Source organism: Eptatretus burgeri, chromosome 6, assembly GCF_056783735.1.
Source record: "Eptatretus burgeri isolate ZD-2024b chromosome 6, Ebu_testis_v1, whole genome shotgun sequence".
In the NCBI taxonomy this organism is placed as follows: domain Eukaryota; kingdom Metazoa; phylum Chordata; class Myxini; order Myxiniformes; family Myxinidae; genus Eptatretus; species Eptatretus burgeri.
Window position 1 is genome coordinate 69,166,988 of NC_140966.1, and position 72,089 is coordinate 69,239,076.

At 43.0% G+C, this 72,089-nt stretch overlaps 2 protein-coding genes across 12 annotated transcripts in view; one reads left to right on the forward strand and one right to left on the reverse strand.

Moving 5' to 3' along the window:
- Nucleotides 1-19,250, reverse strand: part of BTBD10 (BTB domain containing 10) — a 148,890-nt gene extending 129,640 nt beyond the window's left edge. For 2 of the 6 annotated variants that reach the window (XM_085885544.1, XM_085885543.1), the window contains exons 1-2: nucleotides 18,938-19,143; nucleotides 10,455-10,626 (exon numbers count right to left, since the gene is read on the reverse strand). In XM_085885544.1, coding sequence (XP_085741670.1) covers nucleotides 10,455-10,561 — 107 coding nt within the window. In that variant the 5' untranslated portion in view covers nucleotides 10,562-10,626; nucleotides 18,938-19,143. Of the gene's footprint in view, nucleotides 1-743; nucleotides 789-10,454; nucleotides 10,627-18,937; nucleotides 19,144-19,167 lie in introns of those variants that run through there. The other 4 variants (XM_085885540.1, XM_085885541.1, XM_085885542.1 and 1 more) reach the window with 4 other exon arrangements.
- Nucleotides 19,251-20,202: 952 nt separating this feature from the next.
- Nucleotides 20,203-52,935, forward strand: RABGGTB (Rab geranylgeranyltransferase subunit beta). Of its 6 annotated transcripts, none has more exons than XM_085885554.1 (10): nucleotides 20,282-20,381; nucleotides 25,688-25,826; nucleotides 28,075-28,182; nucleotides 40,756-40,953; nucleotides 44,539-44,644; nucleotides 51,274-51,326; nucleotides 51,457-51,567; nucleotides 51,764-51,889; nucleotides 52,047-52,196; nucleotides 52,299-52,935. In XM_085885554.1, the coding sequence occupies exons 4-10, from the start codon at nucleotides 40,765-40,767 to the stop codon at nucleotides 52,437-52,439; spliced, it is 876 nt and encodes a 291-aa protein (XP_085741680.1). In that variant the 5' UTR covers nucleotides 20,282-20,381; nucleotides 25,688-25,826; nucleotides 28,075-28,182; nucleotides 40,756-40,764; the 3' UTR covers nucleotides 52,440-52,935. The 6 variants fall into 6 exon arrangements, with proteins under 6 accessions (XP_085741681.1, XP_085741678.1, XP_085741679.1 ...); XM_085885551.1 differs by having other exon boundaries at nucleotides 20,355-20,372; XM_085885555.1 differs by lacking the exon at nucleotides 25,688-25,826 and having other exon boundaries at nucleotides 20,203-20,372.
- Nucleotides 52,936-72,089: the final 19,154 nt, after the last annotated feature.

A 72,089-nucleotide genomic window follows, 5' to 3' on the forward strand; every position in this document is an offset into this window, starting at 1 on the left:
AAACCGAGATGAACTGCCAACTGCTGCCTGCCAGACACCCCTCAGTCATGACTTACAATCCCTGGAATGAATAAAATGTACTGTGCCATGGAATAACTGGGCTTCATCATGGAATTACTGAATGGAGGAGTGTTACAAGTAACACATTCTTCCTCTTGTAAAAAAAAAATTACAATAATAAAGTAGTGGCAAAAACACTATAGTTTACCATATGTGATCAACATTGCAGTTTTACAAATCAACTCTGACCATGTAAAATGATTTTTAATGATCCTCAAACTTGATATAGTTCTCCATCCAATTGAAAAAATTAAAATTAAAAAAATAAAAGGTGGACTGCATCAACACCTGCAATTGTACACACACACACACACACACACACACACACACACACACACACACACACACACACACACACACACACACACACACACACACACACACACACACACACACACACACACACACACACACACACACACACACACACACCGGTAGGCGACATGGGTGGTCGCGACATAATTGCATACTAGTCATAGTTTTTGATGGATCGGGCTGAAATTTTTTGACAAAGAGGTCGATTATAGTGCGCATAAAAGCCTGGAAGCCAATTTTTGATTTTCGAAAAAATACTTTTTTTATGATTTTTTTTTCAAACATTTCAAAGTCCCGTTGCTAGGCAACGGTGGTGTCCATAGCAACGGTGCTCAAAAGCATAGAACTAGATCCTGGTATGAACCTACCTGTCAAGTTTCATCAAAATTGGTTGACTCCTCTGGCCTCCAGAGCTGTCCATTACATACAAACAAACAAAAAAAATGACAGTAAATAGACACCCTATTTTTGAAGGACTACTATTTGAAAAATAAAACCTAAATCAAAACTCTGCTCGAGTAAAATTTTCTAAATATCTCAAAGTGTTTAATTCCGAAGTCTCGTTTCTCCACATTCAAAACCGTAGGACAAGTATTGAAAATACCGTTCGTGGTTTTTCGGCCGCTGCATAGCAATGGGTGGTTGGTTGCTTAGCAACGAAACTCAAATGCACACACTCCCAGCCCATATGGCACCTGTTCGCCGAGTTTCATCGAAATCGGTTTGCTGGTTTGTGCTGTGGAGCCTCGCGTTGCAGACACACACACACACACACACACACACACACGGAAAAACCAACAATAAGGGTACTCTAGCGACCACCCAATATATATATATATATATATATATATATATATATATATATATATATATATATATATATATATATATATATATATATATATATATATATATATATATATATATATATATATATATATACACATGTAAGGTACCCTTGCTGGTCACAATTTCTTCACTAGTGACTGTTAGGCAGCATATTGTGTTCTGTGCATTAACTTGTTTGCAGACAATTTGATGGAGAACAAATTGTTCATTATATGGGACCTTTACATGATGTTCGTTGAGGCCTGAAGTCAATTGCAAATGTGAAGGAGAGTATGGAGACGATAAGTGTTGATGTTGTTTTTAGATTTTCCAGCCCATGGAAAGAAAGTGAGTGCTTGGGAATTTCTAGCTGCTTCCAGATATGGGAATATCTTGCGAGAACGATCAGTTTCTGGCTTTGTCAAGATATAGAAATGTCTCATACTTCGAAGTGGTTTCTTTTGAGAAGATCCTATGGTAGTGCTCACAAGTAGGAAAACACAGCAAAGCAGAGGAGGAGATAGTGGTGAGAAGAGACAATCAGTCTACTTTGCTTTAAGCAGTGCCAAGTCAATGGTTGGAGTATCATTTGTTTTACATTTTCAATAAACTAAAGCTTGGACAAGCCGGTAGGCGACATGGCTGCTCGCTCTAGATGGAAAGCTGGCCGACGCTACTAGCCGATATTCATGTACATGCTATCAATGAATTTAGCACAATAAATATGATCATCACAGCCCTCTTAGTTTGAGCCCAGAAACCCGCCTTGTGAAATTTCAGGCATGTTTCCAAAGAGACTCCAACAAATGGCAGCCGTGGTAATTCCATTTATCTATTCGCTAAAGAATTTTTTTTTATATATGATGCTGTAAGACATTCTCCTTGGGCACAAAAAAAAAAGGTCCCTCGGAGGTCCAGTTTCGGAGGTATTGATTTTTTTGTACAGTCCACAATAAGTGTACGATCGATGTACGATAAAGTATTTTAGCTGTTGCTAATGCTTCAGTCACATTTGGCTCGGCGGCCGTAGGGTCTAGAAAATCTACGGCCACTAGAAATTATTGGGCGGCCGCAGTATTTCCACGGTCACACAATGTAGCAGTCACATATGTTTATATTTTTCGGGTTTCCCAACCTTGATCGAACCCAGTACCCCCAGAGCCTAGCAGCCGCATGGCTGAGGAAGTCGCCATTGCAAGGCTTCTTCTTCTTCTTCTTCTTCCTCCTCCTCTTCTTCTTCTTCTTCACGCGACGGCTTGATTCAGTATTATCTTGTAAAACAAGTAATCTATAATCATGTACATTTTTCTCCTCATTGATAATTAATTAGTTTGGCGAAATGCGACCCGGAAACGATAAAAATGTTATCGGACATTATGGGACTAAAAAACAATATTAAAAAAAACAAAAAAAAAACCGAATTATTGGAAGTTAACTGGTCCGATAACGATAAATGGAAGTTAACTTCCGATAAAAAAAGGTAAAGTAAACCGATAATTATCTGTTATCGGATTATCGCTGTTGTGCCCAACACTGGTGGCAAAGACCTATACTCTGATCTCTAGTGGTAGCGCACGGTCGACGCAGACTGCCACGGAGGCCATACGTAGGACGCACGGCGGACGTAGGGGAACCCTGCGTCGACCCTGCGTTGCCCGCAGGTAGTCACACAGACCGCAAGGCCACCGTACGCTGAACACAGGGACGCCTTCGGACTACCCTACAGCGACCGTGGAAATAGTGCGGCCGCCATAATTTTTTGGGGGTTGGCAAAATTCATTTTTCATTGATAAGAGCCTACGGCAGCCGCACAAATAAGGCAAACCCACCGTACGCCCTAAGTACAGTCGACGTGGAACACATCTACATCATGGCTACGGCTTGTCGAATTGCTACGGCCAACCTCGAAATGAAAAAAGTTATAACTCCGCGCTCTAATTCCACGGAGTCCCCTACGGCCTGTAAAAGATAGCCATATGGCGTAGGGCCACCCTGAGGCAACCTCAAAAACTCTGTGGCCGCCGCACGTTTGTCAATTCAAGGGGGGGGGGGGTACGGCCGCCGTACCCTAGCCGTAGAGCAAATGTGACTCATGCTTTAGCAATGGAGGTGTGCATAGCAACCATTCATTTTTATGTACATGCTAGCCACATTGTATACATTTCACCCAAGTTTCATCAAAATCAGACTCTTTCTCTTAGAGATATTCGCAATTAGCCGTTTCTGAAATGTTCGACATGTACTTGCCCAAAATCTATCTCCTCCTACAAATATTTTTTGTTGGGGCTGCAAATTGGCATGAAGGAAGCTAGATAGATTGCACACAGAACTCTAAGCTTCGATTTATTTCGATTTTTTGACCACTTTAAAGGGCCGCTGCTATGCCGTTGCTAGGGCCCAGGGTCCCATATTCGAAAGCACACGATTCCCAGAAATATTGATCCTACCTACCAAATTTCATTGGAATTGGTTGAGTGGTTTAGCCCCTAGGCTTGACCAAAGTTTCGTGGACAAACAGACAGATGGAAATGTCCAGAATAAGGGTGCTCTCAGAGCAGCCAAAAATGCTCGACTGCAAGTTGGACATTCATTGACGAAAAAAACCTTGTTTGGGGATGTCAGCAAGTAGGGATTTAAAAAGTTGCAAATTGTCATGGACTTAAACACAAATACCAAGTATTTAAAAAGAAAACTTTAACTATGAAAAAAACTTGAAAAAAAATAAATGAAATTGGACTTATTTTTATCAATTGACCAATAATAAATAAATAAATAACTAGAACAGTACTCTTCAACTGCTATGCCCCCACACACATCATTATACACATTTGTACCAAGTTGGATTTAAATCCCTACAGCTGTTCTCAAGTATCACATTTTTACCTGACATGGTCTGACCTTACACCTCTTGATGCCAAAATCTAATCAGTTCATTTTTGCATTATAACCATTCCTTTCACCCCATGAGGCACACAGGGCTGCCGAGGCAGTTTAACTTGGCAAAGGAGTACAATCCTGGACTGGTTGCCACTCTGACACAGAAGACTCGAATCGCTTGATGATCATATGTGGCAGAAGACTCGAATGGCTTTATGATCATATTATTGTTACGGCTGTGGAAATTCGCAAACCACCATTCAGGGCCCGTAGGTGAGATAACTCTAAGTACATGTGTAGTTAGTCCCAAACCCGTTGTTTAGAGGGAATTTATGTGATTCATTCGGGCTGCGACGCTTTGAGATAGCCGTTTTTCTGTTCTATCTGTATTTTGAACCAACCACGTCTCAACCGCCATCACACAACAACCACCATGCCAGCCATCGTCACCAACTGCAACCACGTTCCAACCCTCAGACAACAACAACAACAACGCCAACAGCCACGACCTTTACCTTCACAACTCAATCCCGCAAACATCGCATCACCGTCATTCCCAAACGGCACCATAACCATCAAACCACCACCGATAACCCCTCCACCACCCTCACCTCTCTCCTTCTACGGCCATTCCCGCACCACCTGTGAACACTGAGCGTCGGGCTGTCTTGGGCTCGTTCAGCGATACGCACTGAGCCACGAGCGCAAATAGCGGCCTTTCCGAGGGAGAATTCGGATCAGGAACGCTACACGCCCACTTCTGATTCGTCCAATTAGCAAGCGCAGAGCGGCTTGGCCCCGCCTCCAGGCGCGTCTGTGTGAAATCGATATATGCAAATTCTAGGATCAGGGGAGGTTCACGCCCACTTTTCCTCCGTCCAATTGGCGAGCGTGGCTCCGCCCACGAGGTCATCCTGATCCGGATATTTGCATATTGTTTTCTCCTGCCGGCCTATAAAACGGCGAGCGCAAGGTGAATCGTGGCAGAGTGTGGCAGTAGCATTGTGTGTCGGCAGGGCAGGGCAGAGTGAGTCGAATCATCGGTGTGGCAGCGAGTTGGGTTCTGTAGTCGGCTGAGGAGAGTTGCGGGAAGAGGCAAAGGAGCTCGGGTCCGAGGCGAGAAGGATGGCGGTCGGCGACGAGGTCACGGTGTGAGATCGCTCGTCGCGGGACCCAAGCCAGCCAGCCTCCTCCCCCAGGGCATCAATAATTCCCCCTTTCCCCCGCGCTGAGATAGTGCAAAAAGGGGGCCCCGTTCCCACCCCAAACGTTGTGCCAACGAAACCCGCCAAGGAGGACAGAGTCGGGGCACAGCCACGTGGCCACATCTGCGGCTCGTCCGCCAACACGTCACGAGGACGCGGGTAGGACCCCCCCCCCCCCGGTCTCGTGGACCTGGCCGCTCCTCCAGGTCACGTGCACATATTGGCCTCCAGGCCTGTCTGCCCCCTTGTATATGAGGGTGGCTTATTTCCTTTGCTTTTGAGTAAATGTGTGTTGGCGCCGTCTGTAAAGTAGAACTGTACAAGTGTTGCCATGTGTACGCGTATTCGTTTGTAACTCTGCGTCATTGTTTCTTTTGTTTTAACTGCTATATGTGCATTTTGACTGTTTGGCTGTATATGTGTGCTTTCCGTGTGTCGCATAATAAATGTGCATTGTGTGAACTGTTTTCCCGTTTCGCTTCGTCTTTTCTTTATTGACCCTCCATCCTGCTTCACGTAAAGGGTTCGTAGTAGGCTTAATACACCCGATAATTAATCGGAACCGTCCAGGTCGGCGATAACACCGCTCGATTATGCCGATAGCACGGAACGGGCCGCCCAAGTGGCCCGTGTCCGGAGTCGACCTGCGGCGAGGTGCGATCACCCGGTCGACCATTCGCGCAGGTACTGAGGTAGATCGAATTTGGCGAGCGACCCTATCCTGCGCGGGTGGGCAATTGACACGATTGTGGTGAGGTTAAACCCCCACCCGTGACTAGCCCCTGGCGTTGGTCCAAGAGGGTCATGACTGAATTATCCGTCCGGTGGGTGACGTGCCGTGATTCGAGTCACGTGGCCGTCCGCACGCCGGCGGGCGTGAATTCGCAACATTATTAACCCAGTAAGCTGGTACTCATTTTGCTAACCTAGGAAGGACGACAGGCTAAATCAACCTACCTGGTGTTATTTCAATGGTGCGACAGCAGCTCAAACTCAAGACCCTAAGATCTTAAAGCAGCTACCTTAACAGTTAAGCCAACACCAGGCTACGTTTGCATCATAATATATACAGTACTTGTAGCTCTGGTTCATAAGGAACAAGTTAGTCGGACCCTCAAGGTGCTGAATGAGGAGTCTGAGCCGCTGGGATTATGGGTTTCCTGGGTCAAAACTAAGATCCAGGCTTTCAATGACATATTGGATGCTGCTATCCTGTCAGTGCGTTTGTGGTGAGGATGTTGAGGTCATGGAGAGATTAACTTACCATGGCAGTGATATTCATGTCACTGCTGGCTGTGAGCCAGAGGTCAATAGACAGGGGAGTCATGGATTTACCGGATCATGGGGTGTGAAGCTGTCGATACCTGTGCAGGATGAAAGTCTGAATGTTCAGGTCCTTGGTGCTTCTAGTCTTGCTCTACCGATGTGGGACTTGGACTCTGACCTAGGATCTGAGATGGAGACTTTATTCCTTTGGTACCAGGTCTCTTCGGAGAGTCCTTGGCTATCACTGGTCAGACTTTGTGTCCAACGAGGGGTTGCTGAGAGATTCAAATGAGATTTGTTACCTGCATAGTCCATGAGCATCAGCTGCGACTGTATGGACATGACTCGTTTTCACGATGCTGATCCTGCTCACAAGATTCTCTCAGCGAGGGAGCCTCATGAGTGGAGGAGGCCAATGGGCCGACCACGTGCCTCGTGGTTGCAACGGCTTGATCAGCATCTCAAGATGGGGATGGGTCAGGCAGCTGCCTGGGAGATGGCCAGACAGAGGCCCCTGGAGTACCGGCAGAGTGGACACAGCGACGTGTTGCTCCAGCGCATGCTCCCATACCTGACCTGACTTGTATGTAGCAAGTTTTGTCAAAATCTCATCACTGGTTCACAAGTTAGCACAATAACAGAATTTTTACCCAACAGGACCTCTGACTTTTTGACCCCATAATCTAATCAGTTTATCTTTACATCATGATATGTTTATGTACCAAGTTTGACTTGGATCCCTTCAGCCATTCGTAAGTTAGTTATCGCTGTCACGAAAACCTACAACAGATTCTGACCTTTTGACTTCCTGATGCCAAAATCGAATCAGTTCATATTTGCATCATAATACACACTTATGGTAAGGTTGGTCAAAATCACACGACTGGTTCACAAGTTAGCGTGGTGACAGAATTTTTTTTTAACCTAACTTGACCTCTATTCTTTGACCTTTTGGCCCCATAGTCTAATCACTTCATCTTTGCATGATTACACATTAGGGTGAAAGAATCAATTACCCAGTTATAATAGATTCCCTCCATCTGAACCTGGAATCGAACCCTAAATTCGAGCAGATTACCTGCCTGTAACGGTTCCAAGTCTTTGGAGTAGATTCCTTCAATGCCTTATCTCACTTCGTCCATCAAGAATCCGTTTGTTGGTTCAACAAATTATATCAAAAGCTTCTCCTGTCATTCTTTACAAAACAGACAAAAACTAGAGGGGGAGCACTCGGTAGAGTGCAAAACCTCCGCCGCCAATACTGCTAGGTCACTCAAGTGAACCTGATATCCTATTCATTCAATTTGGCGTCAACAGTACTCACAGTTATAGTTTGCAACTTTTCCTTTTACTTTTAACTTTTACATACTCAATTCATTCCTCATAACTAGATAATTCATTGAGACAGAAATTGATTTTATGTGGGCATATCCACCTGAAGTTCTAAAATCAGCCGCAATTATAATTTTGGCATGTTTTTTTGTTGGAAATCACTCATAACATGTAGAAATGCAAAAAAATAAAAAAAAAATAAAAAATAAAAAATAAAAAATCGAAATTTTGTTCGGAAAGAAAGATCGGAAAGAAAAATTGACGGATGGACGTACGGACATTTGGTCATCTCGGTAGAGATGACCTAAAAAAGCACGGCACGCGTGCGCACATGCACCTCGTCCATTTATAGCAGATATAAATGAAGCCACCGGTTAATAGAAATTTTACGCTCAAGTTATTTCTCTTTATTCCATCTGCCAAAGATGGACATGAGGTTATGTTTTCACCGATGTTTCTCTGTGTGCGGGATATCTCAAGAACTTATAGACCGATTCGGATGAAACTAGTACGTCACCCTGCATTGCCCCAAACTGCTGTAGCAATACAATCCACAACCAAGCAATACAAACGTCGTGTGCCATACAAATATCTGCCTATAAATGGTTTCATGAATGTTTACTTGAGTGATGAGAGAAATGGTCCAAAAAAGGCTCAATAAAGAAAACAAAGAGGGGTAACAAACCGAATCAACAATTGTGTATTGCATTTTCAGTTGAGCACTTAAATACAAATCAATGCCGTGCCCAAGTCTAACTTCACAGAAATTATTGATGTGGCCACTGTGATAGTGCCACTATTACAATGGCCAAAAAAGAACCAACTGACAAGGCAAAACACGAGACTGCCTCGAGTATTAAAATTAAATGATTCTTACAGCAGCATTATCGGTACAAGCAACAAATTCTCAATGTTCCGCAGATGTAATTACACAATTCGGACATGTTTAACACCATTAATTGTGGGAAACTGCCAGGGATGTTAGACTTGTTTATTTCAATATGTTGGATGTTGGACTTGTTTTAAAGAAGAAATCATCATTAGTGCTGTCTTACAGTGTTTAGTGATTACAGACAAGCAGTTAGATGATGAACAAAAACTACAGAAAAATGTGCAAATTGGTTTCCTCACTCCCTAAGGTCCAGGATGATGAAGTTGTTGTTGTTGTTGTTAAAAGTCAATCCTGTCAATTTTCAAGTTCTTCGGACAATAACAATAAAGTTATGATAGTGTAATGATAACAGGTAACATGTACCATCACATGATTAAAAAGTTCAGAGCAGATGAGTTTCAACCAGGAATTTAAGTCTGTACTAATGTTTTGACCAACACAAACACTGTGTGATGTACGTCAACACTTTCAGTAATCAAATGAAACATAAGAGGATGGCTAGGGCAGGGGAGCAATGTTAATGACAGACTCAGAGAATGTAACTTTTCACTTTGTAACTATGCGTTTTTGCAATTGACTTTCCAACAAGCTTAGTCCACAATTAAACGACAAGCTCATATTAATATAAATAAAGTTGTTTTTGAGATAGCAGCATGCATTTTGAGCAAGAGTTCATAAGAAAAGAATATCACAAAACAGGAGTGCAAATGACAAACCAATTCAAGTTGGAAAAAGAAAAAAAAAATAAACAAATTTCACCCGCAGGGTGACCCGTATCTTGCCAAAAGGTGACCACGTGTGACTTCTTTAAGATCACACTGAGGTGAACAGAGCTGCTATCCACCAGGAGCGACTCCTTGAGGAATATCTGCCTACGAGAGATTCCGATGAGAATCGTTCTCCAGAGTAACCATGAAAAATATGCTTTTGCCTCATAACGTCACCAAATGACGTCATAATGTCTCAAGCTTGACATATCTAGAAAGCACTCATCGAGGTGTTCAATTTGAGGTACAACACGATATGGTTCCTCAAACTTGAAAATTTGACCTTGGGGTCAAATATGTTTGACCTGAGGCGCTAACCATGAAGGTCAAGGCCAATCGCCACCAAAAATTAATCAGCTGAGCGCCAGACCATGAACTATATTCCCATGAAGTTTGAAGACGATCCGATCAAAATTACTCAAAAAAATAAGGGTTTCGTCGACTCCCCTAATTTGCGACAAAGTGACCGTGACCTTCAAAATTTTGTGCACTGAAAGGGACCTCTATAGGCTTCTGATATGCGAAGTTACAAAAATTTCCAATGATAACTGTGCTCTGCAGAATTTTTTATACACGATTACAGACAAACAAACAAACAAAAAAAATAAAATAAAAAAATAAAAAAACATACAAGCTGACTAACATATTTTGCAAATTTTTTTTTTTTTCATTCATTTTTCATGCGCAAAAAAACTTCATTTTGGCAAGATAATAACAACCAAACTGCAGTAATACAGAGCACAACAAACAAAGGGATTTAAAAAAAATTTTCAAAGAGCAAATTAAACAAGGAATTCACTTCACAACATTATGAAAACCTCATTCAGCCATATTAAAAAATAAAAATAATAAAAATAAAAACCTCACTGCTTGGCCAAAAGAAAAGAAAAAAAAATCCTGGAACAAGTGTACCTGTGCCTTTTTGAGTAGCGTCGCCGCCGGCCCAGGGTGTCCACCTGCTGTTCCCAATATTCCGTATCACTGCTGTTGCTGTCGTAGCAATGTGGGAGGCCAGCCATTCCCAGTAACCAGCGCAAGAAAACAATGCATTCAACAGGCTCGGGTAACAGTTAAGCTGGTCGTCCTGCAGAAATGCACAAAAAAACAAAAGGACTTTTAAGAGCCTCTTCTATTTAAAAAATAAATAATAATGTTGAGATCCATGAGCTAAAAAAAAAAAAAAAAAAAAAAAAACATTCTTACAAGATCAATAATGCAAATCATGAAAATGGTTATCTGGAGGCCACCATTATATAAAAATTTTTTTTTAAAAATCGCAGCTTCATAAAATTATATTTTGTTACCAGTTCGATGTCAGATAAATGCTTGCAGATAAGCAAACGATTAATAGTAATATTCATTACATCGTAATACTGGATTCACCCTTTGCTCTGTGGTGTGCATTTAAAACATGGGGAAGGGAGATAGCAGACGAATAAAAAGATCGAAGGGAAGGAAGAAGTGGGGAGTAATAGAGGGAAGGAAGAGGGAAGGAGGGGGGAGAGAGAGGGAAGAGGGGGAAAAAAAAGAGGGAAGAGGGGGGAAAAAGAGGGAAGAGGGGGGAAAAAGAGGGGAGAGGGGGGAAAAAGAGAGGAAGAGGGGGGAAAAAAGAGGGAAGAGGGGAAAAAAAGAGGGAAAAAGAGGGAAAAAGAGGGAAGAGGGGAAAAAAGAGGGAAGAGGGGAAAAAAAGAGGGAAGAGGGAAAAAAGAGGGAAGAGGGGAAAAAAGAGGGAAGAGGGGAAAAAAGAGGGAAGAGGGGAAAAAAGAGGGAAGAGGGGAAAAAAAGAGGGAAGAGGGGAAAAAAGAGGGAAGAGGGGAAAAAAGAGGAAGAGGGGAAAAAAGAGGGAAGAGGGGAAAAAAAGAGGGAAGAGGGGAAAAAAGAGGGAAGAGGGGAAAAAAAGAGGGAAGAGGGGAAAAAAAGAGGGAAGAGGGGAAAAAGAGGGAAGAGGGGAAAAAAGAGGGAAGAGGGGAAAAAAAGAGGGAAGAGGGGAAAAAAGAGGGAAGAGGGGAAAAAAGAGGGAAGAGGGGAAAAAAGAGGGAAGAGGGGAAAAAAGAGGGAAGAGGGGAAAAAAGAGGGAAGAGGGGGAAAAAAGAGGGAAGAGGGGAAAAAAGAGGGAAGAGGGGGAAAAAGAGGGAAGAGGGGAAAAAAAGAGGGAAGAGGGAAAAAAGAGGGAAGAGGGAAAAAAAGAGGGAAGAGGGGAAAAAAGAGGGAAGAGGGGAAAAAAAGAGGGAAGAGGGGAAAAAAGAGGGAAGAGGGGAAAAAAGAGGGAAGAGGGGAAAAAAAGAGGGAAGAGGGGAAAAAAGAGGGAAGAGGGGAAAAAAGAGGGAAGAGGGGAAAAAAGAGGGAAGAGGGGAAAAAAAGAGGGAAGAGGGGAAAAAAGAGGGAAGAGGGGAAAAAAGAGGGAAGAGGGGAAAAAAAGAGGGAAGAGGGGAAAAAAAGAGGGAAAAGAGGGAAGAGGGGGGAAAAAAAGAGGGAAAAAGAGGGAAGAGGGGAAAAAAGAGGGAAGAGGGGAAAAAGAGGGAAGAGGGGAAAAAAGAGGGAAGAGGGGAAAAAAGAGGGAAGAGGGGAAAAAAGAGGGAAGAGGGGAAAAAAGAGGGAAGAGGGGAAAAAAGAGGGAAGAGGGGAAAAAAGAGGGAAGAGGGGAAAAAAGAGGGAAGAGGGGAAAAAAAGAGGGAAGAGGGGAAAAAGAGGGAAGAGGGGAAAAAAAGAGGGAAGAGGGGAAAAAAGAGGGAAGAGGGGAAAAAAGAGGGAAGAGGGGAAAAAAAGAGGGAAGAGGGGAAAAAAGAGGGAAGAGGGGAAAAAAGAGGGAAGAGGGGAAAAAAGAGGGAAGAGGGGAAAAAGAGGGAAGAGGGGAAAAAAGAGGGAAGAGGGGAAAAAAGAGGGAAGAGGGGAAAAAAAAGAGGGAAGAGGGGAAAAAAAGAGGGAAGAGGGGAAAAAAAGAGGGAAGAGGGGAAAAAAAGAGGGAAGAGGGGAAAAAAGAGGGAAGAGGGGAAAAAAGAGGGAAGATGGGAAAAAAAGAGGGAAGAGGGGAAAAAAAGAGGGAAGAGGGGAAAAAAGAGGGAAGAGGGGAAAAAAGAGGGAAGATGGGAAAAAAAGAGGGAAGATGGGAAAAAAAGAGGGAAGATGGGAAAAAAAGAGGGAAGATGGGAAAAAAAGAGGGAAGATGGGAAAAAAGAGGGAAAATGGGAAAAAAGAGGGAAGAGGGGAAAAAAGAGGGAAGAGGGGGAAAAAAGAGGGAAGAGGGGAAAAAAGAGGGAAGAGGGAAAAAAAGAGGGAAGAGGGAAAAAAGAGGGAAGAGGGGAAAAAAGAGGGAAGAGGGGAAAAAAGAGGGAAGAGGGGAAAAAAGAGGGAAGAGGGGAAAAAAAGAGGGAAGAGGGAAAAAAAGAGGGAAGAGGGAAAAAAAGAGGGAAGAGGGGAAAAAAAGAGGGAAGAGGGGAAAAAAAGAGGGAAGAGGGGAAAAAAAGAGGGAAGAGGGGAAAAAAAGAGGGAAGAGGGGAAAAAAAGAGGGAAGAGGGGAAAAAAAGAGGGAAGAGGGGAAAAAAAGAGGGAAGAGGGGAAAAAAAGAGGGAAGAGGGGAAAAAAAGAGGGAAAAGAGGGAAGAGGGGGAAAAAAAGAGGGAAAAAAGAGGGAAGAGGGGAAAAAAAGAGGGAAGAGGGGAAAAAAAGAGGGAAGAGGGGAAAAAAGAGGGAAGAGGGGAAAAAAAAGAGGAAGAGGGGAAAAAAGAGGGAAGAGGGGAAAAAGAGGGAAAAGGGGAAAAAAGAGGGAAGAGGGGAAAAAAAAGAGGGAAGAGGGGAAAAAAAGAGGGAAGAGGGGAAAAAAAGAGGGAAGAGGGGAAAAAAAGAGGGAAGAGGGGAAAAAAAGAGGGAAGAGGGGAAAAAAAAGAGGGAAGAGGGGAAAAAAGAGGGAAGAGGGGAAAAAAAGAGGGAAGAGGGGAAAAAAGAGGGAAGATGGGAAAAAGAGGGAAGAGGGGAAAAAGAGGGAAGAGGGGAAAAAAGAGGGAAGAGGGGAAAAAAGAGGGAAGAGGGGAAAAAAGAGGAAAGATGGGAAAAAAGAGGGAAGATGAAAAAAAAAGAGGGAAGATGGGAAAAAAGAGGAAAAAGGGGAAAAAAGAGGGAAGAGGGGAAAAAAACAGGGAAGAGGGGAAAAAAAAGAGGGAAGAGGGGAAAAAAGAGGGAAGAGGGGAAAAAAGAGGGAAGAGGGGAAAAAGAGGGAAGAGGGGAAAAAATAGGGAAGAGGGGAAAAAAGAGGGAAGAGGGGAAAAAAGAGGGAAGAGGGGAAAAAAGAGGGAAGAGGGGAAAAAAGAGGGAAGAGGGGAAAAAAGAGGGAAGAGGGGAAAAAAGAGGGAAGAGGGGAAAAAAGAGGGAAGAGGGGAAAAAAGAGGGAAGAGGGGAAAAAAGAGGGAAGAGGGGAAAAAAAGAGGGAAGAGGGGAAAAAAAGAGGGAAGAGGGGAAAAAGAGGGAAGAGGGGAAAAAAGAGGGAAGAGGGGAAAAAGAGGGAAGATGGGAAAAAAGAGGGAAGATGGGAAAAAAGAGGGAAGATGGGAAAAAGAGGGAAAATGGGAAAAAAGAGGGAAGAGGGGAAAAAACAGGGAAGAGGGGAAAAAAAGAGGGAAGAGGGGAAAAAAGAGGGAAGAGGGGAAAAAGAGGGAAGAGGGGAAAAAGAGGGAAGAGGGGAAAAAGAGGGAAGAGGGGAAAAAGAGGGAAGAGGGGAAAAAGAGAGGGAAGAGGGGGAAAAAGAGGGAAGAGGGGAAAAAGAGGGAAGAGGGGAAAAAAGAGGGAAGAGGGGAAAAAAGAGGGAAGAGGGGAAAAAGAGGGAAGAGGGGAAAAAAGAGAGGGAAGAGGGGGAAAAAGAGAGGGAAGAGGGGGAAAAAGAGAGGGAAGAGGGGGAAAAAGAGAGGGAAGAGGGGGAAAAGAGAGGGAAGAGGGGGAAAAAGAGAGGGAAGAGGGGGAAAAAGAGAGGGAAGAGGGGGAAAAAGAGAGGGAAGAGGGGGAAAAAGAGAGGGAAGAGGGGAAAAAGAGAGGGAAGAGGGGAAAAAGAGAGGGAAGAGGGGGAAAAAGAGAGAGAAGAGGGGGAAAAAGAGAGGGAAGAGGGGGAAAAAGAGAGGGAAGAGGGGAAAAAGAGAGGGAAGAGGGGGAAAAAGAGAGGGAAGAGGGGGAAAAAGAGAGGGAAGAGGGGGAAAAAAGAGAGGGAAGGAAAAAGAAGAGGGAAGGCGGGAAATAGAGGTAAGGCAGAAGAGGGGTATGGACGACGTTGCGCTGTCAGGATTATTATGCATTCCCCAGCAAAGAGCAGACCATGGGCAAGGTGTCACGTCTGTTGTCCCAATACAGCTTGATGCTGGGAGGCAAATTGGCTTTGTGGGATAGCCATCCATTTACGATGAATCCAGCTAAAAGCTGAAGAACGTTATCATCTGAGGTGCAAGGTCTCTAATTTGCATTTGCTTACTGTCAACTGGGATATCAACTGGTGTACCCTCATCTGCATGTCTTTGAATAAAATGCTGGCAGTTGGCACAATGTCAGTAGGAGCTCCAGAGAGAGTGTCAGGAACATACAGTAACTTGCCAAGCAAATATTTGAGTTCCAAGTCATAACAGAGAAGATGAAGCAACATCCATTGTAATCTGGGTGACGCTCTGTGAAGCAGTTTTCTCACGATGATCACCAGTGGCTTATGGTCTGTTCGCACCTCTGTCTTCAACCCATATATGTAGTGGTGGAACATTTCTATCACAAAAACTACATTAAGCATTTCCTTTTCTATCCGAGCACAATTTTGCTCTGCCACTGATAGCGAACGAGAGGCATAAGCAACTGGATGTCCTTGTTGTAGCAAACATGCTACTCGGCCAGTCGATGATGCGTCAGCTTGGATGACATGGTTTGGAAGGCTCAAAGAAATTCAGAACTGGTGCAGGGGAAATTGCCTGTCTGAGGGATTTTAATGCTGCAGCGTGTTTAGGGTACCACTGCCATTCTGCATCCTTCAGTAAGTCACATAGCGGAGACGTGATAGTCGACATGTTGGGTACGAAATGTGAGAGGAAGTTAAAAACTACCAAAGCACACTGAAGGTCCACTTTGGACATGGGTGTTGACAAGTTTGTGACTGCTTGTACTTTGGTCGCATCAGGCCAAAGGCCTTCGGCAGTGAGGTGTCCCATAAAGCTGACCTCTATCACCTTCCATTGAATCATCTGACAATTAAATTTTACGTTACAAGACCGAGCACACTTGAGTAGTTTGCCCACAATCTCGTCATGTTGAGCTTTGTCAGCCACAGCTACAATCATGTAATCGGCAATGAAATACACCCCTTTGAGATAACCAAAAGTAGTCCGAAAGGCATTCTGCTGAAACAATATCTTCCAAATGGCATACTGAAGTACACAACAATGCACGTTTTGGGGGGGCGTATTTCAGACAAAGCGGGGGGGGGCGAGACCGGAGAGTAGACGGTAGAAGATACTTGATGGAGAAAAACCACGTCAGCTGCTCTTGCATACATGTCCACCACTTTGGTGAGGTCAAGATCCTTTTTGTGGAATAAAACGCTCCTTTATGCGTAAATCCGACATGGCTAAAACTACATAGTCTTGAACCATGGTCTCGGTTCCCGCAAAACTGCATGATTTGGCCTTCGTCCTCAACTTGGTGACATACTGGTTTTAAGGTTGACAGTCTTGCTGTCAGGTTTCCCAAAAACGGTGCATTTTCATAAACTACATTCATTCGCGGATTACAATATCCTTCGAACTTCTCACATACAGAGTCGAGCGTCTTGCTGTCCCGTGGCTTCGCTGAACGTGAATGTGTTGTACACGTCAAACGCAGCCTCACCGGCGCAATGCAACAAGATGGCGACTTTCTTGCTCTCTGGTATCGATTCCGAACTCTGTCCTGATGATTACAAGAACAGTTCAAACAGCAGTCTTCATTGGCACCAAGCATCGCAGAGGTTTGAAGCATCATCCAGAGCCAGTGGTGGGAGTGGTTTAAAACACTCCATTATGGGTCAACGTGAATAAGCCCTGCCACCAGAGTGACCACTTCCTTGGCTATTTTTCCACAAGATCTTGGCTATTCGTTGTTCGCCTTGGCGGATTGGTTTTCTATTATCATCAGGTCAGGTCAGGTATGGGAGCATGTGCCAGAACAGCGCGTCACTGCGTCCACTTTCCGCCGGTACTCCAGGGGCCTCCGTCTGGCCATCCCCCAGGCAGATGCCAGGCCCATCCCCATCTCCTTGAGATGATGGTCAACCTGCTGCAACCATGAGGCACGTGGTCGGCCCACTGGCCTCCTCCACTCATGAGACTCCCTCGCTGAGAGAATCTGGTGAGCAGGATCAGCGTCAGGAAAACGAGCCACATGTCCATACAGCCGCAACTGACGCTCACGGACAATGCAGGTAACAAATCTCATCCGAGTCTCTCTCAGCAACCGCTCGTTGGACACAAAATCCGACGAGCGATAGCCAAGGATTCTCCGAAGAGACCTGGTACCAAAGGAATTAAGTCTCCGTCTCAGATCCTTGGTCAGAGTCCAAGTCTCGCACCCATAGAGCAAGACCGGAAGTACCAAGGACCTGAAGACTCGGACTTTCGTCCTCCCGCACAGGTACCGGCAGCGCCACACCCCATGATCCAGTGAATCCATGACTCCCCAGGCCCGACCCAGACGTCTATTGACCTCTGACTCGCAGCCAGCAGAGACATGAATATCATTGCCAAGGTAAGTGAATCTCTCCACGACCTCAACATCCTCACCACAAACAGACACAGACAGGACAGCAGCATCCAAGATGTCACCGAAAGCCTGGATCTTAGTTTTGACCCAAGAAACCTGTAATCCCAACGGCTCCGACTCCTCATTCAGCACCTCGAGGACCCCCAAGAGGATGTCTAAGGTCTCCGCAAAGATGACTGCATCATCTGCAAAATCAAGGTCCGAGATCTTGACATTGCCAAACGATGCACCGCAACTTGATCTCTCCGACATCCTCCCTAAAATCCAGTCCATACAAGTGCTGAAAAGTGTGGGGGCCAGTACACACCCCTGACAAACTCCAGTAACAACTGGAAATAAGTCAGAGATGGTACCACCACACTTCACAGCACTATCAGTAACAGAGTAGAGTTCAGACATCAGATCGATCAGTTTTGGTGGCACCCCACGAAGACCAAGAATCCTCCAGAGGACATCCCGATTCACTGAATCGAACGTTTAACAGAGATCAACATAGGCTGCAAGCAGCCCCTGCCGAAACTCTCGTCTGCGTTCAGTGAGGACACGAAGGGCAAGGATACGTTCAATCGTTGACCTCTTTGGTGTAAAGCCTGACTGCTCTGGACGCTGGTGCTCAAGCAGATGGTGGCGAACCCTATCAAGAATTATCCGAGCAAAGACCTTGCCCGGCACTGAGAGCAGCGTCACCCCTCGGTAGTTGTTGCAGTCTTGGCGATCACCCTTCCCTTTCCAGAGAGGGACAACAAGGCCCCTCTTCCAGTCAGTTGGGATGATGCCTGTGTTCCAGGCAGAGCACAAAACTGCATGCAACGACACGAGTGCAGCATTTCCACCAGTCTTGAGAAGTTCAGCATGGATGCCACAGATCCCTGGAGCTTTGCCCCGTTTCAACTGGTTCACCGCAGCCCGTGTTTCCACAAGCGAAGGTGGACCACAGTTGATTCGAGGGTCAGCAACAGGGATTGTAACACCCTTGACGTCCAACTCGACAGCTGGGGGATCAGCCTGGTACAACCGCTGATAGACATTATCATCGCTTTTCCAAAACCTTGTGAATTCTTGGCTTTTTTCATTGGCTCACCTTGGCATTTATGAAAATGAGTGGTGGTCACACTGCCTGCCACCATGTAATGTGCCAGACGAAGGTTCAAGACCAACAGTCTTCATTTTCACATTCACCCGTACATCGTCAGATCCAACAACAGTAATCTGCTCGTGAGAACGTTGGCATGGGTAGGGTTAATGGGTTGTAGAAAACATTTGATGCTCAATTTCACGTGTTGTTGACCACCTGTTGTTGTTGTTGTTGTTGCTCAATTTAATCAAGATACTAAAGTGCCCCGTCAACCAAAATATCCGAGAAAACTAAATAACGATCTTCGGAACTCGTTCCCCTCGATCATTCATGGATCTACTGTAATCTCTTCAACGACTAATGTCGTTCGCAAAATACCTCACACTTAGAGTACACAAAAACGATAGATAAATAATATATATATATATATATATATATATATATATATATATATATATATATATATATACATTATATATGGATGCTCCACAAACACCTCAGGAGAACAATTTAAAACACTCAGGAAAGGTGAGCACGATTTGATCGAGACGGCAGCGAATAGAGCTTACAGTAAACCATCCGAGGCCTGAGTAGGCCCGAGCATGCTTCAGACAAGCTCGTTCCTCTGGCCCACTGCGTCTTTGGGACGGAGCCTCAGTCCCTGAAGAGAACGGAGAAAAAGGACGTCATCAAACGAGGTGAAAAATGAACACTTGACGAATCAAAATTTATTTACAGGAAAATAATAATCGACGAACATGGAAAACTACTCCATATTAAAAAAAACAAAAAAACATACTGTACCACGATTCACTAGAAATTGCGCCGCCCAGTCGAACATTTAAATCTGTTTGTAGTTGTTTGTTGATGTTTGTTGTTGTTGTTGTTTGTCACTGTTGTTGTGTGAATGTCTCGCAACTCAAGAGTTTCGTTAAAAAAAATATATAAAAAATCAAATTACACGAACATGAGATTTATCAAGAAAACTATCGCTGATGAAAGTGTCTTGACGAAGGCAATAAAAGTTCGCGTCGAAAATTCATTAAAGATATGAAAGAAGCGAATCGAAGGGCCTGCAAAACTAATTACGTCACATCCTGCAGCGCCATTTTTGATCCAACGCTTGATCCATACATTGTGACCGTCAATCAACTGTTACATACTCTCCACAGAGCGTCACAGATACGATCAGGACGGCCAGATAAGGGCTCCAGGCTCTCTTGATTCATCGTCTGACACTCCAGGAGGACATCCAAGGAAATAATCAAATTCCAGATGAGAATTTGATCAGAACAGCTATAATTAACTTGTGTGATCAAGACTCCAGCAGAGGTGAAGGTTTCCTCGGTTAGTCGTCGCACTGCACGTCTCTGGATACCATATATGGAGGTGATTGATTTACTTCGCCAGATCATCAGGGCAAGAGAGGAACAGGGAACTGGTACATCTTCTCGTGAAGTCTCTCAAAGACACGCTGCCGTGCACAGTATATACTGTACACTAAATGTGTGCGTGTTGATTCACAGCAAATTATTCAGCTCGAAAACACACAAACCGGATGGTTTCGTTCTGTACAGATCAGGCTACCATGACGGTGTTGTTCGTCGTAGTGACCGTTACCGTGCTGGATTATTATCATCAGACCTCGTTATTGAGCGGGTATCGATGAGAAATTTGAAAACAACAGGAGGACTCACCGCCACCATGTGGTTTTTTTAACGACGGGTTTCCTGTTTTTTTGAGGGAACTCGTGCAAGAAAACATTTTTCGGAACGATTTTTTCGTTCGCGACGTATATCTGATGGAATAATATCAATACCACCCTTTAAAATGAGAGCTTTATTTATTAACACCCTTCTCTGAGAAAAAAATAGAAATGGGATCCAACGATTTGACGAAACATTGAATACCTGAAGAAGAAGAAGAAGAAGAAGAAGAAGAAGAAGAAGAAGAAGAAGAAGAGTACTTATTATCACGTGGTTCATCTATGTGGCTGCTGTGGTTGTGAGTATGGTATGTTGGTTGGTGTCTTTAAATTCACCTCTGGTATTGATTGATTGATTGATTGATTAATTAAATGCGTTTGCTCATTGAAGTAGTATTACTTCATGAATCGCGTTTGGATGCTCATTGATATCGTTTGTATTTACAATCCTGGTTTATATGAAGGTTTGCGGAAATGATGCAGAATAGGCGATCGGTGGATTATTAAATTAATAATCGACAGGAATTATTCGAGAAGAGACGATGTAATATATATATATATATATATATGCGCTGTACGTGCCTGTGCTTAGTGTTTGTGGAAGCAGTTGCCCGGATAGATGACCTGTTTCGGTAAACCTGCTCATTGAGAATCATTCTGGTGTTTCCGCAATCTGTGGGAGCGAAACTCATTCCGATGCAACATAAATGCCAAGGAGAGATTAGGATATTTTCTTCTGATGCATACCTTTATTTGGGCGGTGTATAGGTAACTGACAGCTCTGAAGTAAGAAAAAAAACAAAAACCTACCTACTGCTTATTCAAAACACCTCACTACTGGAAAATCTGGGGACAGAAACACTGCACTGTAAATGGTGGGGACTTGTAATACCCTCCTCCCCCACCAGGAGGTGGCACTACACAATACATATTCACTTTGAGAACTAGTGCCCCCCCCCCCCCTTTCACCTCCCCAAGACCACCAGCAAAGATACAACCACCCTTGTACATTAATTTTGGTCATGCTGATCCTGTGCAGGAATCTGGATGTAATTGGCCCAGAACTGTTAGAGTGGTGCGATAAACACACACGCACACACACACGCACACGCACACACGCACACGCACACGCACACGCACACGCACACGCACACGCACACGCACACACACACCGGTCTGTGAATTATAATAAGGATAAAGGTATGTGCGTGTGTTTGTTTTAATCGATACTGAGATAACTGCACCTTCTGTCCCCACCACTCGACTGCTTTTGCCAGAATACGAGACCCACCTTTAGCTTTTTGACAAAGTATGGGGAGTGGGCAAGGAGAACATCAAAGGATTGAGGAATTGCTTCAGAACGGAACGATCGGCTCCCGGTGCAGGCGATCAACTCTTATTCGAAAGAGAGCCTGAAGTTGTTTGCTTGGAATATCCTGGACTACCCCCCACCCCCCATACTAACACTGTGACAATTTCAGAAAATGGAGTGAAAATAACTGAAGACTGTTCCAGAAATTTGTTTACTATTTTTATACTTTACTCGGTGTATCTACCCATTGTTTGGCTGACTAGTTTAATCAAGACAGGATGTTGCACTTCAAAAATTCAGTGCCTCAAAAAAGTCTACACCCCCTTTAAAAATGTTCACCTTTTGTTGCCTCATAGCCTGGAATTAAATTGCATTGAATCAGACTTTTTCCACCTTTATTTACACATCGTAACCCACAACTTCCAAGTGAAAAACAAATTCTACAAATATGAGAAAATTAATTAAAATACAAAAGTAGAATATCTTGCTTTGATAAGTGTTCACCCCCCCCCCCCCCCGAGTTTGTATGTACTTGATGGAAGCACCTGTGACAGCAATTGCAGCTCTGAGGTTGTTGGGATAGGTCTCTCCCAACTTTGCACACCTTGATTGGGCAATATTTGTCCATTCTTCTGTTCAAACTCAGTTGAGCTGCATGGGGAGTGTTGATGAACAGCAATCTTCAAGTCACACCACAAATTTTCGATTGGATTTCGGTCGGGGCTCTGACTCGGCCAATCAAGGACATTTATCTATTTGTTCCTTAGCCACTTCATTGTAGCTTTGGCTGTGTGCTTCAGGTAGTTGTCATGATGAAAGGTGAACTTCCGTCCCAATTTCAGCTTTCTTGCAGAGGGCAGGAGGTTTTCCTCTTGGATTTTTCTGTATTTTGCTCCATCCGTTTTCCCTTCTATCCTGACAAGTGCCCCAGTCGCTGCTGATGAGAAACATCCACATAACATGATGCTGTCACCACCGTGCTTCACAGTAGCGATGGTGTTCTGGGTGATGTGCTATGTTGGGTTTGCGCCAAACATAACGTTTTGCATTTAGGCCAAAAAAGTTCCATCTTGGCTTTATCAGACCACAAAACTTTTTGCCACACGGCTTCAGAATTTTCGGAGTGTTTTTTTTTTTTTTTTTTTTTTCATTCCTCAAACGGGACTCGAGGTGAGTTTCTTTGAGCAATTGCTTCCTTCTTGCCCCACTACCATACATGCCAGACTTGTGGAGTGCTTGGGATATTGTTGTTACATGTACACAGGGACCATTCTTTGCGATAAAAGCATGTAGCTCTTTCAACATTGCCATTGGCCTCTTGGTGGCCTTGCTTGGTCATCCAGTTTGGAGGAACAGCCTGATCTAGGCAGGGTATTGGTGATTTGTTAGGGTTTGTCTTGATTGTGCTCCATGGGATATTCAAGGCCGTGGAAATATTTTTATACCCATCCCCTGATCTGTGCCTTTCCACAACTTTATCCCGGAGGTCCTTTGAAAGCTCCTTGGGGCTCATGGTTGAGTCTTTGCTGTGAAATGCACGACCCAGCAGAGGAAACCTATAGGAACAGCTGATTTTATTCTGAAATGATCAGAATCGCTATGATTTAACACAGGGGGAGGCCAATTAACGTGATTTATGATTTTGAAGGTGATTGGTTACACCCGAGTGAGTTGACGAATGAATTAATTTTTTTTGTTATCAATGTCGAGGCTCGTATGAGATCTAAAACACAATGTACAACAAGGGGAGCAGGAGATAAGAGGGGTGGGAGATAGAAGGATAAAACAGTGGGAAACAAGATGGACATGACAGGGACTTTCTGGAAGTAAAGCAGGGAATTTGAAGGAGGTGGATTAATGAGTATAAAAAGATCATGATTTTGGATGGGGGAAGATAAGAGATGGTGGTGAACAACTGTTTTGAAGACCTTGAGGGAAGAGTGAGTTTGAAGAGCTTGTGGGAGTTTGTTCGAAAAGGAAGAAAACAGAGGAATGAAAGAATGAAGACGAGCATGATTCTTGATTTTAGTAGCTTTACCAGAAGGGGGTTGCTGGCGGACCTTGAGCGCCCTGTGGAAATATGGGCGGGGGGGAGGGGCGTATTTCAGACAGAGCAGGGGGGGGGGGCAAGACCGGAGAGGAGACGGTAGAAGACAGGGAGACCATCGACCTGCCTGCGGTGAGAGAGTGAGAGACCCAAAGATTCAGCTTCATCACAGGCGATACTAATGATCCGAAATGCCTTGGTTTCCACAGCGTGAAGCAGAGAAAGGTGAGAGACTGGAGCACCAACCCAGAGGGGAGAGCAGTACTCCATCAGGCTGCGAACAAAAGCTTTGTATGTGGTCAGGATCTCAGGTGTGCCAAAGGTTGATACCTGGCTTACTGTGCTTGATAATTTGGCTTACTCAAGCTTACTGTACTTGAGAGCAGGACTGGCTTTGGAGGCCAGCTTGATAATGTGGCTTTCCCACGAAAGATCATGGCAGATAGTGAGAATTATTGCTGCTGTTGCTGCAATTGTTGCTGCATTTGAGCCTGGGGAGTATCTGTTGAAATTTATCTGTCTGGGTTCTTGCCGACATGTTTGTTTTGTTCCTATCACATTTCTTTATAATTTTTTTTTTGTCACTTCTCTTTTATCATCACACCATTTTAAAGCCTTTATCCCTGAGCAGGGGTCAGTTTTTTGCGGGCTCCAATCATGGTACCCTTTCTTGTGGCAATGTTTTTTTTACGGCCGGATGCCCTTCCTGACGCCAACCCTTTAGTCGCCTTCGACCCTGCAGGAATAATTACCAGTATACTGGTGCTCATTTCGCCGACCTTCAGAAGGATGACAGGCTGAGTCAACCCCCCTGATGCCAACTCTGCAGCCAGTGGGGCTCAAACTCAGGACCCCAAGGATCCCAAGCCACCACCTTAACCACTGAGCCACACCAGGCTCATGTCACAATTCTCTTTATTCATTCTAATTCTTGCTTTTTCTTCTCTTTTTCGTTTTCTATCTCTTTAAGAAAAAGTGAATTATTGCAGAAATTTTTTCTGTAAGACTCATTGTCTGTGCCTGGATGGGTTTGAAGGTAGCGTAGTAGCGGCTGAAACCCAAATCTTATCCAGGTTCTTCCTGATGACTCCATCTTTGCTCTGCTTCTTCGGGTTCTTTCTTGGTCTTTCGTTTCATTACAAGTGCTATTATAGGGGAGGGGTGGGGGGTGGACATTTGTCCAAACAAGATATTCTAATTTTGTATTTTTCATTAATTTTCTGAAATTTGTATAATTTGTTTTTCACTTGTAAGTTGTGGATTACGATGTATAAATAAAGGTGGGTAAAGTCTGATTTAATGCAATTTAATTCCAGGCAAAAAGTCAACAAAAGGGGAAAATATGGAAAGGGGGTTTAGACTTTCTTTAGGTACTGCACATTGTGTTTCTATCTCTGAGTGTGAATGAGGACGTAAAAGACTCTAAAAAAGGATGTTTTTGTTGTTGCTGTCATGGTGACTGGTTGTTTGTATGATCCTTCCATGTATTTATATATATATACTGTAATATTTTTTTGTCACAAATATATATATATATATATATATATATAATTTTTGCTTTTGTTTTGAGGAGAATGACAATATAATTTTGTGTGCTCCTGCCATGTCCGTCGTGTTTTATTCTGGAGGGTTTCTGTTGTAGCTGAGTACCAAGTGTTACTGTTGGAACCGCTCTATTAAGCTCCTATTTTTTTCAATCCCAGAAAGATGGCCTTTAAAGCGGGTATCTTTGTGATAAAATCTGTGCGATTAAACGGACACAAATTTTTGTTCCACGTAAATCGATAATTAGCTCACCTGGACTTTAGTCAGGTGAGCTTATGCGATTGAGCAGTGTCCGGAGGTGAGTGAGTGAGGCAATCGGTCAGTTCATAAATATTTCAGTCATTATTGCTTGAACCAAACACAGTTTTGATGAAACTTGGCCACAAGCTTCATATCTGATGCTAAACGAAGGTGTGCTGACCGCATCAAAATCTGCGCTCATTAAGGGGGTCTGCGGAAAAGGTGGTTTGACCCCCAAAATAGGTATTTGCTCTCTTCTCCAAAACTACACACACAATCGTGATGAAACTTGACCACCACCTTCATCACCCGTGATGTACCAAAGTTTTTGTCACAGCATTATAAAAAAAATCAGGGTCTAATGAAGACTGGTGTTGGCTTAGTGGTTAGTTGTGGCTGGTTTGGGATCTTAGCGTCCTGAGTTTGAGCCCCATCCATCCATCCATTCATCGGGACCATACTCTGTGCAGAGCGTTGGTGCTGCCTCAGCAGTCTCCTGGGCTTTTGGGCACAATCCTGGACGGGTCACCACTCCAACATAGGATACCAGCATGCTGGCACTCACTTTCCCGACCTCAGAAGGATGATAGGCTGAGTCAACGCCACCTGGTATCGTTTTAATTTTTTGTCACACACTTTTGCAATTAAATTTTTTTCCGGTCTACCGCGTGCCCTTCTAGTTTATTTTGTGATCATCAATTTTACAAGTGAGTTGGTTGTTTTGCAGGGAGCACTGCTGAATGATGTTCACAGTAAATCGATTTAGCTTTCAAATCAAGTAAATAAATTTAGCTTTCCAATCAAGTAAATCGATTTAGTTTTCCGACCAAGTAAATCGATTTAGCTTTCCGACCAAGTAAATCGATTTAGCTTTCCGACCAAGTAAATCGATTTAGCTTTCCGACCAAGTAAATCGATTTAGCTTTCCGACCAAGTAAATCGATTTAGCTTTCCGACCAAGTAAATCGATTTAGCTTTCCGACCAAGTAAATCGATTTAGCTTTCCGACCAAGTAAATCGATTTAGCTTTCCGACCAAGTAAATCGATTTAGCTTTCCGACCAAGTAAATCGATTTAGCTTTCCGACCAAGTAAATCGATTTAGCTTTCCGACCAAGTAAATCGATTTAGCTTTCCGACCAAGTAAATCGATTTAGCTTTCCGACCAAGTAAATCGATTTAGCTTTCCGACCAAGTAAATCGATTTAGCTTTCCGACCAAGTAAATCGATTTAGCTTTCCGACCAAGTAAATCGATTTAGCTTTCCGACCAAGTAAATCGATTTAGCTTTCCGACCAAGTAAATCGATTTAGCTTTCCGACCAAGTAAATCGATTTAGCTTTCCGACCAAGTAAATCGATTGAGCTTTCCGACCAAGTAAATCGATTTAGCTTTCCGACCAAGTAAATCGATTTAGCTTTCCGACCAAGTAAATCGATTGAGCTTTCCGACCAAGTAAATCGATTTAGCTTTCTAATCAAGTAAATCGATTTAGCTTTCTAATCAAGTAAATCGATTTAGCTTTCTAATCAAGTAAATCGATTTAGCTTTCCAACCACGGAGATGGATCTAGCTTTCCAACCACGGAGATGGATCTAGCTTTCCAACCACGGAGATGGATCTAGCTTTCCAACCACGGAGATGGATCTAGCTTTCCAACCACGGAGATGGATCTAGCTTTCCAACCACGGAGATGGATCTAGCTTTCCAACCACGGAGATGGATCTAGCTTTCCAACCACGGAGATGGATCTAGCTTTCCAACCACGGAGATGGATCTAGCTTTCCAACCACGGAGATGGATCTAGCTTTCCAACCACGGAGATGGATCTAGCTTTCCAACCACGGAGATGGATCTAGCTTTCCAACCACGGAGATGGATCTAGCTTTCCAACCACGGAGATGGATCTAGCTTTCCAACCACGGAGATGGATCTAGCTTTCCAACCACGGAGATGGATCTAGCTTTCCAACCACGGAGATGGATCTAGCTTTCCAACCACGGAGATGGATCTAGCTTTCCAACCACGGAGATGGATCTAGCTTTCCAACCACGGAGATGGATCTAGCTTTCCAACCACGGAGATGGATCTAGCTTTCCAACCACGGAGATGGATCTAGCTTTCCAACCACGGAGATGGATCTAGCTTTCCAACCACGGAGATGGATCTAGCTTTCCAACCACGGAGATGGATCTAGCTTTCCAACCACGGAGATGGATCTAGCTTTCCAACCACGGAGATGGATCTAGCTTTCCAACCACGGAGATGGATCTAGCTTTCCAACCACGTAAATCTCTTTAACACTCCCCCCAAGCATCAGCTGCTGGTTTATAATAAACAGGTTATTACCTCCTCCACCAAAGGTGGATTGTGGATGGATCTCAAAATTGTGGACGGATCTGGATGAAATTTTGTGGACAGGTTCGGTCTGTGACAAGGACGAACTGATTCAATTTTGGTGAGGATCTGGATCTGATAAATTTTTAAGTGATTCTTCACCATTAAGAGATGGTGCTGAACTGATAAATAGCACAATTTCTCAAAAAGTTGTGGACGGATTTGGGCGAAACTTGGTGGGCAGGTTGGATGTGTCGCAAGGACGAATTGTTTTGATTTTGGTGAAGATCCGAATCCGGAACTGGATACGACAATTATTTAATTCTCTAAGTGATTCTTCACCATTGAGAGATGGGGCCAAAAACGATATAGTACTGTATCGCATGATGTTTCAAAAACGTATTGGGCCCGATATGTTCTCGTGGATCAGGCATTACATGGCAGAAGTATGCGGTCTACCGCGTGCCCTTCCAATTTATTTGGTGACCATCAATTTTACAAGTGAGTTGTTTGTTTTGCAGGGAGCACCGCTGAATGACGTTCACATAAAAACTGATGCACCATCAACTTTATTCCTGGACAAGCATGCTGACTACATTGCATCATATAGTGCAAAGAAAGATGATTATGTGCGTATACACACCTCTTCTGCCCACCAAAGAAATCTTTTTTTTTTTTTTTTTGCAAACTTCAATCCACCATATCCACATGGCTTTGTCATGAAAAATGTAATAAAATATTGTTTCCTCTGCTACCAAAGGTAAATGGAGGTTATGTTTTCACCTGTCTGTTTGTTTGTCTGTTAGCAGGATATCTCAAAAGGTTGTAGATGAATTTGGATGAAACTTGGTGGACAGGTTGGGTGTGTGACGAAGGATTGATTCGTTTTCAGTGAAGATCCGGATGTGAAAAAAGTGATTCTTCACCATTGAGTGATCGGGCCAAAAATGAGACATAGCACAACATCTCAAAGTTATGTACATTTGGATGAAATTTAGTGGACGGATTGGGTGTCTGCCAATGACATTCATTCAATTTGGGTGAAGATCTGGATCCGGATCCAGATACCAGAGTTTTTTTTTAATATATTTTTGAAGTGATTTTTCACAATTTAAAGATGGGGCAAAAAGATAATGCTGTACAGCACGATATTTCAAATAGTTGTGGATGGATTATCTCAAAATTTAGTGGATGAATTGGTTGGGTGACAAGAACAAGCTAATTAGATTTTGATTCAGGTCCGATGCAAATCCAGCCGATCAGTGGGATAGGAAAAGTAAACTGTTCAGCTTGGTGGACGTATGCAGTCTACCGAGTGCCATTCTCGTTTTCGAGTGCTATTCTAATTTACCTGTGTGGTGCATTCTTATAAATGTATGATGTGGTGTTAAAAAAAAATGCAACTGTCCTTCGTGATGCTGCTGTTAGCAAATAAATCAATCTGTGATTTTTTTTTATTTCTCTTTGCAAGATGAGTCTCACGGAAGAGCGAGGTGACAGAGGGCAGAGGGGCAGGAGGGCCACAGTTCGACAAACCAAACAGGGGAATGATTGGATGAAGAGGGGAGGAAACAGTAACCTGCAAGGAAGGGGGGTTAGTTTTGGAAGTTATTGAGGTTTGAAAAGATTTTGTTTTGAGACAGGGTATGACATGAGATTGTCATGCACCTTCTTGAATCCCTGTTGGGAAGTGTGCTTGAACAGTGTCAGGAAAGCACTTCCACAAAATGGAGAAAGAATAGGAACAAAAGAGTGGAGGTGTGTAGAAAGCCTGATCTTTTTTGGGAATGGAACAACGGGGGGGGGGGGGTTACAGGAAGAACATGTGCATTCTGGAGGAGCTGGGGAGGGCTGAGAAAGCCGGCGCAGCAAAACCAGAGGAGAGGCAGTTAAGAGAGTGTGGCAACCATCCTCTGATTTAAGAGAAATAGACCTTGTGCTTTGGTCTCATTGCAGAAGATGCCACTAATTGCTGGAAGCTTTATATTCCACATTTTCCAGGAAAGAGGTGATACAGCAGCACCAGCCCATAGGGGAGAGCAATACTCCGAACAAAGTCTTTGTGAGCTGCGAGAAGTCCTGATTGAAAGACTTGGAATGACAGAGGTTGCAGATTATATGGCTGCCTTTGCATGCCAGCTTTGTTATATGGAGATGTCATGGCTGATCTATGGTGTTGCTAGAAGGTTAAAGAGAGTGAACCTCTTCCAGTGGCTGACCATGGAAATAGATATGTGGGCTCATTTTACGATCCTTCTGGAGTGATGGTGAATCTAAGGAGTGGCCTGAAGTTGCCCTCAGTCTTCCATGTTTAAAAATCAAGTTACTTGATGACAACAGCTGAAACTGAGTGGATGGGCCTATCCCTTTGCCATCGCAGACATGTCGGTCGGTGGTCTCCGTCTTCTACCACCTCCGTTCTGGTGTTACACCTTCTACTCTTTCCATGCTTTGTTCCCCCCGCCCCACCCCTCCCAGGTTTCTGCAGGGCACACATGGTCCACCATCAGCCACCTTCTGGTGAAACTCCCAAAATGAATTTCTACCTCCACTCCACTCCACAAAAAACCTCCACTCATTTCTACCTGTTTTTTTTCCTTCCTGTGGAACCAACTTACACATCCTCTTCAATCTCATTCTCTCCTCCAGGTCTTCAAGACAGCTGTTCACTAACCTTTTCTCAGATCATCCACAATCCAAAGCCATGATCTTTTCTACCATCATTAACACCCCTCCCCTCCCCCCTCCAACCCCACCCCAATCCCTCCTCCTTCCAAATTTCCACTTTTCCGTACTGGGAGTTCCTTTCTGTATCCATATTGTCCACCACATGCATCCTTTCCTGCCCCCCCCATTCCTCCCCACACCCATTGTTTGTCTGTCTGTCTCCCCCATCTTGGCCTTTGGTTCTGCCGTTGGTGTTTCCCTTTTCTCTGCTATTCCTTTTGGCCTGCTGTGTCCTTTTCCATTCAGTGTACTCGTACTAGTTCTTCCACAAACCTCGACTCTGCATTCAAAAAATAACAGCAACAGCGTCACCAAAGATTCACTGTACCAGCACTGAGAGGTTGGATAGGATAACTGCAGATAGGGTGGACAAAACTTGCACGTGAAAGGCACGGCTTTTGTAAAAGTATTAAAGTATTGCCATGCAGAATCAATGCCAGATGCTGTGTACATACTCGATATATATATATATATATATATATATATATATATATATATATATATATATATATATATATATATATATATATATATATATATATATATATATATATATATATATACACATACATATATCCTTCAGGAAGTCTTCACACCCCATGACTTTGTCACATTTTGTTGTGTTACAGCCTAAATTTAAAATGGATGGAATTTAAATTTTTTGTCACCGATCTACACAAAATACCCCATAATGATAAAGTGAAAACATGTTTTTAGAAATCTTTACAAATATATTGAAAATGAAAAGCTGAAATGTCTTGCATCAATAAATATTCAACACCCTGAGTCGAGTCAATACTTCGTAGAAGCGCCTTTGGCAGTGATTACAGCTTCGAGTCTTCATGGGTACGTCTGTATCAGCTTTGGAAATCTGGATTTGGGGTTTTTCTCCCATGCTTCCTTGTATATTTGCTCAAGCTCTGTCAAATTGGATGAGGAGCATTGGAGAACAGCGATCTTCAAGTCTTTCTACAGATTCTCAATGGGATTCATGTCTGGGTTCAATTTTTGTCTCATCACACCACAGAATCTTTTGTTTCATGCTGTGAGTCTTTCACGTGCCTTTTTGAAAACTCCTGGCATGCTGTCATGTGCTTTTTTTGTTAGTTTTTTCGATCCTCGTGGAGGATCTCTAAGTCTTACTCACGTTGTTGTTCTTGTTCTTCTTCTTGTGGACTTTTTTGTTTCACAGTCTACAGTTTTCATCGAAACTTCCTGAAACTTGGCATATATATGTAAAAATATCCTGCGCAGACAGTAACCATCTCCGATTGTGAAAATTCATCCTAGAAAAAAATTATGACGTCATAATGTCTCCACTAATGGAAATCACCCAAAAAAATTATCTCTGAAACTAGGAAAGCTTTTTGAATTCTGTTGACGGGAATGGAACGGGGCATTAGCAGAGATAATTTAACGCACAAATAATACATCATTATGACGTCATTCCTATTTTTTCACATTTTTTGTTTCACAGTCCAGAGTTTTCATCGGATCTTCGTGAAAAGTGGCATGTATATGCATAAAGTCCATGCGCAGGCAATAACCATCTCCGATTTAGAAAATTCTTCCTAGAAAAAAGTTATGTCATAATATCACCGCTGATGGAAATCGCCTAAACCATTATCTCCGAAACTAGGGAAGCTTTTTGAATTCTGTTTGCGGGAATCAAACGGGGCATTTGCACAGATGATTTGACGCAAATCTGATACATCACAATGACGTCATCACTATTTTCTGAAATTTTTTGTTTCACAACCAAGAGTTTTCATCAGAACATCTTAAAACTTGACATGTTCATGCAGAAAGCTCACACGCAGACAGTAACCATCTCAGATGGAGGAAATTCTTCCAAGAAAAAAAGTTATGATGTCATAATATCACAATGGAAATCGCATAAACAATTATCTCCGAAACAACGCAAGATTTTTGAATACTTCAGATGGAATCGAATAGGGCATTATAGATAATTTACCGCACACCTGATACATAACTGACAACTATGACGTCATCACTAAGAGGACGAGAATCATAGCTCATTTGAGCTTGTTAAATCATTTCTTAAAAAACCTAGATTTGTGAAGTGTTGGAGAGACTGTTGTCCTTCCAGCAGGCTCTCTCCATCTCAGTCTAGGAACTCTGTAGTTTGTCAAAGTGGTCATTGGGTTCTTGGTCACCTCCCTGACCATGGATCTTCTTGCCTGTTGCTCAGTTTGGTCGAAAGGCCAGCTCTAGGAAGAGTCTGGGTAGTTCCATATTCTTTCCGTTTCCTAATGATGTAACTCACTGTGCTCTTGGGAACTTTCAACACTCTATAAATTGTTTTATTCCCTTCCCCAGATCTATGCCTCCTCGCATTACTATTTTGGAGTCCTACAGACAGTTCCTTGGACTTCATGGTAGAGTTTCTGCTCTGACATGCACTGTCATCTTTGGGACCTTGTATAGAAAGGTGTGTTCTTCAATCATGTCCAGCCAATTGAATTGGCCACAGGTGGATTCCAATCAAGTTGTAGAGACATCTCAAGGATGATTAAAGGAAATTTGATGCACCTGAGCTCAATTTGGGGTGTTATAGCAAAGGGGTTGATACTTATTGATGCAAGACATTTCAGTTTTTCATTTTGAAAGAATTTGTAAAAAATTCTCAAAATATGTTTTCATTTTGTGGAGATCTGTGACAAAAAATTAAAATTTCATCCATTTTAAATTCAGGCTGTAACACAACAAAAGTCAAGGGGTGTGAATATTCTCTAAAGGCACTGTTTTTCGAGAGTCATTGGGGTTTGTGGTATGGATAAAGAAAAAGAGGGAGGTGAAGAGCAGGGGTCATAAGTTTATTAGGTTTGGTAAGTGTAGGGGAAAAGTCCTCATAGAATACAAGGAGAGGGTGAGGGACAAATACAAGCAACTTACCAAAGAAGCGGAAGGTTTGGAGGAGGAGTAGAAGAAGTACAGAGAGGTGTTTAGGGGAATTGCAGAAGTTTTGTGTGGAAAGACATCATGAATGGGTGCATCGTCTTGGCTTAGAAACCAGGTATGATGAACGGAGTAGGTTGCAAAGGTAGTTGGTGAAAAGGAGGTCTGGAAGAGGATAGAGAAGATCAAGGATGGGGGAAGACAGCCAGATTTGGGGTTGCTTCACCTGTATGGGCAGAAGAAGAAAGCAGCAAGGAGAGCTGTGGATAAGGCGAGGAATGATATGGAAGAGGTGTACAACAAGTTGGAAGACGGTGGTGGGTGGAAGATAATATGTAAATTGGCTTGAGACAGGGATGAGGATGGTAATGACATGAAGGGGTGGGATTTGGCAGGGGGGGGCAGTGATTGAGGAAGGTGGTGGGAGGCTAATGACACAGAGGGGGCAGTATTTACGGTGTAGGAAGGATATTTCAAAGAGCTGCTGAAGTGGGAAGGAAGCAACGGCGAGCTGAAGATACCATGTTATGTATCGATGAAAGTGGAGTTGGTGGAAATCACAGAGGAGGAAGTGCGGACGGTGTTGAAAAGGATGAAGGGGAGAGTGCCAGGCATTGATGAGGTGTGTACAGAGATGATAATTGCAGCTGAAGACATCAGTCAGTTGGATGAAGAGTCTATTGAATATATGTATGAGCGACATTTCAATTCCAGAGGATTGGAGGACCGGGTTAGTTGTGCCAATATGGAAGGGGAAAGGTGAATTTCAAGATCTGGGGAAGTACAGGGGCATTATGCTCCTCAGTCATGTAATTAAGGTGCTGGAGAGGATTCTGGATGGGAGGATAAGGAAGAGTGTTGAGATGGAGACCGGATAAGAGCAGCATGTGTTTAGAAAGGGTAGGGGGGTGACGGATGGGAAGTTCACGCTGAAACAGCTGGTGGAGAAAAGGTTGGTGATGCGAGGTGAGATGGCATTGGGATTTGTGACCTGGAGAATTTGAATTTCTTTGAGAAATTCGAGAATAATGGCTGAATTTCTCCACAGCTGGTGTAGAAAAGGTTGGTGATGCGAGGTGAGATGGCATTGGGATTTGTGATCTGGAGAAGGCCTACAATACTGTCCCGAGAGAGATGGTGAGGGCGACTGAGATGGATGGGAGTGCCAGAAGCAGAAGTCAGGCTGGTGGAAGGGATGTACAAGGGAATGAAGGGAAGAGTTTTAGTTGGTCCTGGGATGTCTGAGGAATTCAGCGTGAATGTCGGTTTGAGGCAGAGAAGCTCTGTCATGTTCTTCATAGTGATTGGGCTGGTAAACAGAAAGGTGAACTTGAGGGGTAGTATTTGGGAGGATGTTGTCTGCAGATGATCAGGCTGTTGTGGTGAAGAGTGGGTGGGAGATGCAGGAGGTACTGGGGAGTGGAAGGAGGTATTTGAGAAGCATGGACTGAAGATGAGTATGGAGAAGACTGGGGTGATGTAGGTTGGGCAGCAGAGAAAAGAAATGAATGTCAGGTTAGAGAGGAAGGAGATTGGGCAGGGAAATAGTTTGAGTATCTGGGAGGAACAGTGACTGGGTTGGTAAGTCCGAGGTGAGGATTCAGGTGGGTGCGAATGCATGGAGGAGGGTGGAGGGATTAATGGCAGACAGAAAGATGTCAGGTAAATTGAAAGGGAAGGTTCTGATGTGTCATGTGTTATGCCAGCCTACCTTTACAGCCTGGAGACGGTGGCACTGATAGAAAGACAACAGAGGCTGCAGGTTTGCAAAAATAACTGGGTCAGGAGGATTGTGGGAGTGAAGAGGGTGGATAGAAGTAGGGTGGATGAACTGAGGGAGGAGATTGGTGTGCAGATGAGTTTGATAGGGAGATTGGTGAAATGCCAGCTGAGATGGGCTGGACACTTGGTGTGGATGGGGGAAGAGAGAATGGCAAAGAGACTGGATAGGTTGAGGTAGCAAGGTAGAAGGAAGATAGGTAGACTGCGGTTGAGATGGGAGGATTGTGTGAGGAGGGATATCCATAAGGTAGGGGTGGTTGAAGAGTGGAGAAAGTTTGTTGAGGACAGAGGGAGGTGGAGGAGTATCGTGGTCAAGATATGGGCTTAAGCATGATGCCATCGGACCTCGCCCCTTTAAAAAAAGGGAAGAGGAGGAGAACAAAAAACGATAATCATTTGGTGGACAATACAGCACACATACAAACATTAGGTGGTTGCTATAGATGTATATAACCAGATGTATTCCAGAGGTCTACAAATGTAGACAAAGGACAGAAAGGAAGGGGGTTCTTCACATTGACAGGAACACCACCACTGAGAAAGGTGTGGGGCCTGTCTAAATTGAAGAAAGAATAGCCAGTGAGATACACAGAGGAAATGAAGACATCCAGGATGCTAAGGCATTTATGCAAAAGCTGACCTCCACATCTGAATGTCATGTGATTGAATGGAACGATTCTGGCTGATTGTCCTTTGCTTCAAAACACCGAAACGGTTTCCTCCAACTTCATTTCTCATTTTAACGTTTTTTTTTTGTGGACTGGTAATCTCAGATTCGGGCTATGGTTCCCGGAGGGAGGCATTAAGTGTTTTATCTTGGTGTCCGTGGTGTGCAGCTTTTTTGAGAAAAAAAAATGTTTGTTTTCATTATAAGGCAGAATTTCAAGTGCTACCAATTGGAAAATATTACGAGTTGGTTATACAGTATTGGGAACCAACAGCAATCTGATCGCAGCCCTCGAGTTTATTACTTCGGTGAAGGAGGTTACGTTTTCACCCCTTTCTGTCTGTTTGTGTACAGGATATCTAAAAAGTTGTGAACGGATCTGGATGAAACTTGGTGGACAGGTTGGGTGTGTGACCATCACAAATTGATTCGATTTTGGTGAAGATCCGGATCTGGATCTGACTACTAGAATTTTTAACGTGATTCTTCACCATTGAGAGATAGGGCTCAAAAATGATATATAGCACGATAATTCAAAAACGTATTGGGCCAGATATGTTCTCATGGATCAGGCATTACAGGGTATGCGCTCTACCGAGTGCCCTTGTCGTTTATGAAGGAATCTGGATATTCAATCAGAACAACAACCGTTTTAATATTTCTAAGCAAAACGGTAGTGAAACAAAACAGAAGTATAACCTTAATGTATTTTAAAGCTCGAGAATTCTAGATATCCGTATTATCAACTTCTTTCCACTTTACATTAACGTGTAATTAAGCAGCAAGTGTAATGTCAGTTAATTTCCAAGAATGATTGCAATGGGCTGTTGTATCAGGTCAATGAATGACTATGAAGTGTATAATGGATTTGTATGTTAGTCACAATGCTTCATCCATTCATCAATTGTGTTGAGTTTTTGCAAGAGTATTATGAATCTTTATAATTAAACAGAATTGAAATTATTTTTTGATTTTGTGATAATCCAGGAAGTAAACATTGCTGGTCTGTTTATTCACTTTGGACTTGTTTTGATTTGAGTTTTATTTTATGAATGCCGGTGTTGTGTGCTTCCTCCGTGCACCGAAGCGAGAGCACCAGTTACCCGGAGGAGCGCACGACAAAGTTTAACAGACCACAATTAAGTGTTCCGTCTGTTGTTTAACAGGTGGAACCAGCATATGACATGAAACGGAGGGATATTTAATACTAAATTTATTCATCCCGACTGTCGATCTTTCAAACGCCAATACCATTTCATAAGATTCCATCACAATGATTTTAAAAGAAACACTCAATGATTTAAAAACTCCCCACACTTATACATGCCAAGATCAATGCTTTTATAACTCGACATTACACATACATTGCAGGTTTTGATGATTTTTGAAAAAATAAACTCACTACTTTCAAGTCAGCTACTTATCTTATGTATCATAATAAAATAAACCATTAGGATACAACTTGGTGTCAAAGTCTCATGTTCACTTTTTAAGCAGGCTCTGTTGCCCCGAGAAGTGCACGAGTGTGCACAAAGTGATGTTCGGCTGGCCAGTCGCGTTGCAAGTCCCCAGAGGATGATATTCGTACCACCAAAGCAAGCAGATTAATCCATGTCCACGACTCGCCATTAAGGACCACGATGCATCCATCCCTGCCGAGCAATAAGGAAGAACTTTGCTTTGGTTTTGTCGATGTGCTCAGAGAGGGTAGCTCTGCTTGGATATCAGCTCTGTGACCCCAGTAGGATAATATAGGTTTGTCGACAACTCAACCGTCGGCAAGTAGGATTGACCAGCATCTGCAAAGATGCAGCCGGATCGAATCAGGGTGGTAGTCAACATGCATCACTCTCAGTCGTGGTGAGCACGCAACCCACGCAGCATCCTCATTGCTGGTTAAAACCCAATTTTATAGAATGTATTTGGCCCCACGCTGCAACTGTTCCATCTCTCACAGTCTGCATCGCGTTCTCCCTCCTCTTTGTCTATGGTTGACATCACGTTTCCCTCTCCTTCGTATGGCTCTGTGTTTGCCTTGTATTGTTTCTTACAGAAGGTCACTCCAAAGCCTGGCGAAAAGGTGTCTGCAGTCATTGTCTGTGCAGAGGCTTGTCCATGGTCCAGAGCAGCATGTCTTCAAAGATTCTCCTGTTCCTCTTTCATGTCGGAGTACAGTTTGAACACTCTAATCCAAACACTGCGTCGTACAAAGTGATATTGACATTCCAGCACTCGATCAAGCACCACGTATGCGCGCAGCTGCCTGCATGAGTGTCCTTTCACACACTAACCACAATTCTTATTCAATTCAACTTGCCTTTTCCACAGTAGAAACCTTAGCAACATTTCCAATCATGTATATATTATTGATCTGTAACAGTCGGGTAAACCAGCATCATGAGATTCAGAATGACCTAATTTTAAGACATGCTTACAATATGAAACGGCAAAAAACGGTGCATAAGAGCATCTGTTGCCACTCTTTCATTTGCTGGGAAAGTAAGTACAACATATAATCTTAGACAAAGGTAAAATGTTATCTTCAGTCATTTAAAAGTGTTTGCCTCCTGAGCACCATCATCTTTTCCTCGGGTCTGAGGGGTGTTTCCCAGCATGCATCAAGTCCCGTGTCTCATTCTTGTCATTGATTTTTAAACGTAAACCACTTTCATGATTGTAAGCCTTCATTTTTGGTGGATGGAAGTTGTGTTTTCACTCCTGATTGTTTGATTGTCTGTGAGCAGGATATCTCAAAAAGGTATGGATGGATTCAGACGGAACTTGGTCGATGGGTTGGGTATATGACAAGGACGAATTGTTTCGATTTTTAGTGAAGATACGGATCCGGGTATGAGAATTAAAATGAATTTGTAAGTGATTCTTCACCATTGAGAGATGGGGCCAAAATCGATATATTGCATGATATCTCAAAAAGTTGTGGGCAAGTTATGACAAAACTAGGTGGATGAATTGGTTCGGTGACAAGAACAAGCCGATTAGATTTTGGTTAAGGTCCAGATCCAGATCTGGCCTATCAGTGGGATACAAAACGTAAACTGTTCAGCCTGGCGAAGGTATGCGCTCTTGTGAGTGCCGCTGTAGTTTTTATGCCTCGGCTGACTAAGTCGCTGGAGGCATTATGTTTTTGGGTTTTCCGTCCCGCTGTCCGCCCGTCCGTGATGGGTTTTCATTACCATGATAATTTAAGAATGGCTGAATAAATCTGTCAAACTTGGTGCAAGTATGCATGATGATGCAAAGATTAAATGATTATATTTTGGAGTCAAGAGGTCAAAGGTCAGAGGTCATGTAAGGTAAAAAATTCTGTTACCGTGCTAACTTGTGATCCAATGATTGGATTTTGACCAAACTTGATACAAGTATGTATAATGATGTAAAGATGAACTGATTAGATTTTGGAATCAAGAGGTCAGAGGTCATATTATGTTAAATGTGATACTTGAAAACAGCTGAAGGAATTTATATCAAACTTCATACAAGTATTAAAATGATGTAATGATGTGTTGTAGAGGCCTGTCGGTCGAAGAGTATCCTTCTAGTTTAATGTTGCATTGTTCTTGATGACTTTTCTTGACATTGCCACCAATATTTTTTTTCTAGATGTAATGCCAAAATGGCTGAACACAAAATCCCTAGCCCACAGTCTCGATATTAGTCTGTTCACCCATGCCTTTTGACAGGGCTCAGAAGAACCACTTGTCATGCACTGAGTCCGCTGGTTCATATCAGTCCTTAATGTAAGCATAATCTCCTGTGGTGGCACTTGGTCGCATATCTCTCCGACACTGCTCATGTAAATACCATGCCTTTTATAGTAATGTGGGTGTTTATGATTTTTTTTTTCCTGGTCCTGTATCGCAAGTCAAACCTGTCTGTCCACTTAATTTTCATGATTTGTGTAATTCTGTGATTCTCATACCTCAGGGTTGCTGTTAAATGGTCTTTGTTTGGCTTGCTGTTAAATCCTCCTTCGCTTACAATTGCCATGACTCATGTCTGTGTTGTGTAAGTTTGGCAAGGAGAGTGGTGGGTTGTGGAGAGTGACATGGTGTATTGTCTGTGTTGTGCAGTACAGTTCCAGAATTTCTCATTTTTCCAAATACAGGGTGGTGCAGAGCCGACTGATGCACTTGGATATGCGATAATTGAAACACATGAGGTTTATGTTCAGAGGTTGCAATTTTATTATTTATGGTAGATAACATCAGGAAGGTGGCCTCCACGAGTTGCAGTGCATTATCTTAGAAAAATTGTCCCACAACTCCAAAAGTTCCCCCACCCCACCCCTCGGACAGGAGAGCGGTCTGAAATGTGTCAGTGGGCTCGGCACCACCCTGTACTACTTCACACATCTCTGAAATTTGGCATTTAGCATACGTTATGGTTTCGTTGTAAGAAATGGTGCAGAACTTATTACATGCTGCATTATATGAATAAACATTAATCACATAGGCCAAACAACATACGGCAATCTATGGCTCACCTCCAATCTTCAGAAAAATACAACATAACATCAGTGACCCACATCCATATGTTAAGGGAGTGGAATATTAGATTTTGTCAAGGCTCGTGCCAGGTTGTGTTGGCGGACAAATCGATTGATTGGCTTTTTTGCCCAACTTAAATTTGATAAAGGTATGAGAGATTGATGGGCCCACCCCCACCTTCCCTCACCACCCAAATTGGGAAAAGAATTTAGAACTTGACCGTGGTTGCAGCACACATTGGTCAACTGTTTACGAAATGTATGCAATTTTACTTTTCGTATCTGCAAGCTAATGCTAGAAGGGCCAACTGGCTGAAAGCACCTCTGAAGGACAGAACACTCTGCCCGAGAAGCACCAAGATGATAGCTTATAGTTAAATTGAGAATCAAACTCAGGCTAGACAGCTCCATGGCAAGTATGCTACCTTTGAGCTCTTCTTTCAACACTGAGCAATTGGAGGCAAACTAAACTATGGCTGTGATTGCACTCATCGGCTTTGCAATAAGCCTTTAGCCTTGAAATCAAACCGACAGGAAGAAAAAAAATGCGAATGCAGAAAGGAGAATAAATGAGTCAAAATAAATATTTCTCTTCTCCAGGAATACTGCATGACGGAGTATTTGCGGATGAGTGGCGTGTATTGGGGCATCACCGCCATGGACCTCACGGGCTCTTTGACACGCATGGACCGGGAAAGCATCCTGGAGTTTATGCGGCACTGCCAACACGACTGTGGGGGTATTGGTGCCAGCCAAGGGCACGATCCACACCTGTTGTACACACTGAGTGCCGTGCAGGTAAGAAATTGTGCCATTAATTGAAACGATGCATTCCAAAGTCCATGGCCAAAAACAAAAGAAAACCTATGCAAATGATAAACTATCTCGCTCGTAGATAATGCCAAAATTGTTTGTGATTGAAATTTATTCTGCTCATCATAGGGGTGGTAAAAAAAAACTGTGTTGTTCACTCATCCTTTGTTTTAAAGTAAAAGTGACCAGAGAAGAGATTTTATGAATAATAATTTGAGGTTTTGGGTTATGCCAGACTCGTGGTGCCGCAGCATAAGCCATGAACTACAAAATGTAGCTTGTCTTTTATTAAATATTGGATGTTTTCTGCTGTTTTCAAATTTTAAGAGTATTCTCGCTTCTTCGATTCCTTCTTTCTTTTGCTCTCACTTCCCAACATTGCCTATCGCTCAATGTCATCGATATACGCTATCGCTTGTTTTGAGCTCGGAAGAACTTGGAAGTTGAGCTATATCCCACAAACCTATTTGAGTTTCCTAGTTTGCATTAAAGAAAAACCTTGTTTTTTTTGTTTGTTTTTTTTTTTCATTGAATATATTTTGAATTTTCCTGCAAGTTTGATATAATAAATTATTTTATTTCTAACATGAAAAGGCATTTCAGTATACATCAGCTTCAGCATCATTTCATCATTTCAGCATCAGCTAAAACTCCTCACAGAAGCATCAATGAGCTTCATATAGTTTTGACAGACAGCCGTCATATTTGTTTATCATTCAAAAGATGAATACGTTTGTTTGGTCAGTACACCTGAGACCACAAACACAATTTTTATCAGCGGATTCATTGAAATGTGTGTCAGGAGGGACTTTTATATTTAGTCTTTTTTTTATATCATTCCAAATATTGTCAGATATCGTTTCTAATAACGTCATTTCTTGACAAGGTACAATACTGTGCAAAAGTTTGGGTTATTTCAATGATATTCATACTTTAGGGTAAATTAGTCAAATAATTATCAATGATGACAGTCATATTTGTTTATTATTGTTAAAGTAACAGCCTTTGTAAATGCACGTGAAACAAACCGCTTCAATAAATAACAAGAACGGTGTCATTTTATAGTATCAATCAATACTTTGTGTGTCTACCCTTTGCCTTCATGAGTGCCATCACTCTTCTGCCCATGCTTTCTGGATATCAATGAAGCACTCTTACAGAAATATTGTGGAAATATCCTGTATTACATTCAATGGTTCTGTAAGATTCCATAGGTCTCAAAAACTTTCTCTGGTGTTGAATAATCTATTGTATTATAAATTCACTCCTCTTCTCTTCAAAATGCTGCTTTCAAATCGATCCTTCAATCATTCCCTCTCTAAAAGTTCCCACTCTTGCAGCTCTTGCTTTCTCCATTCTCTTAACTCACTCTTTTCCCTCAAATCTCCCCCCCCCCTCACCCTTCTCCCTCAAATCTCTCCCCCTTTCCCTCTCAAATCTCCCCCTCACCCTTCTCCCTCAAATCTCTCCCCCTTTCCCTCTCAAATCTCCCCCCTCACCCTTCTCCCTCAAATCTCCCCCTCACTCTTCTCCCTCAAATCTCCCCCGTCACCCTTCTCCCTCAAATCTCCCCCGTCACCCTTCTCCCTCAAATGTCCCCCCTCACCCTTCTCCCTCAAATGTCCCGCCTCACCCTTCTCCCTCAAATGTCCCCTCCTCACCCTTCTCCCTCAAATGTTTTTTTTGGTTCAGGTCAGGATCCAGATCCAGCCTGTCAGTGGGATACAAAACATATACTGTTCAGTCTGGCGGAGGTCTGCGCTCCACAGAGTTCTGTTCTAATTTTCAATGCATACATACTCGTACCTGCCTCCAAGAAAAGTATTGAAGAATTCACTTGTTAATGTACAACTTCATTGTTAATTTCTTCAGACAAGGAAATAATGTTGTGAAAATTTGTTTGGTGATTTACAAATTTTTTATTTCTGAATTTTTATCTTGCCAAAACAAAGTTTTTGCAAGATATGTTAGTCAGCTTGTATGTTTTTTTTTTTGTTTTTTTTTGTTTGTCTGTAATCACCTATAAATAATTCTGCAGAGCACAGTTATCATTGGAAATTTTTGTAACTTCGCATATCAGAGGCCTATAGAGGTCCCTTTCTGCGCATAAAAATTTGAAGGTCAAGGTCAAAGGTCAAGGTCACTGTCGCAAATCAGGGGAGTCGACGAAACCCTTATTTTTTGAGTAATTTTGATCGGATCGTCTTCAAACTTCATGGGAATATAGTTCATGGTCTGGCGCTCAGCTGATTAATTTTTGGTGGCGATTGGCCTTGACCTTCATATGTTTTTTATTTTTTATTTTTTTTTTGTCTGTAATCACGTATAAATCACTGCAGAGCACAGTTATTATTGGAAATTTTGTAACTTCGCATATCAGAGGCCTATAGAGGTCCCTTTCAGCGCATAAAATTTTGAAGGTCAAGGTCACTTTGTCGCAAATCAGGGAGTCGACGAAACCCTTATTTTTTGAGTAATTTTGATCGGATCGGCTTCAAACTTCATGGGAATATAGTTCATGGTCTGGCGCTCAGCTGATTAATTTTTGGTGGCGATTGGCCTTGACCTTCATGGTTTGACCCCAAGGTCAAATTTTCAAGTTTTAGGAACCATATCGTGTAGTACCTCAAATTGAACACCTCGATGAGTGCTTTCTAGATATCTCAAGCTTGAGATATTATGACGTCATTTGGTGACGTTATGAGGCAAACGCATATTTTTCATGGTTACCCTGTAGAACGATTCTCATCGGAATCTCTCGTAGGCAGATATTCCTCAAGGAGTCGCTCCTGGTGGATAGCAGCTCTGTTCACCTCAGTGTGACCTTAAAGAAGTCACACGTGGTCACCTTTTGGCAAGATACGGGTCACCCTGCGGGTGACATTGGTTTATTTTATTCTTTTTCATTTCCCCTATAAATGCAGCTGGGCTGGCAGGGTAACCAAGAGGTATGCACACTCACCTCTGGGCTGTCTACCCTGGGCTTGAATCTCAGCCCAGCTATAAACTCTTTGTTTTTTGTATGGAGGGCGATTATGCATCGGTGTGTGCGCCATCCTTCAGAAAGATGTTAAGCCAGAAGAACCATCTGATAGCTTGGTTGTTGAGGGTCGTCAAAGATCCCGTGATGTCGTTCAGAGGAGGCGCATCATTGCTGGAACCCTGAACAAACTTGCAAAATCCTTTCACCTTTAGTCAAGTTTCCTGCGATGGAGTGGCAATCTGTCCAGGATTGGTTCAAACCTCGAAACGTTTTTCAAATTACCATGATACACTCTGGAGCTCAAAAGGGTGTATAGGTCTCCAATTAATTAATTAATTAGATGCAGCTGCCTTTGTTATTGTAGAGTCCCCTCCATTTGGGCCTTACTTTGAGAAAGTGAGGTGAGGTGAGGTGGGTCGCTGGGTTGGAGGTGTTCTGATCTCAAGTCACTCAAGTGCAATATGTTCTTGGTATTAAGCCTTTTTTTTTCAATGAGCTGTCGTCCTTTTAGCATCACAATAATGTCGGATCGACAAATTTTCTAATTTACAACAATGGTTTCATTCTAAATATCACCACCACCCCAGATCCTCACTTTGTTTGACAACCTTAACACCATCGACCTGGAGAAAGTTGTTGAATACATAAGAAGCCTTCAACAGAAAGATGGATCCTTTGCTGGAGACAAGTGGGGTTAGCCATTTTTAACTTCTATCTTTGTTTTGTAAAACTTTCACAATTAGTCTACTTGCATGCCCTTTCATTTTTCCAGTCTCGATAACTTCCATATTGCATACCTCAGCAGTGTGTTCACATTGCACAGATCCTATATCTGTGTGTATGTATGTATGTATATATATGTAATGTTTTTTTTTTTTTTTTTTAAATAAAGAGAATGACATGGGGATTCTCTGACTCTGATGTTACCATACTCTGTTACAGTGTGTCAGTTATGCCATAGCAGTTTCTTGGCAAGGGCTACACTAGTGGTTTGCCATTGCCTTTCCAGCAGAGATTTGGCCAGGGTTCTGGCGATAGCTCTCCCACTCTTCGCAAAGGACACTGTGGGATCTTTAACGTCCACCAACTAATGCCAGCAGATGGGACGCCAAGTTTAACGTCCATCTGAGGGATGGCACATACATTGATTAATCATTCACCCTGCCTATCAAACACCGGGATGGCAGTTTATAGCTGGGCCGAGATTCATCTCCAGACTAGACAGCTTGGAGATGAGTATGTCATCCTTTTAGCATCGTACCTCCAGGCCATCCTGCCAGCCATATATACATTATACCTACATACATATATACTGTATATATACTCGCAGATAACTGGGTTCCACCAGGCTGTTGTATGGGAAGTCATTCCCAATCGAGTGTGGAATATTTTGAGGGTTTGCTCGGAATGTCCTTTGACAGAATAATAGTCACTGACTGTAAAGACTGCTAAGGTTTCTTGACAAAGTAAATCGACAAAAAGGTAATTACAGAAAACTGTTACGGTTGCTCGGTTCATCCCAGTTGTCTGGTTTGAGTCCAGCGAGTTGCCTCAATGCGACAAACGGTTGACTGTTTTGGGGTCTTCCCTGCCAGATTATGCGCCCAAATCCGTGATACCGTGCGGATTGAAAGTCCGAATCAGCCCAGCGTTATGCTGTTCAGACATCGCAAGTCGTATGCTAATTCGGCCGCGCATACTTGAGGTGTGACGTGGTCCGGGAGTGCAGTGTTTAATAATCACCTCAGGAGAACCACAACAGTCAGAATTCAACCTGAGACCAGGTCTATTTAACTTGACTGAAGTTCGATGGTGTGTCATCATAAATCCCCATGGTTCCCACCCAAAGCAAAGTTGAAAGATGGTAAAAAGTTCCACCATGAATGGCCCAAAATCAAATTTTGAGTTTTAAAAAATATATAAATATATTTTTTTTAATTAAAAACAGACAGACAGATGTAGCAGATTACAATGTCTTCTTTTTTTCCCCCAAAAGCGTGGGAATAATAAAAAAATTGCATGGGGAAGGAAACACAAGGAAGCAATAACAGTACCTTATAAATAAACCCCTTACCCACTACCCATATGAACTAACAGCATTCCTTAATTAGCGTATGCCTTCGGGCCTGGTCAGACGCACAACTTGAGATGGACAAAGAGCAAAGGACAAGTCAGAAGAGAGTTAGCAGGATAAAACTGGCAGTCTGCAGAATAAATTACCCGCAATCTCAGCAGCTCGGGCAGGAGAATGTCCCATGCCCTTTCCACAATGTCCAGAGGAGAGGACGGTGGCTCTGGGTGAAACAGAGGGCTGACCACAGCTTTTCTGATGCTGATTCCAGGCGACTCCTCCCTTCCCTTTTCACAACTGCCTTTTTGCTTTGAGCCTTTGTTTCACAAATGACGCTTAACTCTCTTCCCCACTCACTCACCGTTGGATGCTGCTTTAGACAGGTAGGCGGAGCGACCCCTCCGTGACCTCCCACCCTGAAGCTCTGAGACATCATTGCCTGGTTAAGACGGCCTGACAGCGTTTGCCACAAAAACTTGTGCTGCTAGCGTAGTGAAACGCTAAATTGAACAAATGGCAGATTACAGACAGTGGGGTTTGAAATATAGGTAAAAAAACGAGTGTCTGACACTTTCTGTGAAAAGCAATATTTTGGCATTTTCTATTTTGTTGTTATTTCCATTTATGGGTTTCAAGAGGTGGGAGGAAATTCTCCCAGAACTCAAAATCTCCACCTCATATTTTTTGGTAAAGCATCATGATTCATGAACTAAACTGTGAAACTTCATTCTCATAGCCTCGTTCCAAGGGTTCTTTTCAAAGTCTTCACTGAACCTCTGACAGCCTCCACTTGTAGCTCATTTATCATGATATTTCTTGGAATGATTTTAAAGTACTCAGTAAGGGTTTTCTTTATCGTTCCTGTAGCTCTGACTATCATTGTTACAATTTCAGCTTTCTTCAATTTTCACATCCTCTTGACCTCATTTTTCAGATCCTGGTATTTGGTCATTTTCCTCATTTCTCTCGCGTCTAGTCTGAAGTCATTGGGAACCGAGACCTCAATCAACAATGCTGACTTTTCCGTTTTGTGTTTGAGCACCATGTCCAGAAGCAATGCTTTGTTTGCAGTGTCCACACTTGACGGGATCATCTTGTCACATGTGAGCATCAATTGTTCATTTTCAAGGATCGAATCTGGTTTGTGTTTCCATGATTGTTTTGGGACCACGATGTTGAAATGTTTACAGATGTGCCACTGGATTACTCTACAGATACTGTCATGTCTTTCTGTGTACAGCTGTTCCGACATGAGCTTTTTACATCCCGAAAGGAGGTGACTGGTACGTTCTGTTTCTACCTCAAAAAACCTGCATTTGTCCAATTGGCTCAATCCTGCCATTTTCTTCAAGGCATTAGTGTGGTGTCCTTGTCTTGGGCATTTATCATGACTCGTTCTCCATCCCAACTACTTTGACCACTTCTTAGTCATTCCAAAGAGCCTTCCTTGTCGATCCCTATTCTGTTGAGCTCTTTTTTAATGTCTTCCTGCTCTTTTGCCATTCTCCCATTTGTCACAGTGTATCTACTGATATTTCCTTTTCTACTACTTTGGGGTCTGAGAAGCATATTTAGTTACGTGTGCCAATTCTCATCCCCCTGCACTGCCCCCCCCCACCCCCTTAAAGGGGGCGCATGTGGGTGGCAAGCCTGTCTGACACGACTCGGCTATTTATCAATGAAGATTGTTGATTTTTGTGTGAGATGAAAGTCTATCTAGTCCACAACAATTGTTGAACACGTTCACTTAGGTATACTCACATATATGCCCCCATCACAAATATGTCCTCTGCTGATACTGTGAGGCAGTTGCCTCAGATTTTGGCGCCAAGTACACAGAGTTTGGGACAGTTGTTTTAGAAAACACAACTCGTGAAATGGCCCCAATCACAAAGACAAACTTGCTTTCTTTAAGGAAACAAAGAAAAAAGTGACATAATCAAAGACTAAAGAAGTTAAGATCAAACATCCCTTTTTGTTAAGCTCTTTGTCATGTGACACAATGGGTAAGGGAATCTGACGATGTTCTTTGAGCATGAATCTACTCCCACCACCATCAATGAAGCCGACTTCTGACGAGGCCAATTTCTGCACATTATTCTCCAAGAGGTAAATAAGAACAAAGATGACACTGAGGCCGAACATCCAATTCCTCTAATATGTCCTGTAGAGCTATTGTCATTGATGGAGGACTTGCCTTGCCATACACTTCCCGATTCCAAAACCAACTTGCACCACATTCGATGATTTTTTTTTACCACTATTCTGTCCATACTTGATCTCAACTGTGCAGCTGAAATCAGCTCCATATTGTTTGAGATCAGTATCTTGAGCACAGTATCAAAGCTGAAACTAGACCAAAGAGTGGTGGCTCAACATCAGGAACTCGCAAACATGTGCCGGGTGCCACACCAGTCCCACATGGTTCTCAACTCTGGAAACAATTCCTCTCTGATCCAAGTAATAAGGAAGAATTGTTTGAGTACCTCTCTCTGGAAGCAAGCAAGGCCAGATACGATGATGACAAACATCTTCTGGTGACCTCAAAGGACAGTGTTCTTTATGTTGATCCTGGCGACATCATGATCAATACCTGCAATCATGAGGAAGTCGAAATGCGTATTGTCATGCATCTTATGGCCGCTGCTCGGGCATGCCAAACTCTTCTCATACAGACTGGTGACACAGATATTTTGGTTATTTATATTGCTCCACTGGCTACTATTAACCAAATCTACCCAGGTCTTGAACTCTGGGTGGCCTTCAAAAGAGTCAATGATGCCTCCCTCCTGGGGTGGTGGGGGGGGGGACTGATGGGGGCAAATATGTGAATGTGTTTGACAATTGTGGACCAGGTTGACATTCTTCTACCACCAAAATCAACATTCTTCAGTGATAGTCAAGTTGTATCAGACAGGCTTGCCACCCACTGACTCCCTCCTTTAGGGGGCGTTGGGGAGCAGTGCACGGGGATGAGAATTGGCACATGTAACTAAATCTGCTCCTCAGACCCGAAACTAGTAGAAAATTCCCCAATATGGCTTTTCACACCGTGTGTCAGACACTTCAGTTTTTTGACCCCCACTAAGAGGGTAAAATGGTAAAAATGGAGTAAAAAGGTTTGGTAATTCTAGATACAGTCATTGGGATTGTTTGACGTCTCCAACTAAACATCAAAGCGCCATATATCTCGTGGCTCGATTAATTAATTTACACTTTGCCTCGGCATTCACTTTAAGGAAATAACAGCTCTATTCTAATCATTATTAACCCCTAGGAGCTATTTCCACAATACATTGGATGGGAAATTGACTGAATAGTTTGTGGTTATATTGTTTTTGTACTTCCAGTAGGTGTGCGAATGAGCGACTGAGCCGATATACCGCCCGTGTGTGCAGGCTCAGCACAAAAATGCACACAACTCGAAATTTTCTAAATATCGACATTTGTAGATTTCCACTTGCACTGTCTGGACCCAAGAGCTATTAACCGTTTGAGAACCACAAACGATTTGAGGTATCTTTATCTTTGAGGTATCTTTCATGGTGAGGCTGAATCTTTGGGCCTCTCACTCTCTCACCACAGGCAGGTCAGTAGTCTTTCCATCTTCTACAGTCTCCTCTCTGGTTTCCCCCCCCACCCCCCATATTTCCACAGGGTGCTCAAGGTCGGCCAGCAACCCCTTTCTGGTGAAACTACCAAAATCACGAATCACTGTTCACCTTCACTCTTTCATTCCTCTTTTTTTTCCCGCCTTTGGAATAAACTCCCACACTCTCTTCAATCCCATTCTTCCTTCTAGGTCTTTAAAACAACTGTTCACCACCACCTCTTATCTTCCCCCATCCAAAACCATGATCTTTTCCACCCACGTTAATCCAACCCAAACCCACCTCCTTCAAATTCCCTGCCTTCCTTCCTGAAAGTTCCCTGTAGTGTCCATGTTTTGTTTACCCCGTGTTCTCCACCCCACTCCATCCCTCTCCCTTCCACAGATCTCCTAATATCTTTGTTCCACACTGTTTTGTCCTTCCCTCTTCTGCCCCTCTCGTCTCCTGCCCCCTTGTTGTGTGTTGTATGTTAGCTCCCATATGAGCCTCGACAATGTATAGCAAAAGAAATAAAAATAACACAAGCATCTTGAAAGTAATTTTCAGATACAAGTCTAATAGAATTATTAGTTTCGCTATAATAATCACGAATATGAATCATACCGGGCGCAGTGGCGTGCACCTGTAACCGGCTACTCGGAGGCTTGGGTTGGAGGATCGTTTGAGGACGGGAGCTCTGCTCTGCGCTGGGCCGCGCTATGAGAGGGTGTAGGGCAGCCCGGAATCATGGTGAAACCCAATCCTTATCCCTGTGTCGTAAGAGGCGACCAGGGTTGTGTCAGGAAGGGCATCCGGCGTAAAACCTGTGCCAAATCGGTATGCGGATCATAACGGATGATCTGCTGTGGCGACCCCCAACGGGAGCAGCTGAAAGAAGAAGAAGAAGCACGAATATGAATCGAAATTCAAGAGTGTGCATGCATGACGAAAAATACAAGTTCTTCTAATCAACGACAACAACAAAAAACGTCATGGAAACGACAAAAGCTCTTACCCAGTGTTAGCTACAATGTTTGCAAATGTACAAACATCACGTAATCTAAAATTGCAGGGAAAATATCGGAGATAACTTACACCACTTTAAAGTTTAGGGACGTGTATGCTTTGATTCTTCAAAGCTGAAAAGAGGTGTCATGCAACATAATACATGTTGTGGTTATGACGTTTACCCCGTTCAGGCACGATCGTGCAACTTGCATTTGTATAGGTTTATATAGATAAGAGTGACGTGTGTGCGTGCGTGTGTGTGCGCGTGTTGTATAACACGTACTCACACATAATTGGTGCACATTTCATGAATGCAGCAGTTCTGACTAATAAACCAGGTCATAATGTAAATAACAAACAAAATAGGCTCATTTATTCACATTGACTTCTGTTAGCTTCAAAATGTGAGTCAGACATTGCACATAACTTTTTGTTTGAGATATCAATATAGAAACCCTGCTTTTAGTTAAAATTCAAGTGAAACGCAAGTTCTTCACGAGCTTACTCAAAATAGTAGAGGAATTGCAGGAATCTGTAGCTGGTGGATTTATTTATTTATTTTTTTTAAAGACCATACCACTGTTTTTGTCATTCATGACAGTGATCTTGCAAAGGAGATATGCACATTGACAGGCCTTCCTTTTGTATTACAGGTGAAGTGGACACTCGCTTTTCTTTCTGTGCTGTTGCCACACTTGCCTTGTTGGTGAGCAGACCATCGTAACTTATGGGGCTTCGGAAGATCACAATTTACATTTCGTGATTAATAGAAACCTTCTCACTTTGTGGTAAAACCAAAGCACTGGGTTAACCTTTCCCACATTTCTGTGGCGTAGGGGCGGTTGGACGCCATTCGTATGGAAGAGGCTGTAACCTTTGTTCTCTCATGCATGAACTTTGATGGAGGTTTTGGCTGCCGGCCTGGTTCAGAATCGCATGCGGGACAGGTAAGATGTACAGCATCATTTGTTAAATGCTCATTTTGGGAGTTAACCTTTTCAGGGTAATATCTCCAGCTCAGTAACCTTTCCATATTCACCAGAATGAAATGGTTAAGACAACTCTTGGGATGATTTAAATAACATTTTAAAATTGTATGTCACAATCCATATTAACCTTTTTTATGGGCCACTTCCCATGTAGGTGTACTGCTGCGTCGGCTTCCTGACCATTGTTGGACGGCTCCATCTTGTCAATGCAGACCTGCTTGGGTGGTGGCTTTGTGAACGTCAGTTGCCATCAGGAGGGCTCAATGGACGACCGGAAAAGGTGTCTAAATTTTATCTGTCTCTCTGTCTCTCTGTCTCTCTCTATCTTTTTTCTTCTCTTTTCCTCCTCCCCTCCCCCATTACCTTATTTTCCTATTCTTTAATACACTCACTTTTCCTCAATCCATCTGCTGCATCTTCCTTCTTCCCCACATCAGCTGCCAGATGTTTGTTACTCTTGGTGGGTTCTGGCCTCTCTGCGTATGCTTGGGAGGCTTTGCTGGATTGACAGCAAACGACTACGCACGTTTATTCTGGCATGCCAGGATGAGGAGACTGGAGGATTTGCAGATCGTCCTGGAGATGTGGTGGGTGCAGTGGATTGCATTAGGAGCAAGACTACAATACAGTATAAGAATTGCTTTCCTTATCTGTACATTTACTCTTACCTTTCAAAACCCTGTTTGCAGGTGGATCTGTTTCACACCCTTTTTGGCTTGGCTGGCCTTTCACTGCTGGGGGAAACACAGCTCAAGCCTGTGAACCCCGTGCTATGTCTACCTGAAGAAACAATACAGCGGCTGGGGCTGCACCTTCAATTGCTTAAATAATTCCAAATCTGTCTTGTGTTTATAGAACACTGCTCCCTCACTCACCTTAATTTATCCAGGAAATATCTCAAAGGCTAATCTGCATATTGCATACGCAAATAATTGTGGAAGTATTCAATCCCCACAACATACATTGTAATGTGTAAATGGCCCTTAATCCTCCTGTGGTGTTCAAATGAGAGGTTAAATGCTTTGAATTTCTCCGATAGCTGATGTCACATGACATGGTACTTTTTCTTTAAATGGCATTTGTGGATTTGTCTTTTAAACCAAGCTCCACTAACCATTGGACAAACGGAAGCCAAACAGTTTGTTGGTTAATATTTTGTACAGAATATGTGATAATACTTCACGAAACTGTCCCTAAAGTCAGAACTAATGGTGCAGGGTGCTGTTGGCTGCTGAAAAACTGACCCTTGTTTCCTGTCAAATCTGTGCAACATGCTTTCAAATGCTGTTTTCAGCTTTAGGAATAAATGTTCCAGTGATCCTTTCACTATGCTTGACACCTGTTTTATATGAACTCCAAGAGCATTGTTTCATTGACAACTCTCTTCTGTTAGAAATGCCATGTTTAGTTTTGTTTCTACATCGGCACACACCTTTAGTGTACTTGGTAGTTTTGGATTGCATTAGGTCTGAATCTGTGTTTCACTGCTGTTACTTGTAAAGTAGTCATGCCTTGGCACAACTATCGATTATAAACTACGAGTAGGGACTGTCCGGCTGGCTGAGCTTTTCCCAGCGATGGAGTCGTTGACCTCATGGTGGTGAGCTTTGGCCTGCAGGTTGGTGGCAGCACTGCCTGACCCCACATCCCAATATGCACGATATAGCCGTCTTTGACGGCCTCAAAACGGACGTCATGGCCAACGTGTGGTAGCTTAAAACTTTGCCAGATTCTGAAGTACCTACACCCAAAATTTGGGGCCTCCAGGTGCTACGGTTTGGCTGTGAAAGAGCAACATACAAGCGCTAAAAATATATATATATATATATATATATATATATATATATATATATATATATATATATATATATATATATATATATATATATATATATATATATATATACACATGAGTAATTTTCAATTTTTTTACACATTTCCACATTTTCTGAATGTCAAGACATTTGCAAGATTCACGTAGATGATTGGTGATACGCCAGGAATATCGCAATTCGACCTTTGCATGTAGCAATTTATTTTGGAACCTTCCGTTTAGATACTTGAAACAGGTATAAAAGGCATACCTGTTGTTTCCAAGCACTTTAAATCAGCTGTGTGTGGCAAGTGTGATTAGCAAACTTGGATCAAGCCGGTGCCAGCACGGTGGCAAATTGCCTTTGATTACATCGATGTAATTGGCTGATCGATGCTGCATTGGGCATGTGGCTTCCCCTTTCCGAGGTACTCGTCATCACCAATATGCAATTAGCAAAGAGACCACTCATTGTTGCTCTGTAATCTTGATTAATACAAGCATTTGGGCCCTATCGTCATTAAGGCACTCACTAAAATTAAATATATAATTATATAACCGTGATGTTGCTGTGCTGTAATAACCACTTATGGACACTGAAAATCACTCTGTATGGAAAAAGCAATCATGACACCAAAAAAAACTCCCAGCATCATATCAGCCCATATCTCCCTTATGCACCCCAATCAATATACTGGAAAGGCTCATCTATACTAATAAATGTCAGTGTGTGTGTGTGTGTGTGTGTGTGTGTGTGTGTGTGTGTGTGTGTGTGTGTGTGTGTGTGTGTGTGTGTGTGTGCTTCATAACTCCAAAACAATGAAACCTATCACCCTGAAACTTTACATGCATACGAAGAAAACTCCAAAGAAGTGCATGAGTGAAAATTGGGTTTTTGGGTTAATTAAAACACTCCTTTTTATTTTTTTGTATACACTGTCAAGGCTCGTAGGAGAGCCAACACAGATTGTAGAACAAGGGGAGCAGGAGATAAGGGGTGGAAGAGGGAAGAAAAAAAAGTGTAAAACAGAGACATGAGGAGATCAGTGGAAGGGATGGGGGTGAACAAGATGGACACTACAGGGACTTTCAGTTCCTTACACGACGGACTTTCAGGAAGGAAAGGGAATTTGAAGGAGGTGGGTTTGGGGCGGCTTAGCGGGGGTGGAAAAGGTCGTGGTTTTTGGATGGGGGAAGATAAAAGATGGTGGTGAACTGCTGTTTTGAGGACCTCGAGGGAAGAGTGGGATTGAAGAGAGTGTGGGAGTTTGTTCCAAAGGTGGGAAAAAAGAGGAATGAAAAGGTAAAGGTGAACAGTGATTCGTGATTTTGGTAGTTTTACCAGAAAGGGGTAACTGGCGGACCTTGAGCACCCTGAGGAAATATGTGGAGGAAAGATCACAGACAGAGCGGTGGGGGGGGGGGGTGAGGCTGGAGAGGAGACTGTGGAAGACAAAGACCACCGACCTGCCTAAGGTGAGAGACCCAAAGACTCAGCCTCATCGCGGGAGATACCAATGATCCTAAATGCCTTGGCTTTAACAGGGTGAAGCCGAGAAAGGTGAGAGCACCAGTCAAGACAGGAGAGTAGTACTCCATCAGGCTGTGGACGAAAGCTTTGTTTGTGCTCAGGAGCTCAGGTGTGCCAAGGAAGGACTGCATGATGGAGGATGCCCAGTTGGCGACTGGCTTTGGAGGCCAATTTGGAAACGTGGCTTTCCCAGGAAAGATCATGGCAGATAATGAGACCTGGAAGCTTGAAAAGACATTCAAGAGGGTTGTTGTTATGAAAGTTGATGTGGTGAGGGGGGGGGGGGATCCAGACTGTCCTTTCGGAGAGACATAGTGAGTGTGAGATTTGTCAGGATTTAAAGACATGTTCCACATGTTGGACCAGTTTGTCATTTTATCCAGATCTGCAGAGTGAAGAAGTTCCTGCTTGCCAACCTAAGGGATGACATCTGGTATGGCAGAGGGTGTAGTCATCAGCAAAGAGATAAAGAGGATTTTCCAGAGGGACAGGGAGATCATTGACGAAAACCAGAAAAATAACAAAGCCCAGAATGCTGCCTTGAAGATCTCCAGCATGTACAGGAAGAGAGGATGAGAGAACTCCATTAAGGGCCGCACGTTGTCTGCAATTGGAGAGGAAGCCTGCGAGCCATGAGTGGAGATGTCCTTAGATACCATAGGAAGACAGTTTGGTGAGCATGGCAGTGTGCCAGACCATATAGAAAGTACGGATATGTCAAGGGATAGGGCTCTGATTTCATGTCTGGCATTGAGTACATCCATCCATTGTTGGGAGAGCAGAAGCAACATATCCCAGGGCAGAGTGACCTGGTCTGAATTTTGAAGATAATTAATTAACGGCATTATTCAATTATATCCTTCATCAGGCAATCCTCGGCCACCTCGCTCTCTTGGGTCTTAAGGCGTATCCGAGGTAACCTCACTGGGGTCTGAAGCCGCCATGTTTTTTGGCCTGCTCAACCATCCCTTGACTTGGAACAGGCCGCAACGATTTCTGAACCATAGTTTTTTTTTTCCACTTTCACTCATATTATCGAATGCCTGTTCGTCATAGCTACGAATTGCTGGGTACATTCACACTTGTCAACTCTCACGTTTTTGTCGTGAGACTCAGGACTTTCTGTTGAAAGTCACGTTCTCGCTAATATGGAATATGCAAAGCCAAGAAGCGAACGTAGAATTCTTCTTACATTCGCTTCTTAAATATATCAAATTAAAGTCTTTTTGCTATGAAAAAATAAATATTACCTTAACATTACCTTCACAACAACAACTACACCGCCGAGAACAGGATCTCATCTAAAAATATATATTACCTCAACATTACATTCACAACAACAATTACACCGCCTATAACAGGATCTCATCTAAATATATAAATATTACCTCAACATTACCTTCACAAAACAACTACACCGCCTATAACAGGATCTCATCTAAAAATATAAATATTACCTCAACATGACTTTCACAACAACAACTACACCGCCGAGAACAGGATCTCGTCTAAACAATATAAATATATATATATATATATATATATATATATATATATATATATATATATATATATTACCTCAACATTACCTTCACAAAAACAACTACACCGCCTATAACAGGATCTCATCTAAATATATAAATATTACCTCAACATTACCTTCACAACAACAACTACACCGCCGAGAACAGGATCTCATCTGAAAAAATAAATATTACCTCAACATTACCTTCACAACAACAACTACACCGCCGTGAACAGGATATCATCGAAAAAAAAAATTTCCTCAACATCACCTTCACAACAACAACTACACCGCCAAGAACAGGATCTCATCTGAAAAAAAAAGTCCTCAACATTACCTTCACAACGACATTAACACCGTCGAGAACAGGATCTCATCTAAAAAAATTAATATTACCTCAACATTATACCTCAACATTACCTTCACAATAACAACACCTACACCGCCGAGAACAGGATCTCATCGAAAAAAATTAATATTACCTCAACATGATACCTCAACATTACCTTCACAACAACAACTACACCGCCGAGAACAGGATCTCATCTAAAAAAATTAATATTACCTCAACATTGCCATCACAACGACAACTACACCGCCGAGAACAGGATCTCAGATGCAAAAATATATGTTACCTCAACATTACCTTCACAACGAGAACTACACCGCCAAGAACAGGATCACATCGAAATATATATATATATATATATATATATATATATATATATATATATATATATATATATTACCTCAACATTACCTTCACAACTACACCGCCAAGAACAGGATCTCATCAAAAAATTAATATTACCTCAACATTATCTTCACAACGACAACTACACCGCCGAGAACAGGATCTCATCTGAAAAAAACAAAATCCTCAACATTACCTTCACAACGACAACAACAACGCCGAGTACAGGATCTCATATGCAAAAATATATATTACCTCAACATTACCTTCACAACGACAACTACACCGCCAAGAACAGGATCTCATCAAAAAAAAAATTACCTCAACATTATCTTCACAACGACAACTACACCGCCTCGAACAGGATCTCATCTGAAAAAACAAAATCCTCAAAATTACCTTCACAACAACAACTACACCGCCAAGAACAGGATCTCATCAAAAAAAAAAATTACCTCAACATTATCTTCACAACGACAACTACACCGCCTCGAACAGGATCTCATCTGAAAAAACAAAATCCTCAAAATTACCTTCACAACAACAACTACACCGCCAAGAACAGGATCTCATCTAAAAAAATAAATATTACCTCAACATTACCTTTACAACAACTACACCACCAAGAACAGAATCTCATCTGAAAAAAACAAAATCCTCAACATTACCTTCACAACGACAACTACACCGCCAATAACAGGATCTCATCTAAAGAAATAAATATGACCTCAACATTACCTTTACAACAACTACACCACCTAGAACAGAATCTCATCTGAAAAAAACAAAATCCTCAACATTACCTTCACAACGACAACTACACCGCCAATAACAGGATCTCATCTAAAGAAATAAATATGACCTCAACATTACCTTTACAACAACTACACCACCTAGAACAGAATCTCATCTGAAAAAAACAAAATCCTCAACATTACCTTCACAATGACAACTACACCGCCAAGAACAGGATCTCATCTAAAAAAAATAAATATGACCTCAACATTACCTTCACAACGACAACTACACCGCCTAGAACAGGATCTCATCTTAAAAAAAAAGTACTAGATTGAACGTAGAATTCCTCTTACATTCACTTCTGACTTTACTTATAACTTGTTCACAACTGTATACGCAATTTCCGGTAACTTCGGCCTGGATTCGGGATCAGCGATCAAATAATGTAAATGACGATTAAAAATTATTTTTTGATGATACGGGAGATATCTTTATTAAAATAAGTTTGAGGAAATATACACCATGTCTGATATTATTTGTATTGGGTCTTTCATGTCTCCGACGATGCCTTTATCTCCCGGCATGCATCATTCCCCATGACAAAACCGGAAACAAAAAAAAAACAGAAGCAAAAAAAAGAAACGGAAACAAAAAAAAAAACGGAAGCAAAAGGTGTGATGAAATAAAGGATGAAGTGCCGCGCGATCACGTGTCGCGCAGCTCGCACACGGGACAGATAAAACCAAGATGCCGCGCGGTCGTTGAGATTGTCCCTGGGGCATTGTCATTTACGGCGATGGTTCACTTGGTGTTTGTTGAATGGTGGGAATTGAGAGTATACCGGACTCCGTGCTTATGCTGGCTAATTGCTGATATATTTTGCGGTGATCGACTGCACATGTATTCCTTTTGTGTCTGTAGAGACGGCTTCAATCAAGTGAAATAAAGCCTTATACTCTGAAGGTTTTTCCCTCGCATTCACTTCAATTTATTTCACTTGATTCCTTCGGCTGCCTCAAACGACTATGGACAAGATCTACAAGCCAGAGAGGTTCGATAGGTTCAAGAGAGCCAGAGAGGTTCAAGCCGTAGGCCACAGACTCCGAAATGAAGTGGACCCATTGGTACCTCTCCTTCTCACACTATCTGACCATCATTGAAGAGGGAGCCAACAAACTGGCCGCACTTGTAAACCATGTCTCGCCAAGTGTATTCAGGCTCTTCTCGGAGTGTGACACTTATGACGCAGCGATCGACGTGCTGCGGGCGCTCTACATGAAGCGCAAGAACGAGGTATACACAAGACATCTTCTCAACACACGCAGGCAAGAAGCCGGTGAGACAATCGATCAGTTCCTGCAAGCTCTGAGGGAGTTGGGCAAAGACTGCAATTTCCGGGCTGTAACCGCCGAGGAACATCGAGATGAAGCGACCCGAGAGGCGTTCATCTAGGGGCTCAGGTCAGCTCCATTCGGCAACGCTTAACGGAAAAAGCACAACCCACTCTTGAAATGGTAGCTGACCAGGCTCTAGCTATGGATGCGGCTCAGCAGCAATCTGAGTCATATGGGACACCGGTGTTGCGAATGAACGCTGCCATGGTGGAAACTCAAAGAACTCCCTGGGATACCTCCGACACTGAGGATGGAGATAAACCTGAGGAATCGGATACCCAGACCTCGTCAAACTCCTCAGCAACTACTTCGGTTGGTAAATGTTTCTTTTGTGGGAATAAAAGACACCTCCGTAACAAATGCCCCACCAGGGATGCCACATGCATGAACTGTGACAAGAAAGGGCATTATGCCAGGGTATGTAAATCTACTCTTAGAAGAAATAAACCCACTTCTGCGGCTCTTTACTCACAAAAGAAAGTAACAGCAGCTTCACCGGGGAATCTATCCAAAGTTATCATCAACGTACGAATTAACGGGCATATGGCCGAGGCGCTGATCGATACAGGTAGCTCTGAAAGTTTCGTCAACAGCTCACTAGCGAAAGGCAGGAAATGGAAGATCCACCCGACAGACAATACGGTATGCATGGCCGCCACATCACTACAGTCCAGCGTACGAGGGTACTGCAATGTTGAGTTGGACGTAAAAGGGTACACGTATCGGGATGTAAGGGTACTGGTGCTTCGTGATTTATGCGCAGACGTAATTTTGGGTCATAATGTCCTCAAGCAGCACACGAGCGTCGAAATACCCTTTGGAGGAAACAAACCTCGTCTAATTCTAAATGCTCTGACCACCGCAGAGGTATCGTCCCCCCTGCTGTTTGCTAACTTGTCGCCAGACTGTAAACCGATAGCGATCAAATCGCGACGATATACCACCGCCGATATGAACTTCATCACTTCCGAGACCAAGCGATTACTGGAAGAAGGTATTATAGAACCGAGCGATTCGCCATGGCGCGCGCAGGTATTGGTGACCACCAACCAGAACCATAAGAAACGAATGGTTGTCGATTACTCTCAAACGGTCAATCGCTTCACCCACCTCGATGCCTACCCTTTGCCGCGCATAGACGAGATGGTCGAACGCGTGGCCAATTATAAAATATTCAGCACCATCGATTTGCAAAGCGCCTATCATCAAATTCCCATTCGAGAGGAAGACAAACCTTACACCGCGTTCGAGGAAGGTAGACGCCTCTATCAATTTAAGAGGATCCCGTTCGGTGTCACTAATGGAGTAGCTTGCTTCCAACGAGTTATGGACGACATCATCTCGGATGAAAACCTCAAAGACACTTTTGTTTACGTGGACAATATCACGGTGTGCGGTAAGGATCGGGGGGAACATGATACGAATCTGAACAGATTCTTGAGCATTGCTAGAAAATATAATCTGACTCTCAACTACGAGAAATGCGTATTCTCGGCAAAGTCAATTGATCTTCTCGGCTACACAATAGCCGACGGCACGATTAAGCCCGATCCTGAACGATTGCGCCCACTCCGTGAGCTACCCCCACCTCATGACCTGCAGACATTGCGCCGGGTGATTGGGATGTTCGCTTACTACGCTAGATGGATTCCCCAATACTCTGAGAAAATACATCCCTTGGTGCATTGCAAAAACTTCCCACCAGATGCCGCTGTTGTAAAAGCGTTCCACAGCCTCAAAGATGATATCAGTAATTCCATGGTATTATCGATCGACAGCACGGTGCCTATTTGAGCACGGCATAGCAACTAGTCGAACGACGGGTTACAACCCACAGGGTAATGGGCAGGTGGAATGGTATAATGGAGTCATTTGGAAAGCCGTAACCCTGGCGCTGAAATCGAGAGGACTGGGGCCCGAGCGGTGGGAGGTTACCCTTCCCGATGCCCTGAATTCCATACGCTCTTTGCTCTGTACGTCCATCAATGCTACTCCGCACGAACGAATGTTTACTCACCAACGACGACATACTGGTGGCCAATCGGTGCCCAACTGGCTAACCTATCCGGGAACATTGTTCATGAAGCGCCCGGTACGACAAAGCAAGTATGAACCAATGGTGGAGAAGGTCGAACTCATCGATGCTAATCCTGAGTATGCTCATGTTAGACTTCCTGATGGCAGGGAGACCACTGTGTCGGTTCGCCATCTGGCTCCCGCAGGTACTCCTCCCGCAGGTACTCCTCCATCTGGTACTCCTCCCTCTGACATTCCCTCCCCAGGTGTTTCCCCCTCAGGAACTCCTCCACCCGAGAATGGTGGTGACGGAGCTACCGCATTCCACCCGAGAGCGATCGAGGAGTCATCCCCGGCACGAGTTGAGGCTCCCCAAGAGGATCAGAAGCCTCCCTCAAGTGAAACCACCATTTACTCCCGGAGAGGTCGACGGATAAAACCCCCTCGACGACTCGATCTGTAAAGGGGATTATCTGCATCCCTCGATGGCACCTTACCATTCTTCTATAACTCAAAATAATCCTCACTGCTTGGAATGTATGCTTCTGTAGTTTAAATAGTTCGCATTGCTTGAAATGTATGCTCCTATAGCTTTGAAGTAATCATGGTGCGTTAGTTGAGCCTCTAGTTACATTTTAAAGATGGGGAGAATGTGATGAAATAAAGGATGAAGTGACGCGCGATCACGTGTCGCGCAGCTCGCACACGGGACAGATAAAACCGAGATGCCGCGCGGTCGGTGGGATTGTCCCTGGGGCATTGTCATTTACGGCGGTGGTTCACTTGGTGTTTGTTGAATGGTAAGAATTGAGAGTATACCGGACTCCGTGCTTATGCTGGCTAATTGCTGATATATTTTGTGGTGATCGACTGCACATGTATTCCTTGCTGCACATGTATTCCTTTATGTGTCTGTAGAGTCGGCTTCAATCAAGTGAAATAAAGCCTTATACTCCGAAGGTCTTTCTCTCGCATTCACTTCAAAAGGGTCATAGCCAACCACACGGATTCCAAATTGCCATGGTATTGTGTTGTTGTTGTTTCCTATTCTCTCATGTGCACACGTTGAGTAATATTCACAAGATAGAAATAAAACCCAATCGTGTTTATACACCGCACAGCGTTTAAAAACAACCGGAAGCAAAAGGGTCATAGCGAACGACACGGATTCGAAATCGTCAGGGGTATTGTGTTGTTGTTGTTGTTGTTTCCTATTCTCCCATGTGCACGCATTAAGTAATATTCACAAGATAGAAATAAAACCCAATCGTGTTTATACACCGCACAGCGTTTTAAAACAACCGGAAGCAAAAGGGTCATAGCCAACGACACGGATTCCAAATCGTCAGGGGTATTGTGTTGTTGATGTTGTTTCCTATTCTCTCATGTGCACGCGTTAAGTATGAAGCTCACTGCGTTCACTCTCAATTCTCACACTTTTTTTTTTATTTCTCTGCACCAAATTTTTTTCTCAACTTTATAGCATTGCGACTGGTTTAACTGATGTTATAAACTTGAATACCGACTGCAATCCGATTGCTTCGCGTAGTTCCGCGCTTTCTATATGAGAGACGGAGTACGATTGGTCAATAATTATCGAAGACCATTGTGATCCACTGAAATGTCTTGTTCATGGGGGGGGGGGTTCATTTTTTTCACGCGAAATCACCGCGAAATACTTTCAATATGCTGAAATAATACATCTTTAGTACAAGGATGATGAGTGGTCTAATTCCTGCATATCATTTGATCTGTTGATGAAAATATAAAATATGTCTTGTTTGTTCATGTTGTTCGTTCATTTGTTTTAGTCAATACAGTGGACTAAACAGTAACAACATGACATAAAAACCTCTCCTCTGAATGAAAAAAATAGGAATGAATTTGGCACTAGAATGCAGTAATTGAGTCTTAGACTCATTAGGAAGCAAACATTTTCTGGGGGAGCATGCCCCTCGAGCCCCTAGATTTCTGAGGCACTTCGCGCCCTCAATTATCTCGCTGGACACGTTTTACATTCTCACGCTGTTTCATTACTTGGAGTTGACAGGTTTGTACATTGCGATGCTTATAAATGCCCGGAGACGTCAACGTTCATTGCTTTATTTCATTTCCACACATGCAAGCACCACGAATATCTCTTAAACTAAGGAGAATTACAAAATTTAAGCCCCAGAATCGAACTTGCAAGCAGTTCTGACTCCTAGAAAAGTGTTCATTTGTCCAATTGGGACACATTTGACATTTCGGGCTTCTCTCCGGGACGTGTATGTTTCACATGACGGTTCGGTGATGGCTAATTGCATGTCAAGGGAGTCTTTTCTTATCAACTGTTTTGTCGCAGTGCTTAAGCCAGCGCGCCACAATATTTGCAGTGACTGAATACTGTATATCGATCGACTTGAACAAAGTTCAGGGAGACTTGCCTGTGTCGGCCACGTGTTGTTCTGCGGTGTAACAAGGGGTGGCTGCCTCGCTGAAAATGTGAAAATTTTATTTTCCATGACGTTTCCCGTTTTTGTTCTTCCATTAAACAACCCGTCACTTCGGCACAGATAAATACAAATAAAAATTAAATGTTTCGCTTTTAAAAGTTTCTTCAAACATTTCGTGCATTGCGTGGTAAAGCCACTTGGCATGTTCTTCAACTTTCAGTTGTGATACCGTGGTTCTACACTGGAGGTAGGGAGGCAAAATAAATAATATGATCACATTGAGAACAAAATATTTTCGGTTCTGATGTAAGGAATCACCAAATCACGGCAGGAAGGCCGAGAGGTACGCATACTCACTCTGTGTGGCATGGATGCAAATCCCAACCTAGCTCTAAACTGTTCTCCCGGTTTTTTTTACAGGCCAGGTGATTCATCACTGTGTGTGTCATCTCTCGGATGGACGATGAACTGGGTGTCATCTGCTGGAATCCCTCACCCCTCTCCCTTCCAACCCTGCCTCCTCTCTCTCACCCCTATCCCTCTTTCTGACCCCAATCCCTCTCTCTCTCTCTCTCTCTCTCTCTCTCTCTCTCTCTCTCTCTCTCTCTCTCTCTCTCTCTCTCTCTCTCTCTCTCTCTCTCTCTCTCTCTCTCTCTCTCTCTCTCTCTCTCTCTCTCCAACCCCTCCCTTCTCCCCCTCTCTCTCCCACCCCTCCCGTCTCCCCCTCTCTCTCCCACCCCTCCCGTCTCCCCCTCTCTCCACTCCTCCATCTCTCTCTCTCTCAACTCTCCCACTGGTCCCCCACCTTTCCCCCCTGTTGAGGGGACTGGAGCATGTACGAATCAAATCCAGAGCCAACCAGTGGGTTGCAAAGGTTGCTGCATGTACGAGCAGTTGGTTTTGAATGCTCCCGCCCCAGGTCTCAAAGTGTGTGTGTGTGTGTGTGTGTGTGTGTGTGTGTGTGTGTGTGTGTGTGTGTGTGTGTGTGTGTGTGTGGGTGTGTGTGTGTGTGTGTGTGTGTGTGTGTGTGTGTGTGTGCGCGCGTATGTCGTTGATTGGTATCTACATATGTGAGGTTCAGAATGTGGAATGGAGTCCCAGGATGGGCTCAAAGTATCCACCTTTATTTCTGTAATTCATGATTCATGGACCAAGCTGTAAAGTTTTCTGTTCTCAAAGTTTTGTGTCGAGGACTCTCCTCAGGATCGTCGCTGAGCCCTGAACAGCTTCCAACTGTAGTTCGTTTGTTATAATATTCCCAGGGATGGTTTTTACTCAACTGTAAAGTAGTTCCTTGAAGCTTATGGGATGGTGCGTCATCCGTCCGTCCGTCCATCCGTCCGTCCGTCCATCCGTCCATCCACAAATACTTGCAACTTCTTCTCAGAAACTACACATATGATTTCAATGAAATTTGAGCACAACCTTCATCACCCATGATGGCATGAAAAAAAAACATTGGGTCTGAAGGGATTTACCTTGAGTGTTTACCAGGGGTGAAAGCGGGGGGGGGGAGTTTCTTCCCCCCCCCCAAAGAATTATTTGCTTTTTTCTCAGAAACTACACATGCAATTTCGATGAAACTTGACCATCATCTTCACCACGAGTGATGTACTTGAGTTTGTTTATGACATAAAAAATTGGGGTCAAGAAGGGTCGATGGGGGGGAGAGGTTTTGCCCCCCAAAATATTCATTTGTTTTCTTCTCAGAAACTACACACCCAATTCCAATGAAACTTGAGCACGACCTTCATCACCCATGTTGTACTAAAGTTTGTTCATAACATTAAAGAAATTGGGGTCTTAGGGGTTCTACAGGGGGTTGCCCCCCAAAATATGAATTTTCTTTCTTTTCTGAAACAAAACATCAACCACAACCTTTATCACCCATGATGTACCAAAGTTTTTCATCGCATTAAAAAAAAACATCCATAGGTATTTACTTTCTTCTCCGTGATATATTTTGTGCATCATCCATGCCTACCAGTGTTTGCCTGGTTATCTTATCCAGCCACTACCAGGTGAGCGCCCAGGTGTATTGCCCAGATGTTTAACATCTCTGTGAGGTTCTTTGTCATCATTCCCATCGCTCCAGCTATCACTGGTAGAATTTTGGCATTCTTCAGTTTCCAGGATCTTCTCACTTTATTCTTGAGGTCTTGGTATTTGGTCATTTCCTTTATTTCTGCATCGTTTAGTTCAAAATCGCTGGTATTAACACCTCAATCAGCAATGCCTTCTTCTCTTTTTTGTACCTAAGTATGATATCTGGTCGCAACGCTTTGATTTCAATGTTCACGCTCGATGGGATCATTAGGTCGTTCGTGAGTGGTAGGTACTTCCATGTTTTCAGTGATTACTTTTGGTTCATTTTCCCACAAATTTTCTGGAACTGGGACATCAAAGTTTTGCAGATGTGCCAGCGGATTACTTTACAAACTCCGTTGTGTCGTTGTGTGTACAGCTGTTCTGACACGAGTGTGTGTGTGTGTGTGTGTGTGTGTGTGTGTGTGTGTGTGTGTGTGTGTGTGTGTGTGTGTGTGTGTGTGTGTGTGTGTGTGTGTGTGTGTGTGTGTGTGTGTGTGTGTGTGTGTGTGTGTGTGTGTGTGTGTGTGTGTGTGTGTGTGTGTGTGTGGTCATTAAGCATAACATATAATTCTCTTTACTAACCCCACCTCCACCCCTCACCTTTCTCTCTATTTTTTCTTCTTCTTCGTCTTCTTCTTCCTCCCCCTCTCTCTTCCCCCTCCCAATACAGTGCAGCACCCTACTCCCACAGCTCTCTCACTCTCCCCTCCTCACACACACACACACACACACACACACACACACACACACACACACACACACACACACACACACACACACACACCAGCGAAGCAACGGGTTGTATTTGCTAGTCCTAAATAAAATCTCCCCATTTATTAGTCCACTGCAGTTTTCACCAGAGGGGACTATAGGTTTGCTTTCTGTCCATCAGTCCCACCTGTGGTTTTTCAGACTTTTCCCAAACCCTTTAACGTATTCAATTAAAACTTGGTCCATGGCTTTATTATGATAAGTTTCAGAACAAGTTCGAGTTTCAGGGCGTTTTGTCAAGTTTTCAGTTACACCCTTTTTGGACTTAGAAAATATCTTATTGGTAGTGGGACATGTATTACAAAGCCACTTGGAGATTACACGTCCTATGGACTGGTGGCAGAGGTGGTGGTGGTCACGTGATCTTGTTGTCCTTCGTGGTTCGGAGATCTTCAGCCATGATTTGGTTCCTTCCTCGGGTGCCATTTTTTTCCGAATGAGGACTCGATTCCTGAATGGCTTTCATGGGGTTGTAATTGAAGGTAGTCACGTGGAGAACTGAATATGCTGTGACAGCATTTTTTTTGAAAATGTAGTGCAGTAACAGGAGATAATGAGCAAGTATGTGCATTTTCGCTCGTGAGCTAAAAAGTATAGTGATCCAGAGTCATCAATACTAAGTGGACCATTGACGCTTCGTCAAGGATGAGATAACAAACACTTAGCTCCATTTTAGTATAGATTCTCGCTCTTGTTCATTGAGCCCCATCATACCATCATGGCTTTGCTCCACTATACACTCAACAACCACTCATTTCTCTACATCAACACAATACATTAAGATGGACTCAACAAAAAAACACGAACCCCACTGAGAACTGTTCTCACAGTAGTACACATGAATGAAGCTTTTGACATGGTACCCTGTCATGTTCTCATCAAAAATATCCTCAACATCAACAGGCTTACCAACAAGAAGAAGTGGATAGCAAACTTTTTGTCTAGTCATCAAGCTCAAATAAACAATTACCATGCCCTCTTTTCCTTCAGACTATTAGGCCGAGGGCCAGTGGGATGTATCTTGCACCCCCCCCCACCCCCCGCGACAATTTTTCACTGATACCACAGTGTTCATATATATCCCAAGTATCAGAAAAAGATGTTCCCAGAAAAATAACTCATTTGCACTATGCTTTATTAATCTGTTTCCATTTTTGCATGTAATTAAGCTATCCAAACATTATTCTACATCTCTGACAACAAAGGAAATATGTTCACCTTCTTCCTTGACCGTCCAAACATACGTGTAGATTCCTCATTTACAAATTTTCATGTACCAGAAATTGAGATATTTATGAAAATGAGAATTTCCACAATGACAGATCCTAATTAGCATATCAATGCATTTAAAATTATTTTCAATACTTTTACTCAAACAGAAAATAGTTATGTTTCCCTTAAACACCAACAGACGTCATAAGTCGCAGTTATGTATTATATCAGGCCCAGGTAATTAATTCTATTGATTAATCTGATTTTCGAACGATTCATTGTGCTTTGTATTTTATGCTAATTAGCCGACTTAAAAAAATTCAAACATTTTAATACATTTTTTGCCAACCTGGCTTGTATCTGGAAACACTTAAGTAATGTTTTTTTTGACAAAAAAGACATGTGTGGTAATTACAAGGAAAGGAAATGGAAATTCTTGCATTTTTGTGGGAATTATTGTCTCTAAGTCAAATTTAATTAATATTCAAATGAGTTAATTAGCATAAACAAAATATATTTTAATACGTAAATGTATTTACGTATTAAAATAATTTGACACCAATTTTGTGATGTTATGTTTATATTTGACAGAGACATTGACATTTTGCCGATCGTCGTGAGATTCGTATATCTTTGATTGGTTGCCATGGAAACAGCTTAATAAAGCGTAGTGCAAATGAGTTCTTTTTATGGGAACATCTTTTTTCCGATACTTGGGATATATATATATGAACACTGTGGTATCAGTGAAAAATTGTCGCAGAGGGGTGCAAGGTAGGTCCCACTGGCCCCCGGCCTATCTGTCTCGCTCACTCTTCATTCTATTCCTCCATAAGCTCCCGACCCCTCAAGCAGACTCACTACTTTGCAGATTTTAGAACAATCTAATAGTCTGGAGGCAGCTAATGAAAAAAAAAATTGTGATAAACTTTTGTAGTTGAATTTGGAAACGGGTTCCAATTTGAGGCATATTTGGTACTGATCATAATTCGGCCTGTTTCCAGCTAATATTTTCATCATGTGGTGGCCATTTTGGATTTCAAAATGTCCACCATTTGAGATGAATTTTTCTCAATATCTTGGCTTCTACACCAAGTAGAGTCATAAAAACACTAGCTATATTCACATTTTTGGTAACATGGAATCTCTTTATCATATTCGAAATAGTCACCCTTGTTTGCCTTCTTGGATTCCAAGTGGGCCACCAACAAAATCATTACATAAAATATCTTGTACTATACCTACATTGTTGGTACCAATGAATCCATCATGTTCCGGAAGTTTCTGAAGGCTACCGCCTTAGATTGCAAAATGGCCTCCATCATCATTGAACACGTAATGCTAAAATCTTGATGATCAAATGACAAGCTCAGCATAATTCAGAACCAACTTTATATATTGGTTCTCTGCCGACTTTCTCAAAGTTAAGTTTCCGGACTTTATTTGTCCCGTTTTAACTGTTTATTTCCTCACCTACATGCTTACTGTGTGTTCCTAGTTTGGTTTTGTTTCAAAAATCATGCTATTTTGTGAGTTTTCATCGACCTTGTCTTACCGAGTTCCTTGAGGCCTACCCGACCTTCCCTCCAGGTGTACGATCGTTTTTTTATTTGTATTCTCACCCTGTTATCTTCAATTCCTATTTTCCCCACTTTCCCCACACCCCCCATCTCTTCCCTCCCACCGAAACACTCTGTTTCTTGTCTTAATTTTTTTAACTACCTTTCTCCCTGCATACCCACGAGTCCTGACCCTTCTTCTTCTTCCTCCTTCTGCCGGCGCACCATCTTTCTTCTACTTGAGCTGAGCCACTCTCACCATTACTTTCACGATTTCTTCCTCCAATCTTCCATTCCCGAATCTTACTTAATCTTCAAAATTCCATTAAAAAAACAATTCTCCTTGTATCCTTCCTAACTATACACCTCCTGTAACCACGTATCTCTCTATCCTCTTCCTGATACTTTTCATCGATCCATGAGCTTCACTCCGCGTTTACGATCCAAATTCACCACATGCCTCCACAATTTTACTTCAACCCTTCCTTTTCTGAATCTTATGCAATCCTTATCAAAGATAAATAAATAAACAAATTCACTTTTGACTATACACCTCCCCTAACCTAACCACATGATCTGTTTCCACCCTCTGCGTTTACCGATCCAAATTCACCATTCACCTCACGATTTTTTTCTTCAACTTTTCCTTCACCGAATCTTATGAAAACTCTCAAAAAATAAAAATAAAAAATATAATAATAATAACATTAATTAAAAAAAAAAACGATCTCTTATAATGCTTCATCTTCCTCTTTCCCACGTGTGGTTCTCATTACTGTATTATAATTCACAACTCTTCTTCTATTTCAACAGACTGCTCTCAATTTGACCTTTACTTCATCCCTCGTCTAAAAAAAATCCAACTGTTACAACGTTTCTTCTCTCCATTTTCTTCATTTGCCTTTATTGCATCCATCAAGAAATGTCTTTAATCGCATGTCTGACCTAACCCCCCCCCCCCCCCCGCCCAAAAAACCCAGTTTGCCATTAATGTTCGCTTTCCATCAACCATTCATTTTTTCCAACTTCAGTGCCAACTCACCCCTCTCACCCTCTGTTTATTTCTGTATGCCTGGTGTTGGTTTAATGGTTCGGGTGGCAGGCTTTGGATCCTCGGGTTCTGAGTTCAAATCCAGCTCAGCTGTTGAATTAATACCAAGTGGGGTTAACTCAGCCTATCATCCTTCCAAGGTCGGCAAAATGAGTGCCAGTATGCTGGTATACTGTGTCGGAGTGGCGACTCATCCAGGATTGTGCCCAATAGCCAATGAGACTGTTTAAGTAGCACCAACGCTCTGCACAGAGTATGGTCCCAATCTCCTCCTCCTCCCCCTAAACCATCTCACTCTTCTCCCTCCAAGCTTCCCTTTAACTTTTCTCAAAAACTCCTACCCCCCCCCTCACCTTTCTCCCTCAACTCTTCCCACTCACCCCTCTCCCACAATTCACCCCCTCAATCACCCTTTCCAAAGTTGCTCCCCTCACATCCACAAAACTGCCACCTTCCCCTGCTCTCTGACCTCCATTTCATCACTGTACCTCCTCAAATCGTCAACTGCCTTCTGCCCCCGCTCGTATTACTCCCCACTGTACATCAATCCAGCACCACAGAGCCTTTTCTCCTCCTCATCCGCCCCCCCCCCTTCCCTAGCTCTTCTGCAATCCCCCCCAGTCTTTCAACAACTCTCCTTACCCCTCCCCCCTCCTCCCTTGTCGTACCCTCCCCTCCCTTCCCATCCCCTGCACCCAAAGCCTCCTCCCCTTCCTTTTCATTAACAGTGTGGACCTCAAATATCCAGGGCCTTCACACAAACCTTTCAGATCTTTCCATTAAGGATGCCACTGACAAACCAGAAATAATCTGCCTAACAGAAACTTTCCATCCTTAAGATGTCTCTGACTCCTGAGTATCTCCCTGGTTACTCCCTCCACTGGTATGACACACCTGAGCCTCGTCCTGGTGGAGGAGTTGCTCTCTTCATCAAAGACTCTATTCCTCACTCTCCATGCACTGCTCTCACTCCCCCACACCCCCAGGAATACCTCGAGCTACGGATTCCCCTCCACTCCCACCTCATGTATATATGTGTACTGTACCGTCCACCAAACAGTGATGACTCCATTTACACCTCACTGTCCGAAAACATGGACCAACTTCTATCCTCTCATCCGAACTCTCTCTTCCTCATATGTGGCAACTTCAATTGTCATCATGCCAGTTGGCTTGGTGTGAGTACCTCTCTCACCTGTCATGGCACCTCAGCAAAAGACTTCTGCGACTCATTGGTACTGACTCAATCGGTCAACTTCCCGACCCGGATCTCAACCAATGGTACTCCATCTCTTCTGGATCTGATTTTGACAAATCTCCCTGAAAATATCTGCTGTTCTTCCGTCGCTCCAATCGGTTCTTCTGACCACGTCCTTGTCAAAGTGGACATCTCTCTGGCTATTATCAGAGAACCACCTCACCGCCGTCAAGTCTGGCATTTCACTCAGGCCGATTAGCAGGGTCTCGAAGCAGCCATCAAACTTATAGACTGGTCTCCTATCTCTACTTTCTCCAACATCAACTCATCCTGGGAATTCTTTCAAAGAAACTTGCTCTCCCTCATGCACAGATTTATCCCTTCTCATCTTCAGTTGTCCTACCCTTCCTCCCGCCCTTGGTTTACTGAAGCTTGTGGCGAGGCAGTTGTCCTGA

What these genes read in the sequence shown, in the direction of transcription:
- RABGGTB (XM_085885551.1), top strand. An exon ending in GTGCAAAGAAAGATGATTAT is followed by an intron (nt 28,183 to 40,755) that starts GTGCGTATACAC and finishes TCTCTTCTCCAG; the next exon opens with GAATACTGCATGACGGAGTA. An exon ending in TCAATGGACGACCGGAAAAG is followed by an intron (nt 51,890 to 52,046) that starts GTGTCTAAATTT and finishes TCCCCACATCAG; the next exon opens with CTGCCAGATGTTTGTTACTC.